Source organism: Eptatretus burgeri, chromosome 15, assembly GCF_056783735.1.
Source record: "Eptatretus burgeri isolate ZD-2024b chromosome 15, Ebu_testis_v1, whole genome shotgun sequence".
NCBI classification, from domain to species: domain Eukaryota; kingdom Metazoa; phylum Chordata; class Myxini; order Myxiniformes; family Myxinidae; genus Eptatretus; species Eptatretus burgeri.
The window spans coordinates 7,881,464-7,953,003 of NC_140975.1; the positions used below are offsets into that span (position 1 = coordinate 7,881,464).

Consider the following 71,540-nt stretch of genomic DNA (forward strand, 5'->3'; position numbering starts at 1 on the left):
GCTGTTCGTCAGGCAGCGCGGAGATGGCACTCAACGTCAAGGCTCACAGACCGCACTGTCGTTTATTCTCCAGAGTGAATATGCCGACGTTCCTCTCCCACACTCGGTCTGTTCACAACAATGGTCCACAGGACAAGGCGATCTCTGAGTCGGACAGCCAACGGCCAGCACCTTGCCCAGCATGTCACAAATTCACCAGCACAAATATGAGAATAGTGCAGCCTTCGTCGTGCCGAGAGCAAAAGCGAGATCCTCTGTGTCCTCATGAGTCCCTCAACCGCATGCGTCCCTCCTCTTTGACTACCCTCCTCCTACACCCTCTTCCTCTTCATGCATCTCACGTCACACCCCTCAATCATCCCTCGGGGGCATGACTTCACCTGTTGTCACCCTTTTGAAGGTGGGGCTTTCTGCCCGCTTGTAGTTGTTTTAGGGTCGTGTTCCTCACCTTTATTGCCAATCTTAAAATATAAAAACAGAGGGAAAAGTCCCAGAGGAGCGATTACATACTGGGGAAATTATCCCTAATCCCTATCTAATTAGCACGGCACCACCCCACCCTCCCCCGTATGGTGACATGTCACACTTAAGCGCACAGTCTCCTTACTTAGTTACATTGAGATGTCTCCTACATGTCCATGGGCCAAGCAACTCTGCACAATGCTATCTTTCTTACGAAATTTCTCCATCTACCCCACAAACATAACAGTACATTCTACCCCTCCCCCCATCAACCTGGCTTTGGGTTTAGTCCACCATGTGGATTACCACATATCATGTGCAGAAAATGTCGATGCAATTATCGTTTTTAAAAATAATAAAATGCTTAATGTTTTAGATATTTTGTTGTTTTGATATGGAATAAATCCATATAAGTTATTAAATTGTTTTAATACTTGTTTCAGTTGATTTGGGGTCCATTCCCCCCCCCCTCACAATCATAGGCTGGTTTGGTTAAGCCCACATTTACATTTGATTTATTTTCCTAATAAAATGATTAATGTTTTATAAACACGACATGGCCAAAAGTATGCAGACAGCCCTTCTAATTGGTGGATTTGGTTATTTCAGTCACACCTATTGCTGACAGGTGTATAAAATCAAGCATACGGCCATGCAATCTCTATAGACAAACATTGACAGGAGGATGGGCCATCCTGAAGAGCTCAGCGACTTTCAACGTGGCACCGTCATCGGATGCCACCTTTCCAACAAGTCAGTTCATCAAATTTCTGCCCTGCTTGAGCTGCCCCGGTCAATGGTAAATGCTGTTATTGTGAAGTGGAAACATCCAGGAGCAACAACAGCTCAGCCACGAAGTGGTAGGCCATATAAGCTCACAGAATGGGACCGCTGAGTGCTGAAGCGCGTAGCATGGAAAAATCGTCCGTCATCGGCTGCAACACTCACGACCGAGTTCCAAACTGATTCTGGAAGCAATGTCAGCACAAACACTGTTCATTGAGACCTTGGGTTTCCTTGGCCGAGCAGCCACACACAAGCCTAAGACCATCATGCACAATACCAAGTGTTGGCTGGAATGGTGTAAAGCTCACCGCCATTGGACTCTGGAGCAGTGGAAACACGTTCTCTGGAGTGATGAATCACGCTTCACCATCTGGCAGTCTGAATGGCGAACCTGCGTTTGGTGGATGCCAGGAGAACGCTACCTGCCCGAATGCATAGTGCCAACTGTAAAGTTTGGTGAAGGAAGAATAATGGTCTGGGGCTGTTTTTCATTGTTCGTGCTCAGCCCCTTGATTCCAGTGAAGGGAAATCTTAACACTATAGCATACAATGACATTCTAGACGATTCTGTGCTGTGGATGGATTACAGTCTTGTTCTTCATACTCTTCTCTGGTAGTGTGCTTGAGGAAATGAGATTGTTCCTTACGTTGTTGTGTGGACTTCTGACAGTTGAATCAAAAGACCAGAGCAGACAGGCACCTAATCCTGTGAGTATAGGATGCCTTGAAAAGTTTGTCTGGTCACTTTCTTTTCACTTTTAGACCAGGGAAAGGCCAACCACCAAGGATTTATGCATGAAAACAGTAAACATGTCACTGCATTCGAAACTCTTTGTGGGCTTTTCCAGTGGGACAGGATCCCATTTGGGTTAACCAATGCTCCTGGTACATTCCAACAGCATATGGAAGAATGTTTGGAAGGACTGCGAGGCAACATCTGTTTACCGTACTTTGACGACATCATTGTTTACGCCCAGATATTTGAGAAAGAAGTGGAGAATATCCGCAAGATATTGCAACACCTCAAATCCGATGGCATAAAGCTGCGTCCTGACAAATGTGTTCTGTTCAAGCAAGAAATTAGATATCTCGGCATGATTGTCTCGGAAGAGGGATACAAAATGGACAAAAAGGACAGCGCTGCTGTGTTAGCCCTGAAACAACAAAAACCTACCAAATGTAGGGCATTTATGGAAGCTACTTGGTCTAATTGACTATTTTCGCCGATGCATTCAGGATTTTTCCAGAATTGCGAAGCCACTGCGTGATTTGCTAAAAGTTGAGTCAAGTGAGAAAACCAAGCCCAATGCCTGCAAGAAGACAACAGTCAAATCCCGTCAGGCCCCTTCGAGTCAACCTATTAAAGGGAATGATTCGCATCTGAGAAGTTTGAATATCTTGATTGATGCCGTTTGAATATTAGCCGCCAGTGATGGGTTATCGACACTTTGATGAACCATTCATTTTGTGCACAGACCCTTGTAAGGATGGTCGAGGGGCTGTGCTGTATCAGGAGCAACATGGGAAGCTGTGCGTGATTCGGTTTGGCTCTTCAACTTTGTCTCCTGCTGAGAAGAATTACCACCTTTTCTCGAGCAAACTCAAATTCTGAGCCATAAAATGAGCTGCGACGGACAAATTCAGAGATTACCTTTCTGGAGGCTGCCTCTTGAAATAGAAGACTAAGTACCTACCTGTCCAGAAGAATGTTCTTTGGATGCTGTCCAAGCGAGAATAATTGGGACAAACCTGCAGAGAGATGGCACACCATCCTGTGTTCTCGCCACTATTTTGGAGGCTTCCTTTGAGGTATACAAGACTGGAGACGAGCCTAGATGACACATCACTGTTGATAAGATTGAATTGCAGGATGCACAATCTAAGGATCAAGATGTCCAGTGAGTCATTGAGCTGAAAAGAGGGGATAGGAAACTCAATATTCGGCAGTCAAGGAAGGAAATGCCTGATGTTCGAGCTCTAAACAGAGCATGGTCCAAATTGGTGATCTCGGATGATGGACTGTTGTATAGGGAATCTTAACACTATAGCTTCCTTCCATACTATGTTGCTTCCTTCCACTTGCTCACAGAGAACGACGTGACAGGATGGGGCACTTGGGGACAGAACAATCCCGTAAGGCCAGTTCGAGCCCCGATGGAGTCAATCGTATCCATTTACCCTCTTGAACTTGTATCAATCGACTTCCTCCATCTTGAGGAAAGCAAAGGGGGGGGGAGGGGGGTTGAATACATACCACAAATAATACGTCTGCCAAAACTGCTGCTGATAAACTGTTTAATGAATTTGCCCCAAGTCTGGGTTTCCCACAAAGATTTTAGATCAAGGAGGTGAGTTTGAAAACAAATTTAAGAAGCTAACTAGATTGTCTGGTGTTGTTAACTGCAGGACAACACCTTACCACCCACAAGGAAATGGAAAGGTCGAGAGAATGAACCCGACCCTATTACAGATGCTTAGAACTTTGACTGAAGAAGGAAAATGGAAGGACTCCCTAGATAAAGTTATAAATGCTAACAATTGCATGCAACACATTACTCTACATTTTTCCTGCTACTTGGACGTTCATCGAGACTTCCGATCGGCCTATTGTTTGGGTTCCAGCATGCTGAACCAGCTAGCAATCATTCTGACTTTGTAACTGACTGGCAACAGCATATGAAGCAGACGTATAACATGGCGGCAAGGCAATCCATGAAGACTGCCGTCTCCAACAAGCAGAGATATGACAGGAAAGTACACCACACAACTCTTCGTCGAAGAGACAGAGTACTGGTGCGGAACTTGACCCCTCGGCGTGAACCAGGAAAACTTCGTTCTTATCAGGAAGAACAGGTACATGTTGCTGTTCGACAATTGAGTTCCAATCCAATGTTCGAAGTCAAACCGGAAAATTGGTGTGGCTGTGTTAGTGTCCTGCACAGAAACTTGTTGATGCCATGTGACCACTTACCTGTTGATCTCGGACCCATGCCAGGGAAGGAGGTGAAACGGATGGCTGTTCAACAGAGAGCAACTCGTGAGGACAACCAGTTGACTTCCTCAGATTCTGATGATGAAGACATCATCACCGTCAACTACCCAACAGTAAATCATCCTGAGGACTGCCTCAACCCACTGATGTCAGAGTTCCATTCATGCGCAGTTGGTGCACCTCTATCTCCAATTTGTCACCCGTTGTGTTTGTCGCATGGTGAGGATCCTGAACCAGCCATTCAGCATGGCCAACCAAAGGTTGGTGACAATGACAGATGTTACCCCAGTCGACAGCGACGCCCTCCATTGAGACTTACCCTACAATGGGTGAACCTGAACTTCGCCAAATCCAGTGTATCAGTTGTGTATAACTCTCAATACTATTGAAATGTAAGTTTACTGATTGTAAATATAATGCCGTTAGACATGTATCGTTGCTTCTCTTTGTGTTGTGACTCCCGATTGCGATGTTCATCGATATTATATCTGCAGAATTTAACTGCATGAATTTGAAGAGCTTCCATTGTTCACGTGAGAACAGGCTTGGTGGTGGGAAAAGTTTTCACCCCAAGATTGTGGGATCGTTAATGAGGGTGGAGACAGATGTTGGACCGACTCGAGAATTTTCGAGTTCTGCTTCCATGAAACACAGTTCCAGCGGGCCCCTGCAAACTGCTTCAAGGGATGTTACGTAGGGGAGCAACAGACAGTGAAGTCACCCTAAAAGTGTTCGTCTGAATGACAATAGAAAAATAAAATGTTCGTCGAACCCGAACATTATTATTTCAGGGGTGAGTGTTAGGTGTTTGAGCAATTGTTGTTTGGCCTGCGTGTGCCCTTTCATACACCCGGCACAAGGAATGAACCGCTCTTCGACGCTGGAACAATGTGTTTCTGCCATACCGTCTAACTTTCCACTAACTCCCATGTCAGTGAGTCAGTGTTGCCGCATACCATGGCAGGAGAGGGCGGAGAGGAAGGTCGGGAGGTGCAAGAAATTTTTCAGGAGTAAAGTGACTTTCAAGCCACCCGATACACTGCAGGGGACAAAATGGACATCGACTTGGGGAAATAATGTAAGCGGTGAGGAATGAGAGCAAGGGAAGGACACCATGGTGAAGGAGATGGATATAGCCACAAACTCTCAATCACAGAAGTGAAAAAACAAACTGGAAACCCAGAAAAAGCTGGGCTTGGTGGGGAGGGGAGGTTCATGGGGGTAGAAAAGATCATGGTTGTTGATGGGGGGGTTACTTGATGTAGTGCTGAACAGCTCTGTTGAAGGCCTGGAGGGAAGAAGGAGATTGATGGGTGAGGCCGATTTGAATTTTTTTACGTGGTGTGATTGAACTGTATAATGTATATCCAAGATGGTTTTCAATTCGACCATTTCCTTCGGTATGCAATACAACCTCATCTTCCCCTCTGTCATAGTCACATCCACACTTGTCCAACCCTACCCACCAGTCCACTCTTAAAAATGTTCATCATCTCAAATTGATTCAGCAGATGATTCATGGAATCGATGCATGATGAAGATTTTCAAAATTACCAGCTGGTAAGTTTTGCTGATGTTAGTTACACTAGTTAAGGTACCACGCCTTACAGGTTGGTACCCCATTGACTTTGTTTCGTTTATTTTTCTATATCAACATACTTCCACCACGATTTTTTCCTATATTATTTTGAATGACAATTATGACATCATAGGTCATGTGGTGTGGCAGCCATGTTTGACTTCTTTGGACCCTTTGGACCAAGGGTCCAAACCAAAGGAAAAACTTTGGACCTCTTTATCTCCGAAACCACTCCATGAAAATTTTTTTGAAACTTGGCACATGTCAAGTACTCCACATGGGGAATAAGTGTGGTTAACGACTTCATTGGTGAAGTGTCACCACGGCTAGAGGTCGACACGTGGAACGCTTTTTCTGATCAGTATGAAAATTATTGAGGGTCATCTCGGGATCAATTGATGACATCATCAGTCATGTGGTTTGGCTGCCATATTTGAATGAACATAAAAACGTTTAAAAACCTTCTTCTCTCAAACCATCCAATCGATTGCTGTGAATCTTTCTGTCTCGTGGACTAGGCGTGGTGATTTAGGGGTATTCACAAATATTTAATTGGTCACATGGTGTGGCAGCCTTATTGGACTGAATAAAAAAAATTTTAAATTATTTTTTGAAACTGCTTAAGCTATCGATGTGAAACTTTACAACTATCGTCCAGCAACATCGCTGCATCGTGTGAAAATTATGGCATCACAAGTCATGCGGTTTGGCAGCCATCTTGGAGAGAAAAATGAACCTTATCTGATCAACACGATACGTCACAAACGTGATCCCGTACCCAATGTGAGGCAAAGTGTAAATTTTATGACGTCGTAGATCACGTGGTTTAGCAGCCATATTTGATTGAAAAGAAGAACCTTTCAAAATCCTCTTCTCTATAATGGCTCACGACATCGATCGGAAACTTCATACACATGATCTATTGCCTTGAATAATATCGGGTATAAATTTTAACCTTATAGGTCACATGGTTTGGCAGCCATAATTATTTCATTACTTTTAATTTGTTTTTTTCTTTATCTATCTATAATTCCAGCAATCTCTGTGTGTCTGTGTGTCTGTGACCGCTGTTTCTCAACAACCACTGGTCCGATCTAATTGAAACTTGCCAGGTATATTGCTGGGAACCTGAGTATGTGCCTTTTCAAGGTTTGATATTAATCTGACAAGTGGTTCCCAAGTTATGGCCATTTATTTACCAAACCAATGACAGGACACGTTGCTGCGTAGGTGTGGCCGATGGGGAAAGGGCGCCTTAGTCACCAATGACAGGACACGTTGCTGCGTAGGTGTGGCCGATGGGGAAAGGGCGCCATTTAGTTACCAATGACAGGACACGTTGCTGCGTAGGCGTGGCAATTGGGGAAGAGATCCTCAGCCGCGTTCCCCATTACGGGTTACAACGTACGGACTTCCGGATAGTGATGACACTGTATTCTAATAATTTCTCGATTTCTTATGCGCATTTATAGATAAACACAATGCCCCAATCCAGTCGTCGTTTACGAGAGCGAAGGAACGGCCTGTGTGGTCGTTTGCACGTACGGCCACGCACGTACTGGCACGCACTAGTATTTTTCTAAATCCGATTCTGAATTCAGCTTTATAAAGAGCACGTCATGGGTCACAAGTTTGATCAAAGCAAGGTTGTATTAAAGTAGGGGCTTCGTGGTACCGGTCATAACTGCCCGTAGTTATAAGGTGGCATGTCGAGTTAGCGAATTGGTTATTTTTTTCCAATTAATTTTGCGATTGTACCACAAACACAAAGTAAGAAGATAAATATGGGATTTTACAAACCTGTCCTACAGGTGTTTCGGCAAGGACAATTCCCACTGAGATAACAATGTTCACATCGTCGGATTCTATTGATTCATGATATTTTTTTTATATTTCCATATCAATTCTTCCAAAGTCCAACTGATTTCCATCTCCCAAATCCACCCGAGGAAACCTTTATAAAGATGGCAGATTGAAACCAACAGTGGAGAATTCACCTGCTGATATCTCAACTCGTGTAAGTTACGAGCACTCTCCGTCCGTATTGCCGTCGATCGGTACCTCTTGTTTTCTGTCCTGTGTTTTGTCATGTTATGATGGACATGCTGTGATGTGTCTTGTTGTGATGGACATGCTGTGTTGCACCCTGAAGGTCACCATGGCCAACATTTATGTCCTTCTTGTGCTTGTCGTTGCGGCGAATGCCCTGGACTGGGAGAGCTGGAAGCAACAGTATGGTGAGTCTCTGGTGTTACTGTCTATTTCCATGTGAAACATATTATGAGAGGCATGATCGAGGATCATGTTGAGAGGGTGAAAATTCGACAAAAAAGTTGGACATAACAAGGAAGGGAATGAACGAACAGGCAAAGAGAAGAGAGGGGAGGAAAGAGGAGCGGAGGAAACACAGAATCCAGCAAGTAAGGGGTTTAGGTAGACGTTTAGGAGGTACAAAGGTTTATGGTTATGTTAATGATTATTCGTGAAATATTGGTGATTATTTGGCCAAAATAAGATGATTATGAGTGAAAGAGCAAGGCATAGAAGGTCACTAGAATGGTCAGTCAGGTGGAATGTAGGGCAGGAAAAGAATAAACTTTGGGAAGGTTCGATATGCTCACTAAGGAACATGTGGGAGTGCTCAGTCCACCATGCACCATAGCAACCACATCCACCATGTGTCATGGCAACTACAAATATATGAGGGATCGATAATTTAGTCACAAGGCCACACCAGAGACCAACTTCCTCTTTTCAAAACATGTGATTGTTTTTTAATGTCCACATGCTGCTGCTTGCAGATGAGGCAACCGGCTTAATGTCCCTCACGTCAGTGCGCTCCACATCGAAGCACTTCCTGTTGGTACTGCACCAAGGATAGTAGGAATGGTTGTTTTGGTTGGAATGAAATCCCTCTGCGAGCATTGTTTGTTCAAAAAGGAAGGTCTTTGAGTGTTTTTTTCCGCTGCAGGAAAGACCTACCTGGGTCGTGGAGAGGAGGTTCTCAGGAAGAAGGTGTGGGAATCGAACCTGCAGATTGTCCAGCAGCACAATGCTTTGGCTGATCAAGGAAAGGCCACCTACCGCATGGGAATGAATGCCTATGCCGATCTGGTCAGATCATCATCTCCTTTACCAATACGTGTATATGTCTGTCTCTGTTACTTTTTGTGTTCATCTTGACCTATTTTTGTTTAAAATGACAATTCAACAGCTCATCAGCATTTGGATTCTCACAAGGGCTTTATGTGTGTCTGTGCTCTCCGCTTTAATTGAATTAAGTTTTTCTGTCTTCCTTTTCCTGTCCTTGTGTATCCAGTACAATGAGGAGTTCATGGCCCTCAAGAATGGCGGGTGCTTCCTCCAGCCCAAAGAGAAGAAAAGCGGGGCGTCCACCTTTCAACCTCTCACTGGTGTCAGCCTCCCAGCCGCCATAGACTGGCGTGATTATGGCTATGTGACCGACGTCAAGGATCAGGGCCAATGTGGTTCCTGCTGGGCTTTCAGTAGTGTACGTAACAACAATACACACAGCGAGCAGTGACCATCATCCATGTAACAGTGAAAATGGCATTCAGAACAACCACATGTCCTCGATTGAGAGTACAAAACCGAGCCGTTGTCTGTTGTATGTCCAATGTTTGCAATACGGTGTTTGTACAAGGTTACAAAGAGTATGTATTTTCTTTTCCAGACTGGTTCTCTTGAAGGACAACTTTTTGTCCAGTTGGGACAACTGGTACCCCTCAGTGAGCAACAGCTCGTTGACTGCTCCAGGAGTTATGGGAACGCTGGCTGCAATGGTGGTTGGATGGACAAAGCTTTTGAGTACATCAAAAATGCCGGTGGTCTTGAGACTGAGACTTCGTACCCCTACACAGCTAGAGTAGGTTACTTTAACTCGTTCTGATGCTTGTGACATCCTTGCTTAACCTGGTATAATGTGACCGGGATTTTACAAGGTGGTGGGATTGGTGGAGACACAAGCCAATTCGGTCATGTCCTTCATTGTGTTAGATAATGACAGTGTGTGTGTGTGTGTGTGTGTTTCTTGGTTGTGATGTTGGCACAAAAAGCCAGTCCTGAGTGGTGTAAATTAAGATGAAACCTGACACTTGATATGGCATATTGGCTCTCCATTGGAATGTTTAATTTCGTTCTTTGTGAAGCGTTGAGTAAGATACAACAACACAAAGTTGAGATCAATCAACCTGGGAATGAAACAACTACTTTGTATTAGATATATAAAAGTCCTTCACTCGCTCTCCCAAACCTAGTATTGGCTTCACGGTTAAGGTGGCTGGCCAAAGATCTTAGGGTCTTGAGTTTGAAGGGAAGGCAGCATGAGGGGAAGGGAAGGGAAGGCATCATGAGGGGAGGGGAAGGGAAGGCTGTGCCGAAGGTACTCTCAAGACCGTAAAAAATGACACCATCAAGAAAGTCTTAGACTTCAAGTACCTCGGATCAAGAATGATGAGTTCGGAGAAGGACATAAATGTATGGAAGGTGCTGGCGTGGAGGGCTATGAATGACTTGAATATCTGGAAGTCGAACCTGACTAGAGGGCTCAAAAAGAGGATCTTCATAGCTACCATGGAGTCAATTCTCACGTACGGATGCGAGACGTGGACACTCGCCAAGACCATGCTGAAGTCATTCGATCGTTGCTATACACGAATGCTCTAGATGGCTCTTGACGTCAGTTGGCAACAGCACATGACGAACGTCGAGCTCTATGACGACCTACCGATGCTCACCACCAAAATCGAGGCGAGAAGACTGCAACTAGCGGGGCGCTGTTTACGCTCCCCTGAGTTACATGCCGGCCTAGTCATCACATGGGAGCTCAAGCACGGGAGGATGAACCCTGGGCACCCTCCCAAGACTATGGTCAACACGCTCCTAGAAGACAGTGGCATGGCTAATGTATATGAACTGAACATACTGATGAGGGAGAGGGAGGAGTGGAGAGTCCGTCATTGTGCCTGATGCTGGCTGGCCCTTTAGGCCTGAATCGACGTAGTAGTAGTAGTAATGGACTTAGGCTGACAAACAATATCTCATTTTGACAGGATGGCCGGTGCTATTTTGACCTGTGGTATGCAATGGCTGTCTGCACTGGCTACACTGACATCCCTACTGGAAGTGAGAGCGCCCTCCAGCAGGCCGTTGGCACCGTCGGACCAGTTTCTGTAGCCATTGATGCCACCGGTTCTGGATTCCAAATGTACACATCGGGTAAGAGATGTGATTTGTTTGGTACTTAATTTTTTTCTCCATTTTCCAGTATCTCTACAAAGGACTTCAGCTTGCGCTGTTCCGAGCTACATTTAAAGTCCCGTTCTGCTGCAGTTCAATTTTATTAAGTAAAACTTTATTGTTGTTATGTGATATTTAATAATTATGGCAACGCTTCTTTTTAAGGGGGGATATTAAAATCGGCTTTGTCTGTCTGTCCGTCTGTTAACGCTATCTCCTGGTAAGCGTTTGTGCAGAAATTCATTCGTGGGGATTTGCGATAGCGCTCTATCGACTTTGTTCTAGTTGCATATACAAATATGGTGGAAGTTAGGAAGTAACAAAGAAATATTTTATGTTTGTCCATGTCCCCAGGAGTGTACTACAATCCCTCCTGCAGCACAACATATCTGGACCACGCCGTGTTAGCCGTAGGGTACGGGACATTGGATGGACAGGACTACTGGCTGATCAAGAACAGGTGAGATAAACCACTGCGTCTCCGGCACCCTCTTCATCTTCTTTATCCGATTCTGTTTCACAGTCTTTCTCTGCATTCGTCTTCATCCGTTCTGTCCGATGCAATCACCTCTCTGATAGCCTTGTTTTACACCTCGTTTGATTGATTGTTTTATTTATTTTATTTTGCTTTCGTTTTACCTTCATGTACCTTTTCTGTCTGAATCACTTTTGGAACCATTGTCTCTCCCTTTGTGCACAATTACATTTCACCAGGCCAAAAACCACTGCCAAACCCCTCTTACGTTTGAACATTATTGGCCACTCTTTGTGCCACTGGTGATGTTATTGCTCACAAATACAGTCTTCAGAAGTGTGGGCTTGGCAAGGGGGTGGAGGGGGAATAGGAGGAAGTATAGAAACTAATACTGTCCCTGAAAGTGACCGAAACCCAACCTCTATCTTTCAAGGTAAGCCACCCTCATCCCAACCAGTCACCCTCCTCGAAGTCAGCCACCCTTGTCCAAGGAAATCATCCTCATCCATATCAATCACCCTTATCTCAAATCAGCCACCCTCTTCCACTTTTCTTTCTGTTCTTACTCAATACTTTGCGCTGTTGTAATAATAATCATTCATTACAACTGAGCTGATGTCCTTTGACATTTCCATTCACACAGTTGGGGAACATGGTGGGGAGACCAGGGTTACATCAAGATGGCAAGGAACAAGAATAACCACTGTGGAATCGTGTCCATGGCCAGCTACCCCCACGTCTGAGCACTAATCATCCGTACGTATATTTCTAAATCTGCGGATACGTTAGGTTTCTACTGTGTAGACCCAATCTGTCGTGCCTTCAGAAAGTATTCACGCCCCTTAAACTTTTTTCACATTTTGTTGTGTGACAGCCTGAATTTAAAATAGATTAAATAAAAAAAAAAAATTGTTAATGATCTACACAAAATACCCCATAGTGTGAAACTGGAATATATTTTTGAAGAATTTTTTCGTTTATAAAAAAATGAAAAGCCGAAATGTCTTGAATAAGTAAGTATTCAACCTCTTTGCTATGACACTCCAAATTGAGATCAGATCTATCCAATTTCCTTTGATCATCCTAGAGATGACTCCATAACTTGATTGCAGTCCACCTGTGGCCAATTCAATTGATTGGACATGATTTAGAAAGAAACACACCTTTCTGTATACGGTCCCACAGTTGACGGTGAATGTCAGAACAGAAACTCCACCATGAAGTCCAGGGAATTGTCCGTGTAACTCTGAGATAAAATTGTGAGAAGGCATAGATCTGGAGAAGGGTATAAAACAATATCTTAAGTGTTGAAAGTTTCCAAGAGCAAAGTGAGCTCCATCATTAGGAAATGGAAAGAATATAGAATTATCCATGACTCTTCCTCGAGCTGGCCGTCCGACCAAACTGAGCAACTGGGCAAGATGAACCTTGGTCAGAAAGATGACCAAAAACCCAAATGACCACTCTGACAGAACTACAGAGTTCCTTGGCTGAGATGGGAGAACCTGCCGGAAGGACAACGATCTCTGCAACACTTCACAAGTCTCGGCTCTATGGGAGAGTGGCCAGACGGAAGCCACTCCTGAGAAAAAGGCACATGACGGCGCACCTGGAGTTTGCAAAAAGGCACGTGAAAGACTCTGAGCATGAGCCAAAATATTCTGTGGTCTGATGAGACGAAAATTGAACTCTTTGGCCTGAATGTAAAGTGCTACATCTCGCGGAAACTGAGCACAGCTCATAATCCATCTAACACCATCCCGACCGTGAAGCATGGTGATGGCTGCATCACGCGAGGAGGATGCTTTTCAGTGGCAGGGACTGGGACACTTGTAAGGATATCCTTGAGGAGAACCTGCTTAAGAGTGCAAAAGTCTTTGAACTGCAGCGAAGATTGACGTTCCAACAGGACAATGACCCCAAGCCAACGCAACACTGGAATGGCTTGAGAACAAGAACGTGAAAATCATCGAATGGCCAAGCCAAAGCCCAGATTTGAATCCTATTGAGAATCTGTGGAAAGACTTGAAGATTGCAGCTCACCGACGCTCCCCATCCAACTTGACAGAACTTGAGCAAATCTGCAAGGAAGAATGAGAGAAAATCCCCAAATCCAGACATGCAAAGCTCATACCTACATTCCCAAGAAGACTCAAAGCTGTAATCGCTGCCAAAGGCGCTTCTACAAAGTATTGACTCAGTGGACTGAATACTTCTGTCAACTACAACGGCACTCAGTGGAGCGCATACCTCGGCCACGTAATGCCTGATCCAGGAGAACATATCTGGCCCAATACATTTTTGAGATATCGTGCTATATATCATTTTTGGCCAAATCTCTCAATGGTGAAGAATCACACAAAAATTCTAGTCGTCAGATCCGGATCTTCACCCAAATCTAAGCAGTTCGTCCTTGTCACACACCCAACCTGCCCACCAAATTTCTTCCAGATCCGTCTACAACTTTTTGAGATATCCTGCACACGGACAGACAGCAGACAGACAAACAGACAGAGGTTAAAACAGAACTTCTTTCACCTTGGGCGGTGGAAGTAATTAGATACTTCTGCATTTCATCTCCAGTAAATTTGTAAAAATTTCGAAAACATGTTTTCACTTTGTCATTGTGGGGTATTTTGTGTATATCGGTAAAAATGTATTTATATTTAATCCATTTTAAATTCTGACCAAAACACAACAAAATGTGACAAAAGTCCAGAGCAAGAGGGGTGAATACTTTCTGAATGCACTGTATCTGTCTTGGATGACATCATCATGTGTTTCTGTTTAACTTTGGATAATGTTTCACATTGTGAGCACATTACAGTAATAGATTTGTACGGATCTGTGTGTGTTACAGAATCAAAACAACAAAGTGATTCCATGTAAACTCATGGCATTGTGGAAATAAATATGAATCTTCCAAACATCTGTTGTTGACATCATTTGTATAAAGCACAAATCAACGCCAATCACACAACGTTCGGTGTAGAAACATCAACAAGCATCTGCTTTTGTCCTTTGGGTTAAAAACGGATATAAAATAGAGAATGAGAAAAGATGAATATCTTATATCTGTTCCACTAACTACCAACTACCATTCAGGCACTCACAAATACATTTTTCCTTACAATTTTTTTTTCATGAAATATGTGGAGGCCCCCTGGTTGTGGAGGCCCCTGGGCAACTGCCCAGCTTGCCCATGCCAAAATCCGGCCCTGCACCCGAGTGTGGGCGCCCCGACGTATACGAGTGGAGTTGCTAAGGACTCCGGGGACCAATTTTATCTTGAACGAAGGGCGAGTACGCAGCAAAAAAGATGCAAGTCGCTGCTACTTTAGCTTCCAGCTCTTGTCCTTGTCGCTTCGCCAAAAAGCAAAGCAAAACGTAGTATCTGGCGCAGTTGAACGTGGACCATATGTACCTTGTTATACCAAATGGGGTTCTAGCCCTGAAACCCATCCCTTGCCTTTTATAGAGAGGGGATACACAAATATGATGTTTAAGCCAACGATGCGTCAAAAGCTCAACAACCAGGTCATCTACAAAGTACGCCAAGGGATTAGGGAATTCAGGAATAAGAAAAGGAACCTTCTTCGTACTTTACAGGCGGTAGATGCTGAAATCGCGAAGGTCCAAAACAGGAGTCACCACCCCAGACGGGATGCACAGTGGGTCGCTGGAAGGGCGCCGTGGGAATACTGCGCGGAATGGGGACATATACGTCTTGCTTAGCAAGCAGGACGATGGCATTCCCTGGATTAACCTGCTACTTATCGAGAAGGCTGGCAAGTTTTAGTTGTTTTCACTATCAGACATATCTGGAGTGGTGTTCAAAATTTCATCCATTTCACAATCAGACATATCGGCAGTGGCACTCAAAATTTCATCCATTTCATCATACAAACATTCGAAGCTATTGTATGAATGTACGCTCACAGCATCCTCGTAAGACAAATCTCGAGCAGGATAATCGGATGTCTTCTTATTATAATCTATTACAAACGATGGTAAACTATCGTGATCCATTGCAGTATTTACAATGTAATTTTCTTTTTCCATGACATGGACTTCTTGCAATAAATTACTTGTGTAAAACCACCGAGATTTCCATTTAGACATTGACAAACTCCTTAGTATGCCCATGAAACATGGTTACCATGGACGAGTACATCAAAACAGTGCTTGCAGAGATGCAGATACAGGAGCCTCCCCAAGGTGCTGTCCAGAACATTTTGGATGAGCCCATTCTGGAAGCAGTGAAAAAGCACCTGCTTAAACCACTGCTTTCAAAGAAATACCGACCTTCTGCTCAGTGACGAAAGAGGAAGGAGAGAAAGCAGAAGGCCATCCTGGGAAAGTTTGATCTCATACCTCCAAAAAACCCAGACAGTAGATAGTGACCAAAAAAGGCATCTCGAGCTGCTCAAGCATGAGAAACAAAAAGGTGACCTCACATTTGAAAAGACCCCCTGGATCATTGGACATTTTCTGTGAGGGTGGCAGATGGATGTTCCAAAGTTTCACCGACTAGAGGCCGACCCTAAATCCTTCCTCGAAGGTGTGCACCCCCAGATTCACCAGAAACTGGTGGAAGAGATCCTCGCCTTGAAGGGAGTTAAATTCCAGCTTGCTTTAAAGGTTGTGTTCTGGAAGGAAAAGATCGACAAGGAGGGGAAGGAGTGGATGTATATGCATGCAGTGCTCCGGCAGAAGCAGGAGGCCGTCTTACAAGCCCATGAAATCGACGGTGCACTTGACACGGCTTTCCCAAACATTCTGGATACCCTTGAAAAGTGGACGAGTCTTGGCTTTGGCTGGGAGGTTGATAAAGTGGAACTTCTGTGGCTGGACATCGCTCGCTACCAGCCTCTGAGGGGCGGCTCATATATCCCACTGCCAGTTGCTCTCAGAAACAAGAAAGCAGTGGTCAATGTACAGAACATGGATGACCAGTGTCTCAGGTGGGCCCTCCGGTCAGCTCTGTTCCCAGTGGCCCATGGGAGACATGCATCCAGGCCTACAAGTTATCCAGTAGAAGATGGTCTCGTCTTCACAGGGTTCGACAGAACATTGAAAGACAGAACATCTTAGCTCTCTATGTCTTCAGTTGGGAGAAGGGTGCAATTGTTCACAGGCTTAGCAAGCAACATGAAGACATCCCACAGATCAATCTTCTGCTGACCAAGAAGTCCGGAAAGTTTCACTACCTGTGGATCAAAGACCTCAACCGCCGACTTCACGACAAGAGTAAACAGTATAAATTGTATTTATCTATCACAGTCGTACTTTCAACTTCCGCATCACTCAATAAGAAATAATGCAAATACCTTCATGCTCTTGAAGCTAAACGGGAGAGATGCACAGAATTTTTGGAGAGACAACTGTTCAACAGTATCGAGTAAAAGCGAATTTGAAGAGTTCATGAAGCACACAAAGGTCAAATATAAATATCTCGTTGTTAAAGAAGATGAGATGCTTTATGATATTTTCCAATAAATAGATGGATGCGCAAGAACGAGCAAGAAGATTTAAGGAACATCAAAGGTGGGTTTCCAAAGTAGCGCAACAACAACAACAACAAGACATCCGGAAGAAACTCAGGCAAAAACTAACGGGTGAAGAAGCATTTGAAAGAAAACAAGAGAAATATTTTAAACCGCTTCTGAAAGCTTCTCAACAAAAAAAATGGTTGAAATGGGGGTTTCCACAATTCCTTTAATGGAAAAGACCCCGAAAAAAACTTCGAATGATAAAAGATTTTGGTCAAATGATGGAGCAAGAACTAGAAGATCTAGGAGAATTAGAATATGATGATAAGGGATTATTTCAACAACTGCAGGAGGCAAATCAACCTCATAATTATGTTGTGAGAGCTCTTCAAAACAATGAATATTCAGTGGATTAAAAAACATAGCGGGTCTCATTCCAACAGAAGAACCAGAAATATTATATCTAATCAAACAGAAGGTATTGATATTCAATGATAAATGGGCATTCCAAAGCTCTGCTCGATCAAATGTTAAATTAACTCCAAGATTAATGTGTCTTCTAATAAAAGATGGAAATCACGATTCAACTTGTTTTTCTGAACCGCTATATTTGAAAAATGAAGATGACGGAGTACACATTAATTTACTGGACTCACTTGGCGATGGGGTTTATGTTGCTGGGAGAGTAAAGAAGAATGAGAAGGAAAAACAAATTATTGATGCTTTAAGTAAGCTTGGTTCAGGTTCAGGTGTTAGCTCTCTTCCAAATGACCCAGCACAGTGAGTTAATATACTGCCATTACTCTGAGGTAGTAAGAAGGCTGGAAATAACAATTGCTTTAATGAGGCTTCAGCCATTTTAGACCAGTTGATGAGTTTAAAAATAATTAATAAAGGCCAATACAAAGTTTCGTTCCCATATTCATTAGAACTTGGACTTTACAAAAGAATATGAAGCTTCATGATTGTCAATAGAAACTTATAATAACCAGTTCAATATCACAGAGAAAAATAACAAGTTCAGTTATAATCCGGGAAGCGGGTATAAAACGATAACAATCCCACCCGGAAAAATGTTTATTTAATTTTAAATTAAACTAAACGATGTTTTTACAAGTATTTTACAAAATCAAAAAGTTTGCAGAAAAACAAGATGTTCTTGAAAAATTCTAGACTACAAACACAATGGCTCGTAGATTGTACGAGAGTTCATCGTTTGTACCACGCTTGCCAAATACAGGTTTGCAAGAGGGTTTGGGAAGTAACTTGTGAAGTTGAGGAGTAATTCCGTGAACATTCCTCCATGGGCACGACCATGAAGGAGCCTTGAAGGGCCAAATTCCAAGTTTGCTTGGTCGGGAAAGTTAACCTGCAGTTTCCAACCAAAGATAAAACTTTCCTTGTAAGTTATTCCTCATCACATCCTCACAGCAAAGCGGGATTGCAACGACGATTGAAAGGGCAGACAAGGAAGATTAAACATGGGATATCAACTGTGCACCAACACTCACTGGCCTACTCCTTTTAAAGGTAATCCTGGAATCTTTCATTTCAATTAAAATGTTCCGTTAGACAAGATATATATATATATATATATATATATATATATATATATATATATATATATATATATATATATTGTTCCGGATTTCAGAATCTGGTCTGATGAATGTATCCACACATCCAGGTCCTCAGACAGTTATTTCTTTAAATGGATGTTCAGATTAGCCCCATCCCCATGTCTAATGGGATCTTAAATGTGATGCGTTGAGAAGGGTAAAGGATAGATCCCCTCTCTTATGCAAAGTTTTTTTTCTTCTTTACGAAAGACACGTTTACACACATTTCTTTCACGAGCTCTGAAACCCGCCCCCCCCCCCCCATTCTTCCTCAGCAACAATCTTTCGTGAGCTCCGACGTCCACCTTTTTTGAGAGCACACGGGTTGTCATGGTAACCGTGCACCAGTGGGGCGGGGTGAGCATGGGGCGGCACCCCGTGGAGACGGCCCGATATAAAAACGAGCGAGAGGTACGTTCTGCAGAGAAAAGCGTGAAGAGAAAAGCGTGAGAAGAAAAAAAAGTGTGAAGAGAAAAAGTGTGAAGAGAGAAAAGCATGAGGAGAGAAAAAGTGTGAAGAGAAAAGTGTGAGGAGAAAAAGAAAAGGGCGACAGAAGCAAGCAAGATGCGGGTGTCTGACCAGTGCCGACGAAACAATTCGTCCTTCCCAGTGCCTTGGCAAGCGAGCGTGTGGTGCGCGTGTGGGTGTGAGCAGCACCGCCAACAAGTGAGGCACGGTCGGTCACCAACAACACCAGGGTCTAAACCCGTGACGGACGATCTTGGTGCCCTCCAGACTTCGACTGCCGTTCAAGGCCGCCCCGCGAGAGGGTGCACGGCAAAGCTGGGTGCTGGCGACGGACATGACACACACGCACATATTTCAGGACGTTTTCGCTTCACGGATGACTTTCTGGTGAGCGAGACAATTCCCCCCCCCCCTCCCCCTGAATGATCCGTTGGGTGCCCTTGTCTGTGTTTAGCTCTAAGTTAAGGCGCTGTCACACCTTGAAGATTTAGCCAGCAATGGCAACGTATAAAAATGTATGTAAAACGTTGGCGTACGCTGAAATTTTGATGTTTTTCTTTAAGTTTTTGGCGTATTCATAACATGTTGGTCGTATGCATAACATATTAGTAACGGGAACAGAACGTTTCGTTGTCTTCAAGATAACTTATACCAACGAATGATTAGCGTGTTGTCGGCGTTCAGTCATTCACAACCTATGCCCAACGATAGTCTAACTTAAGGCCCGGTCACACCTTGACGATTTAGCCAACGATGGCAACGTATTAAAATTTATGTAAAACGCTGGCTGACGTTGAACTTTTGATGTTTTTTTTTTAAAGATTCAGACGTATTCATAGCGACTTGGTCTTATGTATAACGCATTGGTAACGGACACAGAACGTTTCGTTGTGTTATAGATAACTTATACCAACGAATGCTGAACCTGTAGTCGGCCTACACAACCGATGCCCAACGATAGTCTAACTTAGGCATAGCGCGTTGCACGCATCGCCGACGATGTCGTGACGTAGCCTATTAAAAGGCTGACGCACAACGATTCGAATCATAACTGCCGTAGAAATGGAAGTGACAACATCGCGGTCACACCTTGGCGATCTTGCCAGCGTATGCCGACCTAAGAAAAATGTGTCTAAAACGTTGGGGGCACGTCAAATACGGTATGAGTAAGTTTGGTATACGTGAGTAGAACGCTAAAGTTCGCTATCATACGTCGTAGTAAGTAGAGTACGTCAAGAAATTTTAAACATGTTCAAAATTTTACGACGTACTTGGCGTATGACACACGTTCTGCATGCGATGGGGATAAGTTTTACACACGATATGTGGACGCTTACACACGTCCACAAAGGCTACTTATAAGCTACTCATAAGTCGAAACACGTCGCGGTAATGTATTTTTTACGCGAAACTTATTTCTAACTTATGTTTGAGGTGCTTTGAACCAATTCTTTACGTAGTCCCAACACACATCGACGTATGTAGACGTATTCCAATGACGTCTTCCGGTCGACAAAAAAAAATAAATTAACGTGTTTCTAGCTTACAACTGCCATATAAAGACGTGTTCCCAGTGGTTTTGGGAATTGGTATATAAAAATGGTGTTCATAAAAGGGGAACCCAACAGTGTTTTCGAGTCCTTTTTGAGTCGATGTCCATGTCAGCAGTATCAGTATCAGTATTAGTATTAGTATTAGTTGTAGTTTGTTCATGTTGGCAGTAGTAGGTGAGTGTGAGGGGGAGGGTGTGGGTTATGATGGATCGTCCTTGCGTCCGCGTGTCCACGGGTAGGAGACATCTTTTCACCATTGTTCGAAGTTCTTCGCGGCTAATTTTTTATGGGGCTTTTTCAACAATGAGCTATAGCTTGTTTTTATGATTTAGGTCTATTCATAATGGGTTGGACAAATGCACAATGAACTAATAATGTGCATAGAGCGCTTTGATTACTTATAGATACGATATACCAACGAATAATTATCGTGAAGCCGGCGTTCACAAACTATGCCCAACGATAGCCTAACTTATCCATATCGTGCGGCAGTTTATCTTTGCCGGTGACGTAGGGTTTGCTATTCATAGGCTGCCACTCAACGATTTAAATGGCTGCATCTCCACTATTGAAAGTAGACGCTTGCGCTCAACAATTGGATTTTTTTTACACTCAACGACTTTTAAACGGTACCACTCAGCTATTTTCATTGTTTACAATGAACAATTTAAATTGCTGTCACTCGCCTTTGTTTTTTGACGCTGGGGTTTTGAAATTTGAAGCGTTTCTTCTGAACGTGTTAAAACGCTCAAACTCGACTATTTTAAATAGACGCTGCCGATGGACAATTGGAATCATAGCCAAGCTAGACATCGAAGTGTGAACATCCTCGTCATGCCGAAGAAAAGTTTGAAGAATGCTGCAAATAAGTGTCCTGGCCGTGGCCGTGGACGCTGACGCAAGGACGATCCATTATACCGACGTCTTTCAGCCTATGAGTAACTTAAAAGTAACGTCTGTCGATGTGTGGCAACGATCGCGTAACGTGCCAACAACACGTTAATCAGAGGTTAGAAATAAGTTTCGGGTATGCTAAACATTACCTCGGCGTGTCTCAACTTATGCTTAACTTACAAGTAGAATGTGTTGACGTCTGTCAACGATCGCAGACCGTGCATACAACTTATGGCCAGCATAGCGGAACGTGTGAGCCATACGCTGGCATACGTCGGAAAATTTCAAGCATGCTAAAATTTGAGTACAACCGCAAAGTTCAATGATGAAAGCCAGCGTACTACGACGTATGGCAGTGTTTTTCAGCGTGCTCTTAATGTTATCAAAACTTACCCACAACGTATTCAACGTGTGCCAGCGTGTTAGACAAATTTTTCATAAGTCGGCATACGCTGGCTAAATCGTCAAGGAGTGACAGGGCCTTAAGTCAACCCCCGATAAGCATCTGCTCTTTGTCTCTTTCCTGGCATTTTTATTGATTTTGCATTGAAATTCATTCATTTATTTAACTCAGCAAATAAAAAGTTATTTTTATTTATTAATTTTATTATTAATACATTATTTGTCGATTTCCAACCTGTCCGTGTTTGTCCTTTCCTTCCATTGGTCTGGCATTGTCCGAACCGAGATAGACTGGGAGGTAATTACCACAGATTTGACCAAAAATCGTCGACACGCACCAGCGGTTAAAACGCTCGGCCGCCCTAATTAAAATCTAATCAGATAATATTGGTGCTTTACCGAGGGCGCGCTCCCCGCTCAGGTAACCACGTGACCTCCAGTTAAACGGAATAATTAGACGGCGGACACTGGAGCTAGTGGTTGACTGGGTGGCGTTCGTGGTTTTAAAACAACCCACCGTACCAAAACGTTAATTGTGAGCAGTGGCCCCTGGTCCGGCTCTACCGAGGACAACCGGGGATTAATCCCCCTGAGTGACAAGCTGGTGTCTCGGTACTCGTGGCCGCAACAATATATTTATATATGGAAATCAGGAGACTTCAGCCCATCATGCCTGCAAGAATGGGGTTCATGTGTTGAATAAAGTACTGAACTGGGTTTTGATAAGGGAGGACATTCCAAGGACATGGAGGCAAAGCATTCTGGGACCATTATTTAATATTCCACTTTCGAGACATATATATTTTCGATGAACCTTGAAATAGGGAACACACAATGTTTTTTGTTTTTAATGGTTTCTGGTCATTTAAGGCCTGAATCAGAAACTATATGATGACACTGTTATCATTTAACATTTATTTTGTACAGCCATTTCTTACAAGGATTACAAGGAAATTATGCACAGGAGGAGGCCATTCGGCCCATCATGCCTGCAACGCACCAATACCAGATTTAATAATTCCATCAATACCCCTGTCCCTTCGTGTGCAGCCTTTTAGTTGCTACACTGGTACTCATTTCATCGACCTCAGAAGGATGACAGGCTGAGTCAACCCCTTGGTGTTAATTCAGCAGAAAACGGGGCTTGAACTCAGGACCCTATGATCCCAAGCCACCACCCTAACCGCTAAGCCAACACCAGGCTCGGATCCCAAGCCACCACCATCCCAAGCCACCACTCTCACCGCTAAGCCACCACCATCCCAAGCCACCCCTCTAACCACGAAGCCAACACCAGGTTTTGTGTTTTAAAAATACTGCGTTTGAGTACTAAAACGTCCCTTTTTAAGGGGGTGCATCTTGTGAGGATGTCGTTGTTTACCTGTCAAGATGTAATTGTTTATCTGAGAGAATGCAATTGTTTACCTATGAGGATGTAGTTGTTTATGTGTGAGGATGTAATTGTTTACCTGCATCAGCATCAGCTATATTGGATCAAAGAAAAAAAAAAAACCTTAAAAAACCAACGTTTGCTCACACCAAGCCCTTCTCAAGACTGTGTGGGGTATGTATTCTATGAATACCATCTATGCTTGCTTATGTTTATCATAAACCTGCTTGTCTCATGAATGTACGCAGCTCGTCACGTCTTTTCCCCATTGGTCCAGCATCGTCCGCACGGAGTTGAGCCAGGAAGTTCTGCCCCACGTAATTTGCTCTTGTTTGCCGGTGTATACACACAGCTCAGCTCCGCTGCGCTTGATCTGGTGAGTTAATTAGAATATGCATCGAAATCATGAGACCCCCCCTCCTCCCCCCTTGGTATGGCCAACCACATGTAAGGTATCCAGTGAAGTAGTGTAACCCTGTCGGATTGGCAGTATCAATTGGCACAAGTGGTTGCTTAACAACTCACCAGAGCACGGAGATATTTGTAGCCGGTGGCCTCAGAAACGGGTATTCGAGAGGACTTCAAGCACTTACCCTCATGGAAAAACTCAAATGCCAGATCTGTAACAGTATTAACATGAGGGATTATACAAATTTTATTGTGATTATTGTTATATTTGTGTCCATTAAACATAGTTATTATTCCACTTGCTTTCTCTTATAACCTAACCTCACCCCCCCCCCCCCTAATTTTGTAATAATCCTGTATGACTTACCAAAGCTGCCATTCTCTTAGAGAAAGAGTGACTGGATGAAAATGAAAACATTTCATAGTCTGGGCATTTTGCCAGCTTGCAAGACATGGTTGTCTGCCCTCCAGCATTGATAGAGTTATTGTCTCTGTTCAGGGAGAATGCTCATTCTGCGGCCATGGTTAAACATTGTATGGACAAACTTCACAATGCAGCATCAATTTTATACCATGGCCAAGTCATAGTACTTTTAGACTTTAGTTGAACAAACACTATGCTATAGCCAATAACATACAGTGGACATGGCCAGAATCATGTGGAGAAAGCCAATTTGTTGACATTATGGGCAGCCTTCATGTTGAAATGGCTTTCCTTCATGTTTGAAAGTGCTTAGAAACTGGTTGGAGGGCAGTGGATTGTCATCCATGATGTCAACAGCCAGTGTTACTCCAGAAGGTCAAGCAGTTTGGTTGGAGAAGGTGTCCAATACAGCAACAGGTCAGTGGGCCCATCAGGCAACCCTGTCTGCTCGATCTGTTCACAAAAGACAGGCTCATGATGCCTACAAGGAATCATCAAATTCAGACACTTTGATCACATTTCCAGAGTCCAGTCAGCATCCAGACACAGACATATCCAGTCAGCATCCACTTCTGGAATATGAGCATGAAACTTCAAAGACTACTCATGAAATTTCATCATGCCAAACATGAGGCAGATTACTCTTCGTACATTGACTCTTTCATTGAAATTCTTCCTTCGATGTATTCGTAAGATCATGTGCACCATGCCTGCTGTCAGATCAGTTCAGGTATGGGAGCATGTGCCAGAGCAGTGCGTCGCTGCACCCACTTTCCACTGGAGCTCCAGGGGCCTCCGTCTGGCCATCCCCCAGGAAAATGCCTGGCCCATCCCCATTTCCTTGAGATTCTGATCAACTTGCTGCAACCATGAGGAACGTGGTCACCCCTTTGGTCTCTTCCACTCATGAGGCTCCCTCATTGAGAGAATCTGGTGAGCAGGATCAGCGTCAGGAAAATTAGCCACATGTTCATACAACCAAAGCGGACGCTCACGGACTATGCAGGTAACAAATCTCATTTGAGTCTCTCAGCAACCACTCGTTGGACACAAAGTCAGACCAGCGATCACCAAGGATTCTCGGAAGAGACCTGGAACCAAAGGAATTAAGTCACCATCTCAGATCCCTGATCAGAGTCCAAGTCTCACATCCGAAGAGCAAGACTATGAGCACCAAGGACTGGTGTCCGTATATTATATGGTGCCTATTGGATGTCCGTATATTTGGATGATTTAAGAAACCTTGAGGGAACATCCACTGATACACACTGAGTTTCAAAAGGGGCAATTTGTAACCCAGAAGGCTGGAAAAAAAACTTTTCAAAAGTTTTCCATGACCAGTTAAATGCAGTGATGAAGGAAGATTGGGGGCATTGTGGGAATCTCAGTGGTTTGTGGTTAAAACTGCTTCTGCTAAAATGATTTGGGGCCCGAAATGACCCCAAATCTGCCCCCAAGTACCTTTTGAATTCTGTGAATATGTGTAACCATGCCTTGTAACTATGGTATACCACATTCTGTCATTTTTATAGACACTATTGTATTTCTCATTGAATACATTTGTTGGGGGCCCAGAATGGCCCCAAATCTGCTCCAATATCCTTCCAAATGATGAAAATACTGTCGATGTTCATAGTCATGCTTTGTTAATCCGAACATACCACTTTGGAGTCAGTATAAGTTCTTAGAATTCATTACATCACTCTTCTTCATCGGCCACAAGAGACTCTCGAGGGGTATAAAGGGGATGACTAAATATATGGTGTGGGTGCCCAAAACTGCTGCCTCCTTTTTCATGTTTCTTTTGGGGGGGTATGAGCTATGTCTGTGACAAATTTCATAATTCCTGCTGGAAATGAATAATCCTTTCACCTGTCTGCTCCACTATATAGTTAGCGAATTGTTTTAGGTCCGAGTAAAGGTTGTTTTTTTTCCAATTCATTTTGGGATTATACCACAAGGTAAGAAGTGAAATATCACGGGATTTTACCAACCTGTCCTGCAGATGTTTTGGCGAGGACAATTCCCACTGAGATAATACAATGTTCACAGCCTTGGATTACATCGATTCATGATGTTTTTTTTTTATGATATTTCCATATTAATTGCTCCAAAGTCCATCTGATTTCCATCTCCCCACCCACACGAGGAAACCTTTATAAAGATGGCAAATTGAAACCAACAGCGGAGACTTCACCTGCTGATATCTCAACTCGTGTAAGTTACTCGCACTCTCCGCATTGCCTTGTCTCATTAACTCCGCCACCGTATGTGGACGGAGGTTATGTTTTGACCCCTCTTTGTTTGTCTGTCTGTTTGTCTGCCTGTCTGTATGTTTCTGTGAGCAGGACATCTCAAAAAGTTATTGACAGATTCGGAGGAAACTTGGTAGACCGGTTAGGTGTACGACAAGGATGAATTGTCTCGATATTGGTGAAGATCTGGATACAAATTTTCTTTTTTAATTTTAAAAGTGATTCTTCACCATTGAGAGAGAGAGAGGGCCAAAAACGATATATAGCACGATATCTCAAAAATTTATGGACGGGTTATGACAAAACCTGGCGTATGAATTGGGTAGGTGACAATACAAGAACAAGCCCATTAGATTTTGGTTCATGTCCAGATCCAGATCCGGCCTATCAGTGGGATACAAATCGTAGACTGCTCAGCATGGTAGAGGTATGCGTTCTACCGAGTGTCATTCTAGTTTTCCTCTTGTTTTGTGTCCTGTGATGTGTCATGTTGTGATGGACATGCTGTGTTTGTACCCTGCAGATCACCATGGCCAACATTTATGTCTTCCTTGCGCTTGTCGTTGCGGCAAATGCCTTGGACTGGGAGAGCTGGAAGCAACAGTATGGTGAGTCTCTGGTGTTACTGTCTATTTCTGTGTGAAACATATCATGGAGTACAGTAGTACTCCACATGTGGGGATGGGACGAGAAAAAAATGACTGCATACAAAATGATACACTGAAAAACTATACTATAGACTATAGAGTGAAGTCAAAATCCCTAAAAAAAACAAAACATACTTTTTATTCTTGAATACTTTCATAACTAACACGAATGAAAAATATGCCAGAATACATCGCAAAAGTACCAAGAGGGAGATTGCGGAATCAACGAATTGTTCATTCACCGAATTGTTGATAACGTTGAATGTCAACCAACCGAGTACAATATAATGGCTAAAGGTTGAAACAATTATAATTTTATTCCAACAGAAGGAAGTAACAGTGTATCTCAGTTGTTGCACACACACCATAACGATTGTTTTTAAAAATTGGATTAAAGAAAAATACAACCACAATACACCACAACCCGTTGAATGCCATTTTCACATGTGCAGAGAGAGTAACCCTCCCATAAAACTCACTCTTTCCCATTAAACTCAATGTCTGCCGTCAAGTCTCCGTTGCAGATTGTAAGGTACGACAAAATGCCTAATTTAGGAAGGAAAAGTGCCCAGAGCGGTCTGCTGATGCTTTATTCAATGGTCACAGGACAGGAGGTCATACCGGTTATTGAAAAGAGCATTCTGAATTTACATTCCCACATACTATACACGTACTATTGTTCAAGCAAATCGTGCAGTACCTCCTGCTTCTGGAAATAGATGTGATCATGTGACCTGTTTATAAGGCATCTATTTATTAGACATCCACAGGGAAGGGAGGAATTGGAAATGCCAATGTTGAGAAAAGGAACAGTAGGGAAGAGAATAGCAATAGACGTATCTTTTTATTGTGTCCTTATCGCTGGGGAGTAAATTGAGGAAATTGTGTCACCTCGTGTGTTCATTTTGAACAGAAATGAATGACCCCATCATTAATTGAACACACTGTTGTTATAGCTCACTGCTGTTGTGGCGCATATACCCATATCATCCATGCACCCTATTATGTCACAGTTTCTCGGCATGGGTTATGAATGTCATACATTTAATTCTTCACTCACATGCGATCATAGATCAGGTTTATGAAGTTTCAGAATTTTTGGATAAAGGTTTCAATTAAACCAATTATGGCTGTAATACGACTTCACTGATGACGCCATCGTTATCACCCTATATACCCCATGAGGAGTTGATGACATGTGCCAAGTTTAAATTTTATTCATTGAGCGGTTTCTAAGAAAATGATGTTTAATTTTTTTTCCTTTAATCCAATATGGCTGCCGTATCGTGCGATCTGTGATGTCATAAATTTAATTCTTCACTCGCATCGTTAATAGATCAGACAAATAAAGTTTCAGATTTTTGGATAAGGATTTCAATTCAATCAATTATTATGGATGGAATACCACTGCACCGATGACATCATCGTCATCACCCGAAATATCCCATGCGGAGTTGACATATAGTAAGTTTCAATTTTTTTTTTTTTGCGTGGGTTTCTGAGAAATTGATACCCAATTTGTTTCCTTTAACCTGATATGGCTACCATAACATGTGACCTGTGGTGTCAGAGTTAGCATTAAAATATTATCCATGGGGAGTCCCTCCTATGTTTAAAGTTTCGCATCGATCGGCCAAACAGTTGCAGAGACAAACGTTTTTAAAGCGAAAATATACAGACACGGATGCACACACAGACAGGGGCATTGCGGTAGCCATGCATCCCATTTGGGGCAAGACTAAAACTGAAAAAAACATGCAGGGATTGAATCCCCAAAGAACATCCAAACGAGGAAGGAATGACAAGGAATAACAAGGTATGAACGATACCACAATGCAACACCACAATCCTGTTACGGATTGCCATCACGACGTCTTTTGACATTTTTCCATCTCAATCCCAAAACAAATAAAATACACAATTTCACCAACCCACACTACAAATATACAACTACCTCTAACATAGACATCTTCATGTAATTGTTACCATTTCCATCTATCACAAAAATGTCAAAAGATATTGTGAAGGCAGATAAGGTCACAGGAATGGTCAGTCAGGTGTAATGTCGTGCAACAAACGAATAAACTTTGGGAAGGTTCGAAATGCTGACGAAGGAATAAGTGGGAGTGCTCAGTTCATCAAGTGCCATGGCAACCACAAACATACCGGGAATTGATAATTTGATCACAACGCCACACCAGAGCCCTACTCTTTTCAAAACATGCGATTTGTTTTTTTAATGTCCACATGCTGCTGTTTGCAGGTGGGACAACCGGCTCAATGTCCCTCAGGTCAATGCACTCCACTTCCTGGTGGTACTGCACCAAGGATAATATGAGTGGTTGTTTTGTTTGGAATTAAATCCCTCTGCGAGCGTTGTTTCTTCAAAAAGGAAGGTCTTTGAGTGTTTTCTGCGCTGCAGGAAAGACCTACCTGGGTCGCGGAGAGGAGGTTCTCAGGAAGAAAGTGTGGGAATCGAACCTGCAGATTGTCCAGCAGCACAATGCTTTGGCTGATCAAGGAAAGGCCACCTACCAGATGGGAATGAATGCCTATGCCGATCTGGTCAGATCATCATCTCCTTTATCAATACTTGTTTCTGTCTGTCTCTCTTTTTGTGTTCATCTTGACCTAATTTTGTTTAAAACGACAATCCAATTGCACATCGGTACTTGGATTGTCATAAGGACTTTATGTGTAACCATGGTCTCAACTTTAATTGAATCAAGTTTTTCGATCTTCCTTTTCCTGTCTTTGTGTATCCAGTACAATGAGGAGTTCATGGCCCTCAAGAATGGCGGGTGCTTCCTTCAGCCCAAAGAGAAGAAAAGCGAGGCGTCCACCTTTCAACCTCTCACTGGTGTCAGCCTCCCAGCCGCCATAGACTGGCGTGATTATGGCTATGTGACCGACGTCAAGGATCAGGGCCAATGTGGTTCCTGCTGGTCTTTCAGTAGTGTACGTAACCACAATACGGCAGCATCCATGAAACAGTGAAATTTGCATTCAGGACATCCATATGTCCTCGATTGAGAGTACAAAACCAAGCCATTGTCTGTTGTGTGTCCAATGTTTGCAATACGGTGTTTGTACAAGGTTACAAAGGGTATATGTGTTCTTTTCCAGACTGGTTCTCTTGAAGGACAAGTTTATGCCCAGAGAGGCCAACTGCTATCCCTCAGTGAGCAACAGCTCGTTGACTGCTCTCGGAATTATGGGAACTATGGCTGCAATGGTGGTTACATGGACAACGCTTTCAAGTACATCAAAAGTGCCGGTGGTATTGAGATGGAGAGCTCTTACCCCTACACAGCGAGAGTAAGTTACTTTAACCAGTTTGGATGTTTGTGACCTCCTTGTTTAAAATATTCAAGTGGTCGGGATTTTACAAGATTGGTATAGACAAAGGGCAAATGAAACGAAAGACCAAATACTGAATTGCAGTCATCAGTATGAACCCGAATAAGCAAAGAGCAAAGATAGAAATCATCAGGAGGAACCAAGATAGGAATCGGGTTTCAGCTGCTACTTCTCTGCGTTCAAACCCATCTGTGTGCACCCAAGAGAACGTTACCAAAAAAAAAAAAAACGTTTTTTGTCAGAATTCACAAAACTATAGACAGTTGAGAATGAGGAATGGAGTCAGGCTAACAAACTATCTTATTCCGACAGGATGGACAGTGCGCTTATGACTCTTATCGAGCAGCTGCTCGCTGCACTGGCTATGTGGATATCCCTTATGGTAGTGAGAGTGCCCTCCAGCAGGCTGTTGGTACCATCGGACCAATTGCTGTAGCCATTGATGCCACCGGTTATGGCTTCCAAATGTACACATCGGGTAAGAAATGTGATTTATTAAGCATTCTTCACCAGAGAGAGAGAGAGAGAGAGGCATGATGTACCAAATCTGATATTATAGCATGATCTTTCAAAAGGTTGTGGACTAGTTATTGCAAAACTTTATGAATGAGTGGGTAGGTGACAAGAACAAGCTGATTATATTTTGTTTAAGGTCCGGTTGCAGATCCGGCCGATCAGTGGGATACAAAATTATCACTGATCACCCTGGCGGAGGTATGCACTCAACCGAGTGTGGTTCTAGTTATCAGTGAAACTTTATTGGTATAACAGGATCTCTGTTTATTACACATGCAAATATGGTGGAAATCCTGATCTTCCATCCCCACTTCCCTCACCAGGCAAACCATCCTCTGTGAATTCGTAATAATTAGATAGCCACAGAGTAAGAATAACTATTTAAGTAAAGAATGTATTTTCAGGGCGAGCATATGGTCGAGGAAAGTATTACGAGGAGGTTAAGATTTGATATCTCACATGTTATGGTGGAAGTAAGGAAGTAAGAAACAAATATTTTATGTTTGTCCATGTCCCCAGGGGTGTACTACAATCCCTCCTGCAGCACATCATATCTGGACCACGCCGTGTTAGCCACAGGGTACGGGACATTGAATGGACAGGACTACTGGCTGATCAAGAACAGGTGAAATAAACCAATGTGTCTCTGGCACCCTGTTCATCTTCCTTATCCGATTCTGTTTCGTGGTCTTTCTCTGGATTAGTTTTCATCTGTTCTGTCCGATGCATTCACCTTTCTGATGTCATTAATCAAAACAACTGAGCTGAAGTCTTTTTGACATTTCCATTGACACAGTTGGGGAACATGGTGGGGAGACCAGGGTTACATAAAGATGGCAAGGAACAAGAATAACCACTGCGGCATCGTGTCCATGGCCAGCTACCCACTCGTCTGAGCACAAATCATCCGTACGTATATTTCTAAATTCATGGATACGTTGCACTACTACTGTATCCACAAAATCGATCTGTTCTGGATGAAATCATGTCTGTTTAACTTTGGAGAATGTTTCACGTTGTGAGCACATAACAGTAATGGATTTGTACGGATCTGTGTGTGTGTGTGTGTGTGTGTGTGTGTGTGTGTGTGTGTGTGTGTGTGTGTGTGTGTGTGTGTGTGTGTGTGTGTGTGTGTGTGTGTGTGTGTGTGTTGCAGAATCATAACAACGAAGTGATGATTCCATGTAAACTCATGGCATTGTGGAAATAAATATGAATCTTCCAAACATCTGTTGTGGACATCATTTGTGTAAAGCACAATCACCGTCAACACGAGTTTATTTTCATTGTACAATCACACAACATTAGGTGTCGAAACAATAAGAAGCATCTGCTTTTGTCCTTCGGATTAAATACGTAGAATCAAAGTATTCAGCATATTTGGATTACACCAGTTCAAATAGACGGAGAAACATAGTAAATCCCTCCAGGCAAACGTGCGGCACAGACAAGCAGTTGGCGATAGGGATAGTTGGAGAGTGAAGAGTGGAATTTAGCAAATGGGTTTGAATGAGTTGTTCTGGAATTGAAATGGTAATCAGTTGAACAGGCAAGACTCGTACAAGGGGATCATGTACTTTATGTTGATGAAGGCATCCTTTCCTCCATACCTCTCAAACAGCTCCAAGGTCTCCTTGATAAGGTCCCCGACATTCTCGCACCTCCGCCTGCCGTACTCTATATCATCTCCGATGTTACCTGAACCAGAAGGTGCAGGGTGTCACAGGCACCATTACAGCTATTAACAATACCATCGACTATGGGACACATCAACATCCTCTGAAAAAGCAATCAGTGCTGAGTAAAGAGGTGTTGAACTGTTGTACATGCCAAGACCAGATCACAGTCTTGTCTGTAAGTCACATTGAGTGATTTACCGCAGACCTCAAAAGTGCTCTTGTGTTCAAGAGGTCTTTGTTGAACGGATTTAATGAAGCAGAGGGAGAAATGTTGAAAAACGAACATGGTGAATATAAAAGCGGATGACCAATTATATTCCCACAGTATGTGTGAGGTTATAAAAGTCCAATCAGTGTTTACCTGTGTGAGTTTAGAGGGGTTTTCATTAAGATCAGCCACAGCAAGTAGCATTTCCATGGAGTTCCAAAGACTGGACTTTTATCCCCATTATATGAGGTCAAATGGTCAACTGAGCAGGTTATGTGAAATGGCACCTGATTTGGAAAAAAAAACAATTCTTCAAGCAGGAAGGACCAGCAGTGAGGAAAGGAAGTCCATTTTGCTCTCGCTCTTCCACCGGCCTTGACCATGTGTACAAAAAAAATAAAATAAAATGCTTTTCTTAACCATGTTGTGCAACAATGTCCAGCAGGACAACAATTAAATTTAAACATGGCTGGAAAATGGTCTGAAGCTAGATGTCACTCCCTTGCATGTCATTCTGATATCACCCAATGCTGATAGCTTCTGTCAGACAAGTTCGTTTTGTGTCTGGTTTTGGAAAAGTAAAAGTTAGACGTTTAAAGATGAACAAACCGGACACCAAGGTGGGCTGCAAATCAAAACAAAAGTGAGGACATGGTTAATGTAGTACTTACGGTTCTGGTTTTTGAAGATGTTGAAGACAGGTAGGATTTGGCGATAGTACGGCACGAGAGCCACTCCGACTCCATCGGCCGACACCACAAGATGCTGCAGGACTCTCAGTGTGGTGCAGATGATTTTCTGGTTCCTCGTATTTAGCGCTGCTGTGGGAGTCAGGTAAGTCAAGAGATTAAACTCTCCCATGAAAGGTACATGCAGAGGTAGTTCAAGTGTTTTGGGGGTTTTATTTAGACAATATGAGATATTAAAATCTCATACACGGTTTCCATTAAACATCACCCTCAGAACACACCCCTAATGGGGGCGATGAGCTGTGGAACGCAAGGTAAGATCTTCGGCCCGCCTCGATCAAGCAGGTCGTGGGTTCCCTGCCTGGCGAAAAGCTCGTACGGGTGTTTGGTCTCGCACAGCCCATCAAAGAACAACGGAAGGTAATGGAAGTAATCGAGCTTCTCCAGTTCGACCTGGCACATGGGAATCCAGAGATGTTCGTTGCATTTTCCAGTCCATGTTTTCTCGGTAATCAAACTGCGGGACATGCATTGACAATATCCGACGATAGTTTCACAATTTCTAATGCAAAAACTAAAACAGAAAACGCATGTGACAATGCAGAGCCACTCGAGGGCATATAGAATATTTTTTTTAAATGCAAAATGTATAACCCAATTTCTTTGCCTCGCAAACCTGCATCAGTGTGACGTATTATTTAAATGCCTTCGAATGAACGATATCAATTTGAGCAGATTTCGGTGTGGGCAACCACATAGTCAGAAAGGCACGGCTAACCTAGACATGATGACATATATTTGTATACATGATCGAGGCTCATGGGAGAGCCAGAGCAGAATGGAAAGGGGGAAACACCAACAGTAGAGTCGAAGTGATATTGATAGTGATGGGGAGAACGACACTTGGGGGGGGGGGTAAACAAGGCCTCTCCGACACCTTCAGCCAACATCACAAGGAACGATAAGATGTTGCTGGTGTACCTCTTGGCACATGCAACTGCAAGCTGAATGAAACATATGAAGAAGGTGAAGGGGACATTGGGGATGAAACAGAAAAGGAACAAACCAATGGACAACTAACAAATAAAAAGAAGGGAATGAGAGGGAGAAAAATCACAAGAACCTGGAAAAAAGGGGAAGTGCTTGGGAATGGGGTAATTTGGGGGTAGAATCGACAATGATTATATAGATGGAGGATGACCTGAGGTCGTGGTGTGCAGATGGCTTGATGTCCTGGAGGGAAGAATGGGACTGAACTGACTTGGGAAGTTGCTTCCACAGGTGAGAGAAAAAGAGGAACAAGTGAGTGGAGGTGAGCAGTGCGCTTTGATTTTGGGAGGGTAGCTAGAAGTGGGCTACTGGCAGATCGTGTGCACACTGCTGAAATCTGGAAGGACAAAGCCAAGAAAAGCCCAAGAAAAATCATGGGTAATTGTGAGACCCAGGAGTTTGAAAGACTGAACGTCCTCAAAAGGATTGTTTAAAAAGTAGATTGGGGGGGGGGGGGAGGGTGACTGCCAGACGGTTCTCTCGGAGAGGCAAATCGAGTGTTCGGCATTTGTCGCGGTTGAAAAGCATATTCCAAGTGTTGCACCAGCTCCTGATTCTATCATGTTCTGCAGAGAGGAAAGATGCTGCCACCTGCCTGTCTGAAGGATGAGAAATTATATGATGGAGAGTGGAATCATCAGCAAAGAGATATGCAGGATTTTCCAGGTGAGAAGATGAGAGGATACTGTTAAGAGCTACATGCTGACTATGTGAGTGGACAAAGTCAGTGAAGCATGACAGGATTGGACCTTGTATGCCACAAGCAGAGAGTTTGGATACCAAGACGAGGTACCACATTGTTTCAAATGCTCGAGATATGTAGAGAGAGGGATGGCCCTGATCTCATGTCTGACACTTAGGGTTTCCATCCATTGTTGGGAGAGTATAAGCAGCATGTTTATGGGAGAATGACTGGGTCTGAATCCAAATTGATGATCTGAGATGAGGATTCCATTGAGAGCCACATGTTGGGTTACGAGAGTAGAGGAAGTCAGTAATCCAAGAGTGGAGTTGGCCTTGGATTCCATTGGCAGACAGTTTGGAGAGCAAGGCAGGATGCTAGATGATCAAAAACTCCAGATTTGTCCAGAGAGACAGCTCTGATCTCATGTTTGATATTGAGGGCTTCCACCATTGTTGTGAGAGTAGAAGCAGCATGTACAATGTAGAGTGACCGGTGATGTGGTCTGGATCCAAATTGATGACCTGAGATCAGGCCGTTGGAGAAAAGGTTAAGATTTGTTGTCAACTGCTATGATAGATTACATGGCCTTGCTTGTAATTGGAAGCAAGCGAAACGGCATGTAGTTCAGAGGATCAGTTTCTGCACCATTTTTGTGTATTGGAGTCTTCGTCATTCATTTGCAGCACAAGGCTCTGGGGTAGCATCATTGGCTGAGTGTGTGGCTGGCCCACTGATGCAATGCCCTCTGCTGGTTAAGACAGGAATTTGTCATTTGTCGAGTGCCAGCGACAGCTTGCTGACTCTGCGCAGAGGACACTGTGGGATGTTTAGCGTCCACCAACAAATGCTGGCAGATGGGACACGTGTTCAAAGTCCATCCAAGAGACGGCACAGACAATGATGAATGACCCTGCCTGTGGAACACCGGGATTATAGTTTATAGCTGGGTCAGGATTCGAACCCAGGCTAGACAACAGAGAGAGAGAGAGAGAGAGAGAGAGAGAGAGAGAGAGAGAGAGAGAGAGAGAGAGAGAGAGAGAGAGAGAGAGAGAGAGAGAGAGAGAGAGAGAGAGAGAGAGAGAGAGAGAGAGAGAGAGAGAGAGAGAGAGAGAGAGAGAGAGAGAGAGAGAGAGAGAGAGAGAGTTTTTAGGACACATGAGTTGATGACGTCTGGTCCAGTTGAACAATCACAATCGTGGGTTGCCAGAAATTACTCCACATCATCAGGTGCAAGAAAACAGAGTCCAAAAGCAGTTTGGTATGACTGGGTTTGGTAAGTATACAGAGTGTGGGGTTGGCGACACAAGATTTGGAAGCAAACACATAAATGAGGCTTTCAGCCTTCTCACGAACAATCAGGGATGGTGCCATTTGAAGAGAGGGAAGGGATGGAGGGGGAGCATTCACCAGAGACAGATTTGACAAGGTGCCACCAGGTCTTTGAGGAGGGAGACATGAAGGAGATGCCACCAGATCTTTCATCCACGTTTAAGGTATAACGTCAACTTGTGGTCAAGTTAGACAACTTTGTCGAACACTGCTGGTGAGCCCGAGGCCTTGTACCTCACCTCAGAACATGGGCGAAAACTCATCGGCTCAAAATATGACTAAGGCCACCCATGGCAAGGCCAGAGAGAGAAATGCTGCCAATGGGGGTACATAGACGACGTTAGATCTTGAACGAACGATCTACATTAAAATAGATCTTCATGCGGACATTCACCCACACACAGACAGATTTACAATAACCTCTCCCCCTTTCAGGCGAAACGAATCACACATGCAAATGTGACGTCACACGGGGTGTACAATTAATTACCTTCCAGTTGATGGGGTTACTCATGGAGTTGTGGTTCAGGGAAATTGGAAGATCCCCTCGTTCGTAATACTTACGGAAAACAGTCGGCTTTACAGGACGCTCTTGAAAGGCCCCTGCCTTTGGAGGACCCACCACCTGATTGAGAAGGTAACGTCAGTCAAAGTTTGTCGTAATCTTCATGAAATTTTTGCCACAAACTTTACTTGATCCAAAGTGTCAAACTGAACAGGGAGTCCTTCTTGTGTTTCGATCCCTGATTGATCAATGGACCTGATTCTCTGTGCGCAATGAACTTTTCACAAGGAGTTATACTTCTGTACCAAAAAAATATCAACAAGCCATATTGGAAAGCACGAGGGAGGAGGGTGGGGGGGTTATAGCTTGCTCTGTGTGTGTCGGTTCGCACAGAGGTAAACGGAGACGGAGAGGGGTGAAAAATAGAGTACCCTCCCAGCTTTGCGTACGTAATAAATGGACGAACTCGAGTTGAATCCTGAGCCTCTTAAAAAAAAACGTTGAATTTTCGCGACGAATTCCCATCAATTCTGTGCCGTTCACGTACGTATGACGTCATCGGTGAGATTACGCGTGACGTCACCGATCCTCGTTTGCAGACACGTTCACGTATTATGACGTCATCGGTGAGATTACGCGTGACGTCACCGATCCTCGTTTCCATCTACATTCACGTACGTAATGACGTCATCGGTGGGATTACGCGTGACGTCACCGAACCTCGTTTGCAGACACGTTCACGTACGTAATGACGTCATCGGTGAGATTACGCGTGACGTCACCGAACCTCGTTTGCAGACACGTTCACGTACGTAATGACGTTATCGGTGAGATTACGCGTGACGTCACCGAACCTCGTTTGCAGACACGTTCAGGTGCGATGACGAACTTAAGTGAAACAATCAAACAGATAAATAACAATGAACAGTGTTCGTCAGTTCGCTGTTCACGCGTCATGATCCAGTCCTGTCACGACCCCCTCCTCTCTTACCGGGTCGTTCACTTTCCCTGATGTGACGGTGAAAGCGAGGGAGACCCTCATCTCTCCTCTTCCGTTGCCATGACGACTCCGCAGCATTCTCTCCCTTTTCTTTTGTGTACTTTCTCTTTGCCGTTTTAATTAAAACTCCGCTCCGCGTCCTTCTCTTTCTGCCTCTTCCCGTTGCTGCGGACGCGACGCTTCCTGACAACGGTTGCCGCGGAATCGATGACGTCACCCGCGACGTCCCTCGCAACGCGTTCATCTTGTCGAATGAAGCTTATGATTTGGTTGTTGAGTTTCACCTTTGAGACGAACATCGGAAAGTTCACGTTATCGTGTTTCATCACGACAGGAGGATTGCAAAAGTCGTTTATATTCTTAATTAAAAAAAAAACAGTTTTACTTTATTCACAATAAAACAACAACAACAACAACAACAACAACAACAACAACAACAACAACAACAACAACAACAACAACAACAACAACAACAACACGACCATTTACAATAACAATAAAAACAAAACTATCAATAATTAGACAATTCAGAGAGCACCTTACCTCGTGCGCACATGAGCAAAAAAAAGGGATATGAGAAGGTTATTGTAAACGGTTGCTTTGCGTTTCCAAGCACGATCGAAATTTCCAACAAGCCGCCATTTTGTCAGAATCTCGATATACCCCGTGTAGTGTACTGAAATGGGAGATGCTTAGCAGGCAGGCACGATGCGGAGGAACAGTCGAGCCGGGCTGTGTTGCACAAGTGCGAGCGCGGGCGTACTGTGCCCGCGGCTCCCCTTTATTCCGTACTCGGTACACTCACGAGCCGGCCGACTCCAGCATTACTACGACGCCTCAGGCGGCGCGCACACCTCATATCCCTTGCAGACCCGATGACCACGACGACCCCTCCTCCCATCATAATGCCCCGCCCTGCATGCCCGCAGGCTACACCACACTCCTCCCTCCTAAAACTATGATTATTAAATGATCACCATCATAATAAGCATAAACAGCACGAAGGACTACGGTATAATAGTAGACAAGGCACAAAAAATGAAAACAGCGAAGTATAACAGCACATCACATCATATAATGCGTGAAAGCGAGCTAATGGAGCTGCCACGGCCAGGTTCCGAAGACGGAGGTGCACACAGCACCTCCCAAACTCTGGCCGCGTTACCGATATGAAGCAGCAAGGCGAAAAGCACAGCAGCCCTACACAGCGGAAACGCCCCCAGGCGGCTCATGCTGACATGGCCCTCGGCGAGGCCGTGGCGATCTCCCGAGCAAACCTCCCCCGGCACCATCAAACGCCTCCGGCCCACTTCCCCCAGGCAGACCTGATGCAGATAAACATTCCGAGGCCGGAAGCCCGCTGTCTGGAAGCCGTGGCGCCAGCCAGCGCCAGCCAGCCTTCTAAACGGCCTTGAGCAAACACAGAGAGCTGCGCCCGCAACCAGAGGTGGGGGTAACGCCGACCAGCGCACCAGTCTTGGCTCCAAGTCGATCTCCGAGACCCACACGGCAGTTAGACGGTAGCAATTCCATTTAAATCACACTTCAATCATCGGCTCGTTATAAATCACTACGAACATCATTTGAACCATTGCAAACTCATTTTTCCGTACAGCGCGTTCTTTCGACCAAATCCCAGCACATGACAAAGCAACTACCCGCGGCCCGGGGCAATGGAAGGCCAACCCAACCTTTTTATTCGCCACCACCGCTCCCAAAGCCACCACATCACATTGATCATAATACAAATCCCATCGATTGATCTCCACCAAACCCACTCTCACACGGGAACTGCTGGCATTTATTTCAACAACGTTAAACTGCATCACCAGAGCAAGGAAAAACAAATATGCAATGAACAGCAACCCACAACCCACATCACGAGTCCGTCTCTTGGTTGTCAACTCGATGTTGTGACTCGCGACTTCCTTTAACACCACGGGCTCACCGCAACCTGTTGAAGCTGCCCGAACAACACCGGCGCGCATTGCCTCACGAACGCTGCCGAAGCGCGGAAACTCATCATGAGAGCTGATACGGCTCTCGCCACTCCCGAACCGTACATCACCGCCGCAGGCAGCAACGAACGGCCGCTCCCGTTGCATCGACGCGGATCCCGCCGCCAGAACCTCGCCCTCGGTACTCGACGAAGGCATCGAAGAGAGCACCGGCACACCTGGAGGTACGAACCGGAGATCCAGCCCGAGGTGCGCCAGCCAGTCCCGACCCAAAAGGGCGGGCCCCTCCCCTCGCACCACGAACACTGAGAGCCGGGCGCGTCGACCTCGGTAGCGCACTGAGACGTCGGCCCTCGCAAGCGGTGCAATCGCTTCACCGGTGTACGTGTACAGCGACAAGGCCGTCTTGACCAGGTGAACACCGCGAAGACCACGAGCCGCCTGCTCACCCATGACCGACACCGCAGCCCCGGTGTCCACGCAAAACACGGTCGGCTCACCATTCACTTCGACCTCCACCGTGAACGGCGTCGTCATCTCCGAACCAACGGAAAACAGACTCAACCGTGGTTGCATCTCCTGCTCCGGCTCGCCGGCATCGCCATGCCCCGGCTGCAGGCCGATCTCCAGGTCACTGGGGTCCTCCTGCACCTCGTCATCCAAGACCCCAATGGAGGCCCCCGCCATCCGACACACACGCTTCAAATGTCCCACCTTGTGACAATGCACACACACGGTGTTCTTATACGGGCACATTCGTCGCAGGTGCGGACCCCCACACCCCCAGCACCCCTGGAAATCCACTTCGCTCCCGGTGCGACCGTGCTGCGGTGCGCGCCCTCGTCCCGCACCGCCAGACGCGAGTGCGACCTGCAGCACTTGAGTCATCGCGCGGACTCCGGGCTGAACGACCTGCAGCACCTGCGCGGTCACCGCGTGGACCTCGGGATCAGCCGACATGCCCCAGCTGGAGCTACTCATTACGTCCTGGCCAGCGATGGTGCGGACATCCATGAGTGTCTGCTCGACAGACGAAGCAGTCCCGACTGCCGAGTCGAATGTGATGTCGGTCAACCACAGGATGGCTACTACCATCTTTGCGACTCACAGACCAGAAATAAAACGATCTCTGAGCCGTGCCGGACGCTCCTCTGTCGTGGACTTGCAAGGCACAGCCGAATGCTTCACCCGTGCAACGAAGTCTGCAACGCGCTCCTCGCCACCCTTAGCGAGGTGATCGAACTGGAACCGCGCGAGATGCAACGACTTCTCTGGCGCCAAGTGGGTCTTCATTTTCGCCACAATGTCCTGAAACGATAGCCCGTCATCACTGGGCTTATTTGGAGCCACCAAATCACTCAGCAGCCGGTAGTGCTCCGTTGATAGCGAGGCAAGCAAGATCGCCTTGCGTTTCTCTTCATCATCTACATCATTCGCGCGGAAGTAGCAACCCAACTGTTCAGAAAACAACTCGAATTCATCTCCCCCGAAAACGGGTACGCGCCCGTGCGCCATGCCCCGACCTTCTGCCATGCTCGTGCTGGCGAGACCCTTGGCTCCGTAGCCTGGAACCGCACGGGTTATTTGCCGCCCTGCACACGCCGATCCGAAGATCCTCGTCAGCCAACTGTGGTGTACTGGATAGAAGATGCTTAGCAGGCAGACACGAGCGGGGGAACAGTCGAGCTGGGCTGTGTTGCACAAGCGCGAGCGCGGGCGTACTTTGCCCGCGGCTCCCCTTTATTACGTATTCAGCACACGCACAAGCCGGGCGACTCCAGCATTACTACAACGCCTCAGGCGGCGCGCACACCTTATATCCCTTGCAGACCCGATGACCACGACGACCCCTCCTCCCATCATCATGCCCCGCCCTGCATGCCCGCAGGCTACACCACACGAGTCATTGTGATGGACAAGGAACAAGGACTGATGAATTATGAACATTTGTACCTGATCCTGATGTGTAAACGTCACTGAACGAAATGAGAGTTTATATGGACGTGAAACAAGAAGAGAAATAACCCGTGCGATCATGTGGGGTAGACTACCCATCACGCAAGACGTGGACCGGGGGATTATTCTGCCCCACACACGACGCTGGTCATGTCGTAGTCACCCGATGTTTGCCATGCAGGTGGACCCCGAGTCCGCGAGCTTCTAGCACCGGTGACTGGAGCGGCAGGTGTTTTGACCTGTGAGGAAGGTGCTCGTAGATGTGAGGTGTTGAGTGGCGTCCTATAGTCCAAAGGCATCGAGTCATCGTTCTTCATCGGTGGGTCCTGGTATGCAGGAGTATCACCAGGGGGAGTTGGTGACGATGGCCCCATGAGGTCTGTGGAGGGTGGTGTTGTTTGATCCGGTGTTGAGGTGGTTAGATGGTTGTCCTGTTTGCACTCGAGCTCTGGGCCACGGTGACAGAGGTCATGTACGATGGAGTGACGTGGAGCCCGAGTGTGGACTGGGACGTATTTCCGGAGAAATTTCCTGTTGCGGAGCGTCGCTCACCCTGAACCGTTGACACGTAGGACATATTGGTTGTGCTGGCGGACTTCGATCAGCGTGCCTGTTTTGTCCCATTTGCGAGGATTGTGGCCAATCTGGTTTTGGATGCGGACGTGGTCTCCAACAGTGAGTGGTGGTAGCCTTCTTGTGTGCTCTGACCGGCGTTCGGCAGCTTTCATGTGGCGGTTGCGGAGAGCAGCTTCCCGGTTGGCTAAAGTGTCTCTCCATGTTTCATGGGGTCTGTATCTGCCTGGGAGGATAGGTATGAAGTCCTTTATCGGCCTGCCAAACACGCACATGGTGGGGGATAGCTTTGTGTCCTTATCAGGACAGTTCCTGTATTGCAGGATCGCACGCTGGAATGAATCTGTGTCCAGCTCATCATGAGGGCCGGTGTTGTCGGTGATCATGCGCTTCACGGTTTTGACTCCAACTTCTGCCCGGCAGTTACTATGGGGGAACGCGACGGATGATAGGCGGTGGTGGACTCCCCAGTTCAGTAGGAATTGGCGAGTATTGCCAGCGATGAATTCAGGGCCATCGTCAGAAGAGAGTTCATCAGGTATGCCTTAGGTGACGAAGCAGCGACGCAGGGAATCCACCAAGCCAGACGAACTTCCCGATGCCCTCTCAACGACAGGCCAATTGGAGTATCTATCGACGATGAGCAAGTAATGAAACCCATTGTATTGAAAGTAATCGGCGCATATGCATTGGAACGGGTAGTCTGGAAGGATCTGGTTCATGGGTGGTGCGCTGGGTTGTGAGGGAGCCATGCAGTTGCAGTGGCTGCAATTGTTCATGATGTATTTATTTGCAGGGGTGATTCCAGGCCAGAGCACAGACAATTCAGCTCTGGCAATCATGGATGATACGCTTTGATGTGCAGCATGAAGAGCTTCCAGGCAGTCCTGTCGGAGGGACGGTGGGATGACGATGCGATTCTTGTAGGTGATTACTCCATCCACGGCATGTAGGTGATCCCGGTATTGGTGGTATTCTTGGAGTGTCGATGGGATATCTTGACGAGAGATCGGCATGCCTGATTCGATGATGTTCACCAACTTGTTCATATTCTCATCACTACTGGTAGCCAATCGAACCTTGTTCCAGGTGATGGTCTCGAGTGTTTTGAGGGATGAAACTGCAGCGGTGTGCGATGAGGATGAATCAGTGTTTGATGTCAAGGAAGTCTTGCCGTACTGTAGGGTAAGGGATGGTGTTGTCACTCTGGGGCGTAGATGCAATGGATGATATGTCATCTGTCAGGTGCATCTTCTCGGGATTGTCGTCGCCTGTAGGGTGGCGGGAAATGGTGTCCGCCGCTCTGTTCTTTACACCAGGGACATGGACCATGTTAAACATGTAGCGAAGTGTTTTTTCTTTTAGGTTCCGGAGTCGGTTGTTTGGGATTTCATCGAGTGATCTGTCGCCAAAGAGCTTGAGAAGCGGTTTATGGTCGACCGCGACAGTGAGATCCTTGCATCTCAGGACAAAATAGCGAGCTTTGTCCAATGCGTCGGCCACGGCTAAGGCTTCCCCTTCAATAGGGGCATAATGAGATTCTGCTGAGTGTGTGAAACGACTTCCGACAAGTGTGAACTTCCATCCTGTGGGACAGCAGAACAGGGTGGTTGATTGACATGAGCAATGTTTCTGGAAGAGCCAGAATCCGACACCGACTTTCGACCAATCTGTGGCGAGACATGTTGGTCTAGACTTGTCGAATATCTGTACGCCAGACCTAATCTCATTGACAATGACCTTCTTAGATTCATGAAACAGTTCGTTCAGGCGGTCGTCCCAGGCAAGTGTGGTGCCAGGCTTGAGGAAGGCTCGAAAAGGTAGCATGCGCTCTGTCATACTGAATGCATATGAAACTTGATTTACCAGCCCAAACCATGAGCGGATATCCGTGATGTTTCTGGGCAGAGGGAATTCCATGATAGCCTGTAGGAATCGTTTGCAGGGCCGAACACTATCCTGTGTGATCTGGAAGCCAGCGAACTCCACAGTCTCCTGGCCAAATACGAACTTCTCTGGGTTGAGGGTGATGCCGTTTCGTCCACAGATGTTCAGCCACTTACAAGCCTGGAAGAAACTTTCTTCTAGGTTGTCAGCCCATAGTAGAGTGTCATCTATGCACTTTGTTTTGTTTGGAAAGTCAGAGGCTATCTCATCAAAACGCCTTGAGTATCCATTGCCAGAGGCGATATACCCCTGTTGAGCGGTACCTGCCCCAGGGTGTGATGAACGTCGTGAGGTGTCTGTCACTTTCTTCCAGTGGAATGCTGTGATATCCATTCCATGCATCAAATACTGTCTTCAGTGTTCCTGAGGGTACAGACCGTGCTTGGTGGAAGGGTGATTGTGTGTGATTGGTTTCGCGTGTAGCGTGGCAGTTCAGAGGTTGCATGTCTACGGTACGACGAGGTTTGCCGTTTTTCTTAGCACACACAACTATACGGTGGCACCACGTAACTGGCTCTCCGATTGGGACAGGTTCGAGAACACCTCGCCTAACGTCGCGATCCAATCCAGCTTTGACTTCATCCTGCCAGTGGATGTGGACTGGAACTGGTGTGTGGTGGGCCACGGGTGTTGCATCTGGGTTGATCATGAGATGTAGTGGTGGTCCATCCATCATTGGGAGGGGTTGATGCTCGCAGGTATTAAAAGTGCTTGATCTGTAGTGATCCAGGAGGAATTGATGAAGTCTCTCACGGTTCGCTGACGTGGCCGGGAAAGGCAACTTTGTGGGCATTGGTGGTGGCTTCTCCCGAGGAGGACAGTCACATTCAGATGTAAGTCCATTGTCATTTCTGGGTAGGGGGTCTAGTACATCTGAGGTGGCGTGGACTGTGTCTCTGTCTATCTCACCAACTGTAGGGAAGGTGCCGGTGATCATGCCCAGACTGAGACATGCATCTCGACTGAGGAAGAACTTGTCTGAACTGTCAGTGATGTAGGTAATCTGTCGAGTCTCCAGGTTGCTGCCATCTTTGTCTTTGCCTGATACCCTGAGAATGACGACACCGATGATTTTGATCCCCTTGTTGTTGGCAGCATGCATCCTCATTGTGACTGGGATTAGGTCTTTGGTCTTGAAGCCAAGACTGGAGATAGCTTTCATGCCACCCAAACAGCTTGGACAACCAGTATCCGCCATACAAGTGATGCATTTGGACTTGGTCTTGGTGTAGAGATTGTATCGTCGGTGCTTGTAATCAACCTGGAACGCTCCGATCATCAGTTTAACGAACGGTTGGGGCTTTGATGATTTCCGGATCCAGGTGTCAGACAGATGGTTGTTCAGGTGGTGGTTCAGGCTCATAGATTTGGGGAATGCATCAGTTGCGACTGTGCACAAGGAATCAAACACGGCACCTTCTGATTCGTTAGCGTTGGCCTTGGTGGTTGATTTGTTCTTGTTTTTGCACACATGATCGAAGTGATTGGTCTTTCCACAATGCACGCATGTATGACCATAGGCGGGACACTCCTTTCTGAACTTGGCGAGGGATCGGTGCCCGTGTCCTTTCTTTCCGCAGTAGTAGCACTGCTCTAGCACTGCTCCTCTTAGCGTCTCATTCTTGTGACGTCGGTAGGAGCTGCTGGCGGCATCCATCCCATGTGATTGTGACTGGAAGAGGCGTGAGGCTGAGCGTTTGCCAGATTCTTTAGCTTCGACAAACTGGTAGATTTCTTCGAGTTTCATGTTCTGGTTACGGTCGCCCATTAGGTCGAGTTGAATGTCCTGGTCAATGAGTCCACGGGTTACAGAGTCACAGAGGACCGGTTCTCTGTAATTCACATCTTGATTGCAGTGAGGGCATTGAATGATGAGTTTACATACACCTGCTTGTCCACGGAGACGTGCCCGGAATGATCTGATGGTTTCTTCGTGGTCCTGGTGCAGATCATGTAGTATAGCGCGAGCAACCATGATGTTCTCTTCTCTCACTGCAAGTTGCTTGAAAGCTTTAAGGACATCGTCCTCTGAGTTGTTCGTTAGTGTGCCGCCAGCATTGCGAGTCAAGTCTTTTCTTAATTGTTCATCGCAACATTCCAGCAGTTGGATGACCTTGTCTTTGCCTGTCACTTTGGTTGCATCTGCATAGTCGGACCATCATGATTGGAAATAGGCCCATTCCTCACTTGTCCCAGCGGATGAGATCGTGGGACGTTTCACCTGCTCAACTTTAGCTGTAACGACGTTGACATTGGCAGCTGTGTGAGTTGTGGCATGAGTCGTGATGAGCGCCGCAGCCAGGACTGCTTCAACATCGGGGGTGTTGTATCTCGCAGTCAGTGATAGGACAGTTTACGGTGGGCATCCTGGGGGTTGGTTGTCTCAGCGGTGATGTTCAATGCTCAGCTTCATCATAAATAGGAACTACTCCATTTTGTGACATCCGTTTATTAGATTACAAATGATGAAGCTGCATCTGCACATACACAAGAATATAACTGTTATTACCTTTACCAATGTTCGTGTTCATCCATTACTCTCTATCATTGTCAGACAGACGGACGGAGTTAAAAGACAAGCCGGTAGGTAACATGAGTGGTCGCTATATAATTGGATACTAGTCATACAGTTTTTGACGGATCGGGCTGAAAGTTTTTGACAAAGAGTGTGATTATAGTGTGCATAAAAGCGCGGAAGCCGATTTTTTTGATTTTCAGGAAAAAAAATTTTTTTGGGGATTAAAAAAAAAAATTTCAAAGTCCCGTTGCTAGGCAACGGTGGTGTCCAAAAACAACGGTGCTCAAAAGCATACAACTAGATCCTGGTATGAACCTACCTGTCAAGTTTCATCAAAATCGGTTGACTCCTCTGGCCTCCAGAGCTGTCCATTACATACAAACAGACAGACGGAAAACCTGAGAATAAGGGTAGTCGAGCGACCACCCAATTACCCCACTGGTAGTACTCCTCTGTGTGCATGTGCAATTGGGATGACATTCCATGCAGTTTGCCAAATTCAGAGCCAAAGTATTCCTAAACTGCAGGTTCGTGTTCAAAATATAAAATTCAATTGAAAGTAAGTGGTTCCTCTGTTGGCACACGGAGTGATCCGATTGGCTAACCTCACTTTGTGCTTCATTAACAGGGTAATTAACAAAATATCAGGGTGCACCATGCAGGGTGTCCAGGTTGCCCAGGTAAGAGCATACCTGGATCTATGAATTGGAAACTGAGGGGTGCTGAAGTGATGCCAAAGCTTCGAATCACGAACCACACGTCGTGACCGACAGATGGTGCTGCAGCATCAGTCCTGGAAGAAGGTGTCACGATGAAGTGTGAGAAGAGTTCACTGGGGCACGGTCAAACATGACACCAATCCTTTCACACCATGAGGTGCATAGGGATGCCGAAGCTGTTTCATTGGGCTTCGGAATATCGTCCTGGACGGGTCGACACTCCGACACAGGATACTCAAATGGCTGATTACTCAAGGAAGCTGGAACTCTGGTACTCATTTTGCTGACCTCGGAAAGATGACAAGCTGAGTCAACCCACCTGGTGTTATTTCAACGGATCCTATGGGACTCAAACTCAGGACCTTTAGATCCTAAGCCAGCCATCTTAACCGTTAAGCCAACGCCAGACTTTGAACAAGTATATGGTACTCCATTATTTAAATTATCTGTACAATTATAACAGAATGAATCAGGATGCAACAGAACAAAAGAAACAGGGAAAGAGAGAGATATTTGGGAGGAGAGAGGGAGAGAGGGGAGAGAGAAACCAACAGCAGGATTGATGGACAAAATAGATGGAGAGAGCCAACAATGTTTTTGGGTCAGGATGAAAGATAGGGGAGAATGCAGGGGCTGGATGGGATGGATAAAGAAGGGGGAAAAATGGAATTTTGGCAGGAGTTAACGAGGGTAGAAAAGATGATGCTTTTGGATTGGGGACAATTTAATATGATGGTGAGCAACCGTCTTGAAGATCTGGAGGAAAGAATGAGAGCAAAGTGCTGCAGAAGGATAGGGTGCTGATGCTGCTCATGTGACACATGGTTTGCAGCTGTGGGTGCTGAGAGGAAAGTGCTTTGGGAGGATAGGGCCACGGATGCGGTTTCACTCCAATGAACTTTAATTCAACCACAGTGAACTTTAGTTTAACTCCAGAAAATTTTAGTTTAACTTCAATGAAACTCAAGTCTGTAAGTCATTCACACGACGGTGTAAATAACGAGCTGCCAGGCAGGAAAGCATCGTCACACTCCGGTTAACGTCTTCCTCACCGCTCGTCCGCCTAGTGGGAGGTCCAAGAGGCCGAGAGTAGTGTGGGATGAAATGATTGGTTGGACTCCAGGTTATAAAAAAATACCACGCCGACACTACTGCCATTGGTTGGACAAGTAAATGAAACAAAGTTCATGATATAATAGTACTAACAAATTGGCACCGATGAAAAGTGCACTGGAAAGAAAAGGAATGATTTTCCTAGTTATGCAGTTGTGCTACTTATCATGAAATCCTTTCAAGTTTTGAGAATTTTGAGTGGTCTTGGACATTCCCATGATAAAATTCAGTCGATTCGTGTTTGAACTAAGTTATTAGCAGAAACAAATTTTGAGTTGGACTGTCTGAAAAGAAGAGGTAAAAGAATGAGAAGAAGAAGAAGAGGAGGAAGAATAATTGTCTATCTATAATTCCAGCAGTGTGTGTGTGTGTGTGTGTGTGTGTGTGTGTGTGTGTGTGTGTGTGTGTGTGTGTGTGTGTGTGTGTGTGTGTGTCTGTGACCACTGTTTCTCGACAACCACTGTTCCGATCTAATTGAAACTTGCCAGGTATATTGCTGGGGACCTGAGGATGTGCCTTTTCAAGGTTTGATATTAATCGGACGAGTGCTTCCTAAGTTATGGCCATTTATTTACCAACCAATGACAGGACACGTTGCTGCGTAGGCGTGGCCGATGGGGAAGAGAACCTCAGCCGCGTTCGCCATTACGGGTTTTTTTCTCTTCTCTTCTCTTCTCTTTGTGTTTTTCCTTGCGAAAAGGCAAAATACGTTGGCGCTAATTGAATAATTGGCCATTAAAACTAATAATTTATCAAAACGTTGGCAGATCCAGCAGATTCTGCATTCTTGCCCTGGACGAGGAAACAAAGAAGAAGCGCCGTTTCCTCAGCAATGTTGTTTATGAAGAGGTGCTAACGAGATAAAGGTGTGTACATGGAGACAATTTTTATTATCATTTATTTATTGAAGAAAAATTGCTCCGAAAATAATTTATCAAAAAAAGTGCACAACTTGTTTTTGTTTCCCATTGTCAAAACGGTGTGGCCGTTGGAAGTGTTGAGGAATTCAGCTCCACTCAACATGCTTGTCAACGAAATACATCTCAATTTGGTGGTATGCTTTGCAAACTATTTTTTTTTATTTAACTATTTTCAAACTAAAACAATTCGAACATGGAATACCTAATGACACTGTACTTTCAGGTCTCCTACAAATCCTACCCTGTCGCCTCACCATGGCATAGGAGTGGCAATGGTCAATGGCAGCAAATGCCATGGCGAGCAAAGACAGGGAGGTAAACTTGATTTTAATTTGGATTTTAATTACCTCTGTGTGTGCAAGTATCACAGCAGTTGTTACTTCAATGAAAGCGATAATTCGTGGAATGAAGTGAACATTCAGTATGGGCACGCACTACTTCTGGATAGTGATGAGTTACTGTATTCTAATAATTTCTTGATTTCTTATGCGCATTTATAGATAAACACAATGCCCCAATCCAGTCGTCGTTTACGAGAGCGAAGGAACGGCCTGTGTGGTTGTTTCTGGCTCGCGGTTTGAAAGTTTATTTGAATTTTATTTTATTTTGTTGGTTTGCACGTCCGGCCACGCACGTACGGGCACACAAGAGCAAAGGAACGGCCTGTGTGGTTGTTGTTTCGAGCTCGCGGTTTGAAAGTTTTTTTTTTTTTTTGCACGTACGGGCACATACTAGTCTATGTATAATTCCAGCAATCTCTGTGTCTGTCTGTCTGTCTGTCTGTCTGTCTGTGACCGCTGTTTCTCGACAATCACTGGTCCGATCTAATTGAAACTTGCCAGGTATATTGCTGGGGATTTGAGTATGTGCCTTTTCAAGGTTTGATATTAATCGGACAGGTGGTTCCCAAGTTATGGCCATTTATTTACCAAACCAATGTCAGGACACGGTGCTATGACATCACGATTGACGTCACAATTCTTTTTTCTTTTTCTTTTTTGCACGTACGAGCACGCACGTACGGGCCCACACTAGTAAGAAGAAGAAGAAGAAGAAGAAGAAGAAGAAGAAGAAGAAGAAGAAGAAGAAGAAGAAGAAGAAGAAGAAGAGGAATAATTATTAAAGATTGCTATTTTGAGTCGGTCAGTTTTGAAGCTCATTGATGATGTCCAAAAGTTGAATGATGTGAAATCCTTACATGGGTGTACAAGTTTGTATCTCAGTGGATTTTTTTGAGGATTTGTGTTTTCTGAAACCTATGGAGTGTCCATGCTCTCCATTCATAGGAAGTTGAGCGACTTCCTGATGTTGAAAAATATATAAATGAACACCCACAGGTCTTGGACTATCTTTCATTAACCCCCTGCTTTAATAGACCTTGGAGTTCAACGATTTGTTTATTAACACCAAAACTTAAATGTGTAAATGCTGAGGTTCAGAGTTCATCGATTTGATGGGAACAAAGCCAGCTCCTCATTTCAGAATTGGAATGTGCACCACCTTGCTTCCACACCACCTTGCATCATGGGAAATCCCACCCAAATGTTGAGAGGTTCTTTGCTGGGGGGGGGGATCATGGCACTTTAACACCCCCCCTCTAAATGTCCCCCGACCCCCAAGAGGCATAAGAAGAGTATAACGCCGTAAGCTCAGTGGTTCATTGATAAGCCTGGTACCCCAGAGGAGTCCCCTCCACGAGACGTAACTCTGCCCTTGCTAGCTGAGGACCCGGATGACCCGCAACCCCACACCGGGCAATGCTCCACACCAAAGTGTACGTCCAGTGGACTACAGTATTCATTCATTTATACTATACAGTATTTGTATTTAATTGCAGTATAATACCGAATATCGATGTGTTTATTATTTGTATTTGCTTCGTCGCTTCGTGAGAAAACAGTGTGCTGTATATTATGGTCTTGGGTCTTTGACAGGACCTGGAACGTATTCCCCCCTGTGCTATGTTAAAAGTGATTCACTTTAAACGCCATTTTCTAGGAACGCATCCCTCGTTTCAAGCAAGGTAGTCCAGGTGGTGTGTTCAGTTACCAAGTTTGTTATAGAGCTCTCCCCAAGTGCCTTAAGCACTCAAGCAAGCCCTCCATTCGAAGGAACTGCTGGCTTGGCAAGCGCGAGCTAGCACACCCCGAGGTATCTCAATCCAATAACTTTTTGAACGCCCATCCTGTAACTCATTCCTCCATAGGTTTTCCGCTAAAGACGAATGAAACGATAAGAGGTGAAGGATTGAGAACGAAACGATGAAAGGATGTCTGGAGAGCCCACAGGTTGTCCTGCGGAAGGGTTGATATTACGTCTTTACCTGCGAGACCAGTCTTTACCTGTCGAGGGAGGTTCGACTTCCCGGTTGGCAAGGTAGTGGGGTCGATAGGACAACGGGGTGTTAGACACAGCCGTGACACGGGCACGTGGAACACGCTCCACCGCACAAACTCCATCACAAAGGAATTCGCTTTTCTTTCAAAGCTTACAAATGGCCAGGGAAGGAAACACCAAGGGCAAAGGTGTTCACATAATGTGGTGATGAGATTCCTTAAATAGGCAGCTAATCAATCATCATTATTAACCACGTTACCGCCGTATCAATCTTAATCATGCTAATTGCTGGTTTATGACGTCACAATTCACTTTACTTTGCGTCCATCCGTGGCGGTTTAAAACCACTCGATTCATCACAAAGATTGCACCTGGGGAGGGGTGGGGACTCACCTCTGAGCGTAAATACCTGTCCACCGGAGTACTCATGATAAACCGGTAACTGCTGGAAATGGATTAATTTCGTTTTGATTTTAAAGATTACATAAAAAGTTGTAACAATCGGAAACCTCACAAAGTGAGACACGATGATGAAGTTCAGATGTCCGAAGAGGTATATATGGTGAGCACGGCCAGGTCGGGCATCCGTCCTTCATTTCGGTTTTGCTTCGCAGACCTCACACAGTACGAGTCCACGTACCTTTGAACTGTCTAGTCTCGGTTCGATTCTCGACTCGACTACTACATAACAATGAGATTGATGCTTCCCCTCGTTTTATCACTCGGAGGTCTCAGTACATCCCTCGAATGGACGTCTCGCCGGATGTTTCCCCTGCTTGCATTACCTGGATTTTAGTGTAAGATTAGGCGAGTTATCGCCGGCACCCTGGCCAAATTGAAAATTCCTCCACCTCCAGTCTAACGTCTCCTGGCTTGGTTTAATGTATTATTTATATTATCTGAAAAAAAAAAAAACAGTATGAATTGATGGTATAAACAAATGTTGTATAAGCAGCGAAAACCATGTCCCGAGACTTGGACTCACCCTGTACATGTATGTACCGTACATTATATCTAATATATATCAGCTCATCCAAACCACTCACTGCAGACTCCCTGACTAACTGACTTGTATGAATGTTCAGTACCTTCCAGGTGACGTAAATAAATGAAATCTCTGTGCCGACAAACATCAAAGCCGATATGCCGGGAAAAATCACGAACCGTTCGAAAGGGTCTGTAAATGAAAATATCCGAAAATAAGTGCGGCCTTGTTGTGCTCACTGCAGATGAGCGACCTGAGACAATGTGTACAGCACAGTGCTAAGTGTTACAATGTATATCTACCAATATAAAGCACAGTGTGTGTTTGTGTGTTTGTCTGTCCCCGTTTCATAAGGAAGATTTAAGAAAGGTTTTAAAGGACAATCTTTAAACACGACTGTGTGTTCACTACGGTCTATTTTTCAGGATATAAAACTCGAAAAACAATTTAATAAAAGAGTAATTATGTCTCTTCTATTGGAAATGTAGACGGTGACTTGCAACCGGGCCTCGAGGGCGGTCTACAGAAGCGTTTTTAAAATAACAATAAATACAATGTGCAGGGAGGTGAAATTCGCTGCACGTGATGTGTAACGCACGCAGAGTAAAAGGAGTCTTCATTTACGTACATGTGATGTCAAATAAATAAAGAAGATATAAGTACACCTGACGCTAGGCCGAGGCTTCAGACATTGGCACGCTCACGAGGCTGTACCTCCAAAATGAAACATCCCAGAAGATAAAGAAAATGGGGTCACATTTGTACGTGCAGTGTTATAAAATGATGCTTCTTGTTACGAAACATCATATCTTCCAGTCTCCTTGAATATTTCGAATAAAATAAATCCAACCCGTCATTTTTGATGTGCTTTTATACCAGTGTGTAATAAAAATGTAAGTTTATACATTTATATCAATATACGTTATGGTAAACTGTGAAATAAAAAACCTCAAATGATATCTCGCTGGAGGTTGGTGATGTTTGGCGATAATCATACTGTAAAGCTTAGATTTATTATGTATCTACGGACAAAGCAAGGTTTGTTATTATTTACATTGTGTAAGCATACCCCACTAGTGTATATATATATATATATATATATATATATATATATATATATATATATATATATATATATATATATATATATATATATAATATATATACACTATATTGTGTGTGTTGTGAGGGAGATAGCTAGGAAGGTACTTGGTGTGACATCTGGACAGAGGAAGGAAGATAAGGAGACTTGGTGGTGGAATGAGGAAGTACAGGAAAGTATAAGGAAGAAGGGGTTGGTGAAAAAGAAGTGGGATAGTCAGAGAGATGAAGAAAGTCGGCAGGAGTACAAGGAGTGGCGGCGAAAGGCAAAAATAGAGGTGGCAAAGGCCAAGGAAAAGGCATATGACGAGCTGTATGAGAAGTTGGATACAAAAGAAGGGGAAAAGGATTTATACCGATTGGCAAGACAGAGGGACCGAGCTGGGAAGGATGTGCTGCAGGTTAGGGTGATAAAGGACGCAAATGGGAATGTGCTGATGAGCAAGGAGAGTGTGTTGAGAAGGTGGATGGAGTACTTTGAGGAGCTGATGAATGAAGAAAATGAGAGAGAGAGAAGGTTGGAAGAGGTGGAGATAGTGAATCTGGAAGTGGGGTGGATCAGTCAGGATGAAGTGAGGACTGCTATGAAGAAGATGAAAAGTGGAAAGGTGGTTGGCCCAGATGGTATACCAGTGGAGGCATGGAAGTGCTTCGGAGAGATGGCAGTGGGGTTGTTAACCAGATTGTTTAATAAAGTCTTGGAAAGTGAGAGGATGCCGGAGGAGTGGAGATTAAGTGTACTGGTTCCGATTTTCAAGAATAAGGGTGATGTGCAGAGCTGTGGAAATTACAGAGGGATAAAGTTGTTAAGCCACACCATGAAGTTGTGGGAAAGAGTAGTGGAAGCTCGGTTGAGAGGAGAGGTGATGATCTGTGAGCAGCAATATGGGTTTATGCCAGGAAAGAGCACCACTGATGCGATGTTTGCTTTGAGAATGTTGATGGAGAAGTATAGGGAAGGCCAGAAGGAGTTACATTGTGTGTTTGTGGATTTAGAGAAAGCTTATGATAGGGTGCCAAGAGAGGAGCTGTGGTATTGTATGAGGAAGTTGGGAGTGGTGGAGAAGTATGTGAGGATCGTGCAGGATATGTATGAGGACAGTGTGACAGCGGTGAGGTGTGCGGTAGGAATGACGGACCGGTTTAAGGTTAAAGTGGGATTGCACCAAGGATCGACTCTGAGCCCTTTCCTGTTTGCAATGGTGATGGACAGGTTGACGGACGAGATCAGACTGGAGTCTCCATGGACCATGATGTTCGCTGATGACATCATGATCTGTAGGGAGAGTAGGGAGCAGGCTGAAGCGAACCTCGAGAGGTGGAGGTACGCACTGGAGAGAAGGGGAATGTTAGTCAGTAGGAGTAAGACGGAGTACATGTGCGTAAATGAGAGGGAGGGTGGTGGTATGGTGCGGTTGCAAGGAGTTGAGGTGGGGAAGGTGGATTGGTTTAAATACTTGGGATCAACTGTCCAAAGTAAAGGAGAGTGTGGGAGAGAAGTGAAAAAGAGAGTGCAGGCAGGATGGAGTTGGTGGAGAAGAGTTGCAGGAGTGATTTGTGACAGAAGGGTAGCTGCAAGAGTGAAGGGGAAAGTATATAAGACGGTAGTGAGACCAGCTATGTTGTATGGTTTGGAGGCGGTGGCGCTAACAAAAAGACAGGAAGCAGAGCTGGAGGTGGCAGAGTTAAAGATGCTGCGATTCTCGTTGGGAATGACGAGGATGGATGGGATAAGAAATGAGTATATTAGAGGGACAGCGCAGGTAGGACGGTTTGGAGACAAAGTGAGAGAGGCGAGATTGAGATGGTTTGGACATGTGCTCAGGAGGGAAACGGAGTATATCGGGAGAAGGATGTTGAAGATGGAGCCGCCAGGCAGGAGGAGAAGAGGAAGGCCAAAGAAGAGGTTCATGGATGCGGTGAGGGCGGACGTGCGGGTGGTTGGAGTGTCAATGGAAGATGTGGAGGATAGAGCGAAATGGAGACGGTTGATCCGCTGTGGCGACCCCTAACGGTAGCAAGCCGAAAGAGGAAGAAGAAGATACACTATATTGTATATGTATATGTATATATGTATATATATATATATATATATGTATATATATATATATATATATATATATATATACATACGTGTGTGTGTGTGTTTGTGTGTGTGTGTGTGTGTGTGTGTGTGTGTGTGTGTGTGTGTGTGTGTGTGTGTGTGTGTGTGTGTGTGTGTGTGTGTGTGTGTGTGTGTGTGTGTGTGTGTGTGTGTGTGTGTGTTTGTGTGTGTGTGTGTATATATTGTTATGGTTGTGGAAATTCAGAGAACACCATTCAGGTTCCCAAGAGATCTGTTATTTCGTTAAGTGTGTGTTCCAGGTTAAATTTCCCCACCAATGTATAACGGCATTTTTTTTTTTTTTTTTTTTTGTATACCTTGGTCGAGGCTCGTATGAGAGCAAACACACAACTCACAGCAAGGAGGCATGAGACAAGAGGGGCGGGAGTGGAAGGGACAAAACATTGGGGAACAGACACATTAGGTGAACTGTGGAAGGGAGAGGGATGGGGATGGGACGGGGAACATGGCGAAGAGAAGATGGACATTTCAGGGACTTTCAGGAAGGAAAGCAGGAGAAATGAAGGAAGTGGGCTTGGGTGGATTATCGGGGGTAGAAAAGATCGAGGATTTGGATGGGGAAGATAAGAGGTGGTGGTGAACAGCTGTTTTGAAAGCCTGGAGGGAAGAATGGGAAAGAATAGAGTGAGGAAGTTTATTCCAAAGGCGGGAAAAAAAGAGGAATGAAAGAGTGAAGATGAGCAGTGATTCGTGATTTTGGTAGTTTTACCAGAAGGGGGTTGTTGGCGGACCTTGAGCGCCCTGTGGAAATGTGGTGGGGACAAATCGCAGAGAGAGCAGGGGGGGCAAGGCTGGAGAGGAGTCGGTAGAAGACAGAAAGACCACCGACCAACCTGCGGTGATTGAGTGAGAGGCCCAAAGACACAGCTTCATTGCGGGAGATGCCGATGATCTTAAATGCCTTGGTTTCGACAGCGTTAAGCCGAGAAAGGTGGGAGGCAGGAGCACCAGCCCAGAGGGGAGAGCAGTACTCCATCAGGCTACGGACAAAAGCTTTGTAAGTTGTCAGGAGCTCAAGAGGGCCGAGGAAGGACTTAGCACGACGGAGGATTCCCAGTCGGCGACTGGCTTTTGAGGCGAGGTTGGAAATGTGACTTTCCCAGGAAAGGTCATGGCAGATAGTGAGACCTAGAAGCTTGAAAGAAAAGACTTCTTCCAGAGGATTGTTGAGAAAGTGGATGGGGGGGTTTTGTAAACGGTCCTTTCGAAGAGACATAGTGAGAGTGTGAGATTTGTCTGGATTGAAAGACATGTTCCACGTGTTGGACCAGTTTGTGATTTTATCCAGATCTGCAGTGAGCGAAGAAGCTGCTGCTTGCCGGTCTGAGGGATGACAGATGGTACGGCAGAGGGTGGAGTCGTCGGCAAAGAGAAATAGAGGATTTTCCAGAGAGTCCGAGAGATCATTGATGAAACCAGAAAAGAACAGGGCCCAGAACGCTACCTTGAGGAACTCCAGCCTGCACAGGAAGAGGGGATGAAAGAACTCCATTTAGGGCCACACGTTGACTGCGACAGGAGAGGAAGTCTGCGAGCCATGAGTGGAGATGGCCTTGAATACCATGGGAAGAGGGTTTGGTGAGTAGGGCAGGGTGCCAGACTGTGTCAAAAGCACGTGATATGTCCAGGGATACGGCTCGGATTTCCTGTCTGGCATTGAGGACCTCGATCCATTGATGGGAGAGCAGAAGCAGCATATCCAGGGTAGAGTGACCTGGTCTGAAACCAAATTGATGATTGGAAATCAAGCCATTGGAGAAGAGGAAGGATTTCATGTCTGAAGCGATGATGGATTCCATAACCTTGCTGATGATTGGGAGAAGGCTGATTGGTCTGTAGTTATAGGGATCTGTTTTTGCACCTTTTTTATGCAGGGCAGTGATGTTAGCAGATTTCCAAGCAGATGGCAGATGACCTTGGGCAAATGAGAGGGTGAATAGAACAGAGAGAGGGTGAGCAAGAGCAGAAGAGCAGGCTTTGAGGACACGTGGGCTGATGCCGTCTGGACGGGTTGCAGAATCTGACTCGAGGTTTGAAAGCAAGCTCTACAGCTTGTCAGGAGAAAAGGATACAGAGTCCAGGGACAGTTGGGTGCGACTGTGTAAAGTGGGTAGAGATAGTGATGGGTTTAGGACACAAGATTTAGCTGCAAACACCGAGTTTAGACATTCAGCTTTATCACGTGTGGAATCAGCAGTGTGGCCATTTGAGGTAAGGGAGGGGATGGAGGGGGAACATACACCAGAAACAGATTTGATTAAACGCCACCAGGATTTTGAGGAGGGAGAGAGGTTTGAGAGTTCAGACTTGAGATGAGAAAGATGTTGTTTTCTGGCTCTCCTGAGGGTAGATACACACTTGTTCCGAGCTTTGTGGAAAGAACTGAGATTGCCCTCAGTTGGGTTTGCTTTCCATGAGGCAAAGGCAAGTTGTTTCAGGACAACTGCCTCGCCACAAGCTTCAGTAAACCAAGGGCGGGAGGAAGGGTAAGACAACTGAACACGAGAGAGAACACGAGATTTGTTCGTGTGCCGGGCTGTGCATCTTTGAGGTAGTGTTGTTCTTTTCTATCTTTATTTTAAAACAAACACATCATCACAACAATGACAACCCACGGCCGCATTTGCCGGTGATCTCCAACACGGCCGAGTTTGCCGGTAATCTCCAACACGGCCATGATTGACGGCAAGATCCGATCAAAACGGCGTTACCCTCTGAAAGAGCTGGCCAGTCGGAAGTGAGAGGGCGGATCCAGCCTGGGTGAAGGTTCAAAGGTGAAAAGGGGGAGGGCGCTGATTTCGGGTGGTGAAGCCCAGAGCGACCCCTCCCCTTGGGGCTATAAAAAGCTGCGTTCGCTCGAGGAAGTGGAGTTGAGTGGGGTTAGGGAGAGCGCTTGAGTTGACCGCTGCAGTTCAGTTGGCGTGGGGAGCTCGGAGGCAGTGGAGAGCAGTGGAGTGCTGGTTGCTTCGAGTTCGTGCTGCGCTGGAGTTCGTGGCTTGTGGTTGGCGGTGAGAGTGGAGAGACGCCCCGTTGAGAGCTGGGGAGTTTGGAGTTTGGGCAGTTGGTTCGCTGGGGGTTCGACGGCGCAACCAGGAGGCCTGAGTCAAGACCCATTCACTCCTCCAGCGCGTCATTGGCTAAGCTAGGCCGCAGTGGAGGCCGGTCGACCAAGGGAGCCAGTCGGAGCTCGGGGTCCGGGCAAAGACACCGAGGGTCGCCGAACCAGGACCCAGCGAGTCACCACGAGGGTGGCCAGGTAGCCCACCCGGTCTCTCGGAGCCCCTTTGGTCATCCGAGTAATTCTAAAGGCTCCGAGCAATTCTAAAGGCTCACGAGCCCGGTTCTTTCTTTCTGGGGTTTTGGATGAAAGTCTGTGGCGCCTTGTCTCCCTCAGTAGAACTGATTAAGTGCATGATTGTATACATATGTGCATTTAAAATAAATACCCCTGTTGTTTGAATGTTAACCTGCTCGTGGTGTCACTTTCTGCCATTGACTGCCATGATGCGTTCAGAATATTAGCTGGCTGATTATAAGCCGATAAAACGTACATCTGGTCTGACGGGACTTGGCGATATAAAACCACTCGGCAATCGCATACGGAACGAGCTGCTTATGCGGCTCGTTTTCGTGCAGGCCCCATCGAGGAATAAACTCCCGGCATTTCTGTCCGCGCGAATAATTAGGTATATCGACAATTCGGCGATTGACCCTGTAGCACGTGGACAGAAGAGTTGGCTGGTTTATGGTGTGTTAAAAACACCCGTAGCTTGGTTTCAGCGTTGATCCGGAAGCTGCGACGAGATTGCCATGTTCGGTGGGCGCGCGTGGCCGCAATTGGGCTAAAGGCGGTCGTACACACGTCAGACGGGCAAAAATCTACAACACTGGTGTCAGTGAGCGGGACAAGAACTCTCCCGTCTCCAAGCAAAATTAACGGAACCGGATCAAGGGTGTGCGAAGCGACCCTCCGGTTCCATTAAATTCCGAGCACTCAAATTTATTTCCGATTCGCAAAATGGCAGCTCAAGGCGAGCAGGGGCAGGGTGGTTTCGAGTACGCGTAAATAGAATCTATGGCTCAGGACGAAATCACCATGCAGGACACTCCCATGTAGGTTGAACTTTCCCCGCAACCGAACTGAGAGCCTGAAGGGGGCGCGGGGGCGGCGGCTTTTGACACCCCCCCCTCCGTCAATTTCCCTCCCCGGTCCCCAGCGAAACCGCGACCGACCGAGGTGATTTGGCTTCGTCGGGGTCGGCTGACATCAGCTGAGTGGGGGAAATGTTGATTCTGATTATGCAAGCGATGAGGGGCGATTTACAAGCCACGAATGGCAAAATGGATGAGATGAGGGGCGATTTACAAGCCACAAATGGCAAAATGGATGTGATGAGGGGCGACATGGATGCAAACATGCAGACACTGCGGGGTGAGATGCAGAGCATGGGGCGAGGCCTCCAGCCGGGCATAATGGCGATTGCGCGCGACGAAACGCGAACGACGGAGAACAAAATGGCGACACCACGTGGCAGTATGATCGAACCAACGAGAGGGCGTGTAACGGCTGTCCGGCACGCGATAAAGACGGGCGAGGTCATGACGAGCAACGTCACAATAATTCGGGAGACGTGTAGGACGAGACACATGGAGGTGACGACGACGGAAAAATTAATGGTGACGGAGACACTGATAACAAGGGAAGAAACGGAGGTAATGAACGAGGTGACGGAATTAACAGAGACACAAAGGGAGACGCAGGAATTAAAAGAAATAACAGAGACACGGAAGATAGAGGAGACAGGGGGTGAAGTGGACAAAACTATTGACGAACACACACAGGTGGAGTTAGCAACGGACAATGAGGGGGAGCTTGGGGAATGTTTGGTGGCCCGGTGCAAGCAGCAGGATATCCTCCTTCAGGAAAGAGGGGAGGGAATATGCCCCCTTGAAGCGGTTCGCCACCAGGTGGGTTCGGTCGCTCCGTGCGAGTTAGGAGGGGGCGAGTGCTGTGAACGGGTACACGCGGAGCTTGGGGGGTATGGAGACCCTGGGAGCGTTTGTGGTGGCGCGAATCCCCAGCATGATTGTCCTGGTGTGTGTGGTTAAAGGTGTGAGTGCAGCCAGCGTGTCGAAATGTGCGCGTAGCGTGAGCGAAATGGCGCGGATGAGTAAAAAGGCGTGCGTGGGTGAAAGGCAGTGTATGGAAGAAGCACGATGTGTGAGAGGAACCGCGTGTGTGAGGTCGCGGTATGAAAGGGAGATGGCGGTTGGTATGCAACGTTGAGAAAAAGCAACCGCGTGTCCGAGTATCATGGCGAGGTGTGTAAGCGTCATGGCACGCGGGAGTGCGTGCTTTGAATGGCGACAAAGACGGCGCCAGGCGAGGGACAAGGGCCGTGTAGCGGCCGTAGCTGTTTTGGTGACCGTGCCGGATTCGCACAGCAGTGCGCGCGGGGTCCGTGCTGTGCTTCACACGAGGCCGCCATGTGCGCGCCTGCGCGAGTGAAATCCGGTCCAGAAACGCCCGCGCTGGATACAAGCCAACCTCGCGGACGGACAGAAGTTAGGCTGGGAATAGTGAATTTGGATCGGACGGGTTCTCCAGGCGAGCGTGTGTGTGAGGCTCCATGTGGCCTGCGCCGTGCATTCTGTTCGCAGAGTGCGCGAAGCAGTTTCCCGATGCGTTACGAGTGCCCCGGCTTGCGCGAGAAATCGCGCGGTTTCGGGGTGCGAGTGACGTCATCGGAGATTCTGCGGCACGGGTTACGGGCGAGCAGAGCACATGTGCTCGTGAGGGGAATGCCTCAAAATGCGAGGCTTGCTTGGGATGCGCAGGGTGATGTCATGGCTGCACGCATGGTTGGAATCCGGCAGAAGGGAAATCCTTGCCGGATGTTACCGTCCGAGAAGGGACAAGGTGTACGAGCAGCTGCCGTGACGTCACAGAAAGGAGCACAGGTTGTGAGTTGCCGTGCTGGTGCGCAAAGAAAGAAAAGCAAGCCTCGCCGTTTCGGGTATACAGGAGCCCTTGGCAGGGGGTAAGAGACCCCCTTGCTTAGGGCACAGGAACACCACTAGTTAGGGGGATGGGTTAGTGATAGTTAGACCAGCTTCATGGGGATGTGAGTTGTTCCTCACGGAGCCCGTGGAATGGATTAGTTAGAGGGATTTTAGTTTAGATTTCGAGAATGGAAAATTATTTTTGGAGACATGGACAGACTGGAAATGTGTAGTGGGGACGTAGCTCAGCTACGTAGAGTAAAATGGAATGTGCTATATTGTAAGGGATGACGAGGAAGCACGAGGTCGCTAGGAGATTTAGTAAGAAGAATTGTAGTGTTCAAAGATGAGAGAAATGAGTTGAAGAGTGAAAAATGTACAATGAGTGAGTCAGGGCCAGCGGGCCTGTGTGAATGGAGCGAATGTGGTATGCATGGTGCGATGAGTGTTTGGGGGGAGGAGTGATTCCCACCCAAGGGACCCTGGGGTCAGAGTAAAGTCAGATTGTGGGTTTGCCAAATTGACAAAATGGAGGTCGTTTTGCTGTTGGTGCGAATGTAGGCTCGAAACCCGTTTGGAGGGGTGCAGGAGTCCTGTTGACGGGCTGGGAGAGTGGCTGCGAACAGTGAGTATCGCTTCGTGGGCACCCCGGGCACCGGACTAGTCGGTCACGGTAGGCCAAAGGCCCAAGAGAGGCCGGGATAGCGTAGTGGGCCCGCATGAAGCGGGACCTGTGGCACCAACAGCCACGTGGGCAGTGTCGTGGGCACGGGCACCCGGGGAAAGGGGCCCGTGGAGCCAGCCTGCTACGTGAGTGTCGAGGGGGAGTAGCCGAGGAGGGCACTCCCCAGATTATAGGGAGCTGGTAGGCTCGGAGACGGTCTCAGGGCCCAGGGGTGCCATGGTTGGAGAACCGGCAGAGGGTAGTTCCTGCCAAGTGAGCCACGTTTTCCAGCCATGAGACCGTGCAAGGGCACGAGTGAAAATTGGAGGGCAAGGCCCAAATTTGTGAGGACACCAACACAGGCGACGGGAATCTTGGTTGGTAGAACCAATAGTTTAAGCGACAGGCACTTTTGGAAAGCCCCGGGGTAGTTTAAGGTTAATAAATGTTAGGGTAGATAGGGAAGTGTACCCCTCCGCACCATCCATCCCTTCGCTCTCGGTGGGCCGCTGGACTCACCATGGTAAAAAGATCACTGAAATCTGAGGAGGCCATTCTGAGGCTTAATTGGGCCTCAAGACAGGATGCTAGCTCTCCTTTATTCCCCTTTGACTCAGCCTGTCATCCTTCCGAGGTCGGCGAAATGAGTGCCAGTGTACTGGTCCCGGTGTATGCCCCGGTTAGAATAGGTGTACCATATCCCTGTGTGTCGTAAGAGGCGACCAGGGTTGGCGTCAGGAAGGGCATCCGGCCATAAAACATTGCCTCAAGAAACCCTGCATAGCATTATATATATATATATATATATATATATATATATATATATATATATATATATATATATATATATATATATATATATATATATATATATATATATATATATATATTGGAAAAACCTGGTATTGGCTTCATGGTTAAGGGTGGTGGGCTTGGGATCCCAGGATCCTGAGTTCAAATCCCCCTCGGCTGCTGAATCAATACCAGGAGGGGTTGACTCTGCCTGTCATCCTTCTGAGGTTAGCAAAATGAGTGCCAGCTTTCTGGTATCCTGTGTTGGAGTGGTGACCCAACCAGGATTTTACCCAATAGCCCAGGAGACTGCTTAGGCAGTACCAACGCTCTGCACAGAGTATGGTTCCAATGAAATGGAATGGTTGAGCCCCAGATCCGTTAAATTAACACCAGATGGGTTTGACTCAGCCTCTCATCCTTCTGATGTTGGTGAAATGAGTACCAGTGTACTGGAGTAATAACTATTGAGGGTAACTTGTGTTGATGCATCAGTGGCAACCTGTCCAGGATTGTATTCCTTACCAATGAAACAGCCTAAGCAGCCTTACGTGCCATTACATCACGAAGGGAATGTTATATATATATATATATATATATATATATATATATATATATATATATATATATATATATATATATATATATATTCTCTCTCTCTCTCTCTCTCTCTCTCTCTCTCTCTCTCTCTCTCTCTCTCTCTCTCTCTCTCTCTCTCTCTCTCTCTCTCTCTCTCTCTCTCTCTCTCTCTCTCTCTCTCTCTCTCTCTCTCTCTCTCTCTCTCTCTCTCTCACCAACCATTAACATTGGCATTAACAAAAAATCCCAGCCATGTATATGTGGTGTAAAATGTCACGTGCTCCGGTTGTATGGTCATAATATTGTTGAACATGGAGTGGGCGAAGAGTGAGCTCGGAAGGAAGGAAGGAGGGGCAAGTTCTAACAGGTTCAGCCTGCCTTGTGACCATCGGGGTCTTTAACCACATCATAGTGCATTGAGCCATTAGCAAAGCATTTATTCACGCATCGTTACCCCATGGTCTACCACCACTCCCTCTCGCTGGAAGGAGGATTTATGTCTTCAATGACTGGACAAATGTTTCATTCATCGCAACCTTCGAGGCAGCAGCTGGACCTGTTGGTGGTGGAACGTTACCAACACCCGTATGCATGAAACATAGAGGGTAAAACTCTGTGACTCCACAGAAAGGTTGGCTGAGTTGGTGAACCAATTGGATAGATGTACAAACTCGAACAGCAAGTCTCCACATGTACTTGGGGTGGATTTTAATATAATATATGCAAGATATATATATATATATATATATATATATATATATATATATATATATATATATATATATATATATATATATATATATATATATATATATACACACTGGGGTTGGCCTGTTAACGTTATCACCGAAACCCCTCATGATGCAGGAACATGAGGTGAAAGCCCGGACCCCATTTATTCGAGTACCACGATAGCATTGTTTCCATGAAAACCGCCATGTTGCTAACGGTGCCGAGTAGTCTGTTCGCTTGGAGTGCTTGTTTGAGTGCTTTGAATCAAGTAAGTCACTTGGCAAGCTATAGCAAGCTATTTGTTAACGGAACACACCCCAGATGTGCTTGTTATTATACAAAATCTAGGCTGATGGAAGAGCCAGGTGCCAAAGGGCAAAAATATAACATAATGAATGTGGGATAGTGATGGTAGAGGTGGTCAACACAAGTGATTTAATGAAAGAATAGGACAAGAGGAGAGAGAGGAATGAGGAGGGAAGGAAACACAGTGACTTGTAAGTAAAAGGGTTGGGTTATGAAGGGTTAATGGGGTGCAAAAGATTGAATGTGGATGGAGGTGACATAAGGTGGTGGTGTCAAACCCCTCCATGTCAGTTCTATCCACCTGATCTGCTACCTCCTTGTCCTGCCCCCTCTCAAATTCCCCCTTACCCTACTCCTTCCCCTCTCAGCTTTGCTCCTGCCCCACCTGGCTTCATCCTCTCCCCACATCCCTCCCCAGCTTCCCCCCACCCCACACACCATCCTTTCTCCACTCCACATCCCTATGTCCAATCAGCAACACCTCTCCCCCTGTCCCTAACTGCGTGAACCTCAAACATCTGGGGCCTCCGTTCTAACCTAACAGATCTCTCAATCCGAGCCACTGCCAATAAACTGGACATCATCTGTTTAACAGAATCCTTCCTCACACAGGACATCCCTGACTCCATTGTGTCTCCCCCTGGCTATTGTTTCCTCCAGTTTGATCGACCTGAATGTCATCCTGGTGGCGGGGTTATGCTGTACATCTGAAACTCAATTTTTCACTCTCAGTGTACCGCTCATACGTCTCCCAAACCCCGGGAGTACCTCTGGCTGCGACTTCCCCTCCACTCCCACCTCATGTTTGTCTGTGTGTTGTCCTGCCCTCCTAACCATGATGACTCCATCCACGTCTCTCTCAGACAACATGGACCAACTTTTAACGACTCATCCCAACTCTCTTTTCCTCACATGTGGTGACTTCAATCGTCACCACATGCTCAGTGGCTAGGTGTTGGAACCTCTCTCACCAGCCATGGCACTTCTGCAAAGGACTTCTGTGATTCCATGGGACTGACTCAATTCATGTAAATTTTCCCACCAGGATTTCTTCCAATGGCAGATCTTCCCTCCTGGATTTGGTGATGACTAATTTCCCCGCCAATGTATATTGCTCATCCTCTGCCACAGTTGGCTCATTTGATCATGTTCTTGTGAAGGTCAACATATCTCTGGTCATTCTCAGAAAACAACTTCAGCACCGGTGAGTCTGGCAGTTCGCTCAGGCAGACTGGCAGGGACTGCAAGCAGCCCTTACACTTCAGGACTGGTCTCCTTTATCTACCGCCCCTGATATTAATTCAGCCTGGGAATTCTTCCACAGAAACCTGTTCTCTCTTATGCACAGATTAATCGCATCTCATCTTCAGTTATCATTCTAATCCTCCAGCTCTTGGTACTCTGAACCCTGCAATGAGGCAGTTGCCTCAAAACAACTTGCATTCTCCTCCCGGAAAGCAAATTCAACCGAAGGCAACCTCAGGTCATTCTACAAAGCCCACAACATCTGTCTGAACTCAGGAAGAACTTTTAAACTTGTCTTCCTCCTCAAAAACCTGGTGGTACCTTGTTAAGTCTGTCTCTGGAGTATGCTCCTCTTCTATCCCTTCCCTCACTTTTAAAGGCACCACAGCCAACTCCACTCTTGAGAAGGCTGGTTGTCTCAATTCCATGTTTGCTTCAAAATATTGTGTCCCGAACCTGTCTCTCTCTGTCTCTGTCTGTCTCTGTCTCTGTCTCTCTCTCTCCACCCTTTCCAGTCATACCCAACTGCTCCGGGACTCTGTCTTTTGCAACTGCGAAGGTTCTTTCAATCCTCGACTCTGGCTCCACAACTGTACCAGGCGACATCAGCTCACTTCTCCTAAAAATCTGCTCTTGCATTTCCTCTCTCTGCCCTTTTCACCCTGTCATTTACCCGAGGTCTTCTTCAATCTGCTTGGAAATCAGACATCACAGCATTTCATTAAAAATGTGCAAAAATGAATCCCATTAATTACAGACCAATTGGCTTCCTTCCAATCATCAGCAAGGTAATGGAATCCATCATCACAGTTAACATAAAATCATTCCTTTTCTGCAAACAAAATATCATTCCTTTTCTCCAACAGCCTCATCTCAGATCATCAATTTGGATTCAGACCTTGTCACTGTACGTTGGACATGGTGCTCATACTCACCCAACAATGGATGGAGGCCCTCAATCAAGCAGAAGACCAAGAAGGAACCCGAAGAAGTAAAGAACAAAGATCGAGTCACCAGGAGGAACCTGGATAGGATTCAGGTTTCAGCCACTACTCCACTACCCTCAAACCCATCCAGGTGCAGCTAAGTGAGCCTTACAGAAAAATTTCTGCAATAATTCACTTTTTCTGAGAGAGATAGATAACAGAAGAGAGGAATAGAGAGTAAAAGAGATGAAAGAGACAAAAAAGCAAAAATTAGAATGAATAAAGAGAATTGTGAAAAAATTAGAAAGAAGTATGAAAGGAGAAAAGAACAAAGATGTCCTGGGAAAAACCCAAATAGATAGATTTCAGCAGTTACTCCCCAGGCTCAAATGCAGCAACATGCTCAAACGCAACAATATCAGTCAAGAGATCAGGACCATCTCTCTGGACATATCTGGAGCTTTCGATACAGTCTGGCATCAGCACCTTGCTCTCCAAACTGTCTGCTCATGGAATGCAAGGCCAACTCCACTCTTGGATTACTGACTTCCTCCACTCTTGTAGCTAACATGTGGCTCTCAACAGAACCCTTTCTTCTCCTCTCCATCAAGGCTGGAGTATCCCAAGACAGTGCTCTCGGCTCAATCTTATTCCTAATCTTCATCAATGATCACATTGACTGGAAAAATCCTCTTTATATCTTTGGTGATGACTCCACTCTCTGCCATGACATCCCTCATCCTTTTGACACACAGGTAGCAGCCTCTTCCCTCTCTTCAGACCTTGAGAAAAATCACAAACTGGTCAAACACTTGGAATTTGACTTTCAATCTCGAGATATTTGTATGTATGTATGTATATATATATATATATATATATATATATATATATATATATATATATATATATATATATATATATATATATCTATCTCCCCCTCTCTCTCTTCCAAAGCCAGTTGCCAACTGGGCATCTTCCATCATGCAAAGTCCTTCCTTGGCACACCTGACCTATCCACTGACAAAGCTTTCATCCGCAGAGTGATGGAGTCCTGCTTTCCCCTGTGTGCTGGCTCCCCTGCCTCATATCTTGCTCAGCTTGATGCTGTGCAAACAAAAGCTGTCAAGATCATTGGAATCTCTTGCAATGAAGCTGAGTCTATGGGCCTATCACTTCGCCATCGCCGACAGGTCGGTGGTCTTTGTCTTCTTCTTCCTCATTTTGTTATTGCACCCTCTGCCCTCTCCGTTTTTTGTCCCCACCAGGTATCTGCAGGATGCACGTGGTCCTCCCTCAACCACCTCCTCGTGTAACTGCCTAAATCCAGAACCACTGCTCACCTTCACTCATTTATTCCTCTTTTTCCCTGCCTGTGGAACAACCTTCCATACTCTCCTCAATCTCATTCCTACCTCCAGGTCTTCTTGAACCACTCTCACTATGCCACATATACTGGGGAAAATCGCAAGTTGTCTCCCTACCCTCCCTCACAGGAGGTGGCTCGGAGGGATGAGGATTTATTTCATGCTCATCACCTTATCCTTGGTGCTCCATACACGCATGGACATCGGACAAGCCGTTTTCGATTCTATATGGTTCAGACGTACACACAGAGAATTGCCACTATGATGCCTCGGATCGACAGAGGATGCGCTATCTGCCGTTAGCTTTGGATGCCAGCTTTGCTGTATGGTCAGTCCAGGAAAGGTCATGGCTGACGAAAAGGCCGATACAGTTAGTTAAAGAGACTGAACCTCTTCCAGTGGCTGACCAGATAAATAGATACATGGGTTCCTATGATGACCCTTTTGTAGTGACAGTTGTGAGAATGTGAGATTTTCCAGAATACTTGTCAACCCAACATATAATAAATCAATTCCAGATTAATAGAGGGATGCCGTTGAGATGGAGTTTCAGGTAACAATGTGTAGTTGTCTGCAAAAAGCAATAGAGGGTTTTCCGTAGAATCAGAGGATGTTTATTTGGATGAAGAACAAGACTAGGTAGAAGACACTGCCTTGGGGGCACTCCAGCCTCCACTTGGAGAGAAGTGGGTTAGATTGATCGTCACACGTTAACTATTTGAGTGGAGGAAGTGAAAATCCAGGTGGGTGAAGACGGCCTTGTATGCCCTCAGGTTTGGGAAGCGAGTTTGCGAGTTTGGGAAGCAAAGCAGGATTCCAGACTGTGTTGAATGACCCAGATATATCCAGGAAAATCCTGACCTGCTTGATATCTGCTTTAGTTTGAAGTTGTGATAACGCATTTTTGTGCCAAGTCTTGTTTGGAGTGGTTTAAAAAAAAGGTTTGGCAGGCTAATACCATGAATTTTGATTTTTTTTTGTTTGTTAATTTTGCAGAGCGATATATTTTGAACTTTTACCTTTGTATAAACCCCCCTTCCAACTCCCCCTCCCCCTCAAAAAAGAAAACTCTCATCAGAAATGTTTCTCCGGATCCATACAGTATCTGTTTGAAAGCGCCTTTCATGCTTAATCCCATCTCCATTCACTAAAACACAAGGAATAACAGAATGTGTGATCTCTACTGTTTCACCTTTGACATAGTGAAAGTAAAACAGGCCCAAAATCGAAAAAAAAAAAACAATGAAAAAGGGGGTCTTATATTGGACCAAGGTACCTCAATTGCAAATGTGATGAGGATTCGCTAAGAAATAAAATAATTGTTGGAAAGAAAGAAAAAAAAAAAGAGAAACAATGGCAGTGGGGTTGGAGGTGGGGGGTGGGGGTTCATTGTCATGATGGGGAGATGTGGGGTACCAGCTCACAAAGACCGATACCCTTTTGAAAGATCCTTTGGATCTTTAACAGACGTACTCATTCTCACAGCTTGACTATTTCTAATCACCAAAGAAGAAATAGTAGCATCCTCTAAAACAGTGGTCCCCAACCTTTTGATCCCACGGGCCGCATTCACTACTCCCAAGGATGTTGGGAGCCAGAAAAAAATTGATGCATTTTATTGAATTTTGTTGATGCATTTTATTGATGCAAATTGATTTGATTCCTCCCAGCGGTAAGCGGCAGTGGCCGGCAGCGGCATTGTGTAAGGCTTTTCAGGTCACGGCGCCGGCTGGCAGTGGCATTGTGTAAACCCCTTTAAAATTGCTCCATGGAAATGCGTTTTGATTGGAAAGTCCTCGCGGGCCGCAGTATAGGGCGCCGCGGGCCGCAGGTTGGGGACCAATGCTCTAAAACTCGAAAACATTTTTTGTGACGTCAAAGGCAGGTCTATACCTTTTCTACTGGTGTTGTTACTACTCTCTCTGGAGGTCACAGTGGAGTGGCTTAAGCCCGACACTCACACGGATACCCAAACTTGTACGTGCAATTTCGCAGCCCAACCGCAAGAATCAAAATCATTTCAGAGCAATTGTTTTTTGCCGACATTCCATATCAACTAAATCAATTATTCGAACCATTAATTGCTTCAATATTGGTCATGCGTTTTCATGGATTCGTCCAACAGGATGGTGCCGAGGTACTTGCTATGCACACTTACCGTGACCAATCTCATCCTGGGTTCGATCGCCAAGGCGACTGTATCCTGTCGGACTAAGGTTTCACGTGCCGGGTGTTCCATTACAAAGTGTGGACGTTAAGCTGAGCATCCCATCTCCGAGCATCGGTGGACGTTAAAGATCCGACGGTGTCTTTCTCGAAGAGTATGTGAGCTATCGCCAGCACCCTGAACAAATTACAAGATCCTGCCTGGACCTGCCTGTAGCAAGTGGTCCGGCCTTAATGGAGGCTCCTTGACACCAATATACACCGCATTGCTATCTCAATGTGTGGTTGCTGCAGCTCCCACACTATAAATGAAGTCGCGCTCCCACGCGAGGGGTTCGCATGTCATGTGTGAATGGGGGTTTGGTCAGGCGACCATTATTATTAT

The 71,540-nt window shown here is 45.7% G+C and overlaps 4 protein-coding genes across 6 annotated transcripts; 2 read left to right on the forward strand and 2 right to left on the reverse strand.

The window, feature by feature from the left end:
* The first annotated feature begins 7,774 nt into the window (after positions 1–7,774).
* On the forward strand, positions 7,775–14,480 carry LOC147011441 (digestive cysteine proteinase 2-like). The gene is made up of 9 exons (XM_085856435.1): positions 7,775–7,836; positions 7,972–8,056; positions 8,791–8,933; positions 9,139–9,330; positions 9,514–9,705; positions 10,892–11,057; positions 11,433–11,538; positions 12,197–12,309; positions 14,414–14,480. The coding sequence occupies exons 2-8, from the start codon at positions 7,978–7,980 to the stop codon at positions 12,294–12,296; spliced, it is 978 nt and encodes a 325-aa protein (XP_085712561.1). The 5' UTR covers positions 7,775–7,836; positions 7,972–7,977; the 3' UTR covers positions 12,297–12,309; positions 14,414–14,480.
* Positions 14,481–26,352: 11,872 nt separating this feature from the next.
* Positions 26,353–32,207, forward strand: LOC147011442 (digestive cysteine proteinase 2-like). The gene is made up of 9 exons (XM_085856108.1): positions 26,353–26,420; positions 26,982–27,066; positions 29,528–29,670; positions 29,872–30,063; positions 30,232–30,423; positions 30,778–30,943; positions 31,501–31,606; positions 31,778–31,890; positions 32,138–32,207. Exons 2-8 carry the CDS (start codon positions 26,988–26,990, stop codon positions 31,875–31,877), a joined length of 978 nt encoding a protein of 325 aa, XP_085712234.1. The 5' UTR covers positions 26,353–26,420; positions 26,982–26,987; the 3' UTR covers positions 31,878–31,890; positions 32,138–32,207.
* Positions 32,032–38,369, reverse strand: PACRG (parkin coregulated). Of its 3 annotated transcripts, none has more exons than XM_085856111.1 (5): positions 38,118–38,369; positions 37,112–37,246; positions 33,839–34,010; positions 33,540–33,686; positions 32,032–32,679 (listed from the first exon to the last, which is right to left on the reverse strand). In XM_085856111.1, exons 1-5 carry the CDS (start codon positions 38,202–38,204, stop codon positions 32,519–32,521), a joined length of 702 nt encoding a protein of 233 aa, XP_085712237.1. In that variant the 5' UTR covers positions 38,205–38,369; the 3' UTR covers positions 32,032–32,518. The 3 variants fall into 3 exon arrangements, with proteins under 3 accessions (XP_085712237.1, XP_085712236.1, XP_085712238.1); XM_085856110.1 differs by having other exon boundaries at positions 33,540–33,689; positions 38,118–38,365; XM_085856112.1 differs by lacking the exon at positions 37,112–37,246 and having other exon boundaries at positions 33,540–33,689; positions 38,118–38,366.
* Positions 38,370–43,759: 5,390 nt separating this feature from the next.
* LOC147011444 (uncharacterized) lies at positions 43,760–59,055 on the reverse strand. Its single transcript, XM_085858006.1, is given in 3 exon segments — positions 43,760–44,816; positions 44,818–46,890; positions 58,994–59,055. Coding segments are annotated over 3 exon segments (3,192 nt in total).
* Positions 59,056–71,540: the final 12,485 nt, after the last annotated feature.

Bases quoted from the DNA above. Each gene is read 5' to 3' on its own strand.
- LOC147011441 (XM_085856435.1), top strand. From the start codon at position 7,978: ATGGCCAACATTTATGTCCTTCTTGTGCTTGTCGTTGCGGCGAATGCC. The intron at 9,331-9,513 runs GTACGTAACAAC...TTTCTTTTCCAG, and splicing joins CCTGCTGGGCTTTCAGTAGT to ACTGGTTCTCTTGAAGGACA. The intron at 11,058-11,432 runs GTAAGAGATGTG...CCATGTCCCCAG, and splicing joins ATTCCAAATGTACACATCGG to GAGTGTACTACAATCCCTCC.
- LOC147011442 (XM_085856108.1), top strand. From the start codon at position 26,988: ATGGCCAACATTTATGTCTTCCTTGCGCTTGTCGTTGCGGCAAATGCC. The intron at 29,671-29,871 runs GTCAGATCATCA...TTGTGTATCCAG, and splicing joins TGAATGCCTATGCCGATCTG to TACAATGAGGAGTTCATGGC. The intron at 30,424-30,777 runs GTAAGTTACTTT...TTATTCCGACAG, and splicing joins CTTACCCCTACACAGCGAGA to GATGGACAGTGCGCTTATGA.
- PACRG (XM_085856110.1), bottom strand. From the start codon at position 38,204: ATGCTGCGGAGTCGTCATGGCAACGGAAGAGGAGAGATGAGGGTCTCC. The intron at 34,011-37,111 runs GTAATTAATTGT...CCCATGTGCCAG, and splicing joins GTAACCCCATCAACTGGAAG to GTCGAACTGGAGAAGCTCGA. The intron at 33,690-33,838 runs GTGTGTTCTGAG...TGACTCCCACAG, and splicing joins GCTCATCGCCCCCATTAGGG to CAGCGCTAAATACGAGGAAC.